The 71,392-nt window shown below is 31.9% G+C and overlaps 1 protein-coding gene across 2 annotated transcripts; it reads left to right on the forward strand.

Moving 5' to 3' along the window:
- Nucleotides 1-2,762: 2,762 nt before the first annotated feature.
- Nucleotides 2,763-56,818, forward strand: LOC126890395 (barrier-to-autointegration factor-like). Of its 2 annotated transcripts, XM_050659294.1 has the most exons (5): nucleotides 2,764-2,983; nucleotides 10,119-10,269; nucleotides 31,184-31,326; nucleotides 36,559-36,718; nucleotides 54,591-56,818. In XM_050659294.1, the coding sequence occupies exons 2-5, from the start codon at nucleotides 10,144-10,146 to the stop codon at nucleotides 54,735-54,737; spliced, it is 576 nt and encodes a 191-aa protein (XP_050515251.1). In that variant the 5' UTR covers nucleotides 2,764-2,983; nucleotides 10,119-10,143; the 3' UTR covers nucleotides 54,738-56,818. The 2 variants fall into 2 exon arrangements, with proteins under 2 accessions (XP_050515252.1, XP_050515251.1); XM_050659295.1 differs by lacking the exons at nucleotides 36,559-36,718; nucleotides 54,591-56,818 and having other exon boundaries at nucleotides 2,763-2,983; nucleotides 31,184-31,330.
- Nucleotides 56,819-71,392: the final 14,574 nt, after the last annotated feature.

Consider the following 71,392-nt stretch of genomic DNA (forward strand, 5'->3'; position numbering starts at 1 on the left):
GAAAAGTTGCTTAGAATTAGCCAATTTGTCAATTACCGGACTTAATTTAAACGCAAGTTTTTTCACCCCCCGGAAGGTAAAAGCAACCAACGTCACATAGTATAATATCCAACTTTGAAGTGGAGAGTATGTAGAACCTAAATCCAGTGCCGGTCTATCCACTGGGCGCATGGGGCGGGCCCCGTAGGCGCCCGAATGGGCCCGTTCCTTTTAATTATAAAAAAATAAACTCGCTTAATAATCTACATATTTTCCGAAAATAATATTATACTCAGATACGCCAATACACTGCGAACGCCTATGTTCTATTGTTACATCTCTTCACGCTTATACACAGTGGCGTAGCCTAGCCCCACAGGGGCCCCGTGTCAATGTTTGTGGCCTTTTCCAAAAACTACAGAAAGTTGTCAGAAAGATCTCTCGAATTGTAGTGCATTTTGCATGTGAATCCAGCTTGGAAGCAACTAGTTATTTCAGAACTGTTCAAAGTATCTACACGTTTTTTCGGCTTCTCCTCAAAGGTAGAATTTACTGAAAGAAAACAGCAAATGTGTAAAAAGATGAATTTAAACTAGATGGTCCGCCCGATTTGACGCTGTAAATGCATTATTTAAAAACTATGGATCCATCAAATATATATTTTTCAGTTAAGCAATAATAGAGATGAAAAATCAGCAGATAGAAGTGAAGCCAAGGCACTGTACGATGAAATGGATACCTTTGAGACAGCTCTATTGACACTGATTTGGGCAAGATTTTTGGAACGAGCGAATGCAACTAGCAAAACGTTACAAACTGTGGACTTGAATGTAGAACGTGTCAATTGGGGTAGAATTAATGGCATCTCTTTTGAGCTTTGTTGGAGACGTAAGAAATAAGTTTAGCGAAATTGAACAAGAAGCGAAAACTTTCTTTTGCGAAGGCTAGGATATCTTAAACATCTACTATACAACTGACCTTCAAATAATAAAGAAAATAAAAACATTTTTAGAAGAAGCAGGTGAAAGTCAAATCATTTTAAAGGGACAAGAGATATTCAGAATTGAAGTATTTAATGTTATATGCGACAATATTACTCAAGATCTTTTAAAGAGAATTGAATGCTACAAGGATGTAACATCAGCTTTTAGATGTTCTTTTACGCTGGATAAAGAAGAAGTCAAGACCTTAATTTTAATACTTTATACGAGAAATATAAAAAAGATGTTGATGAAACCAAATGTGAATAAAACCAAATCTTAATAAAACAAGAACGATAATTAAATCATTGAACGGAGTTTTGTGGAGTACGGAGATAGGGAAACAAAGAAAAATGAGAATATACAACACCATAATTAAGAGCACATTGGTATACGGATCCGAAACATGGAGAATAAAGGAACACCAAAAAAGAAAAATAGAAGCTACTGAGATGGACGCCCTAAGAAGAGCAAGTAGAACATCGAGATTTGACCGGGTTAGAAATGAGGAAGTAAAGCGAAGAATTAATATACAGGAAACGGTTGTAGAATGCATTGAGAAGAAACAATTAACGTGGTACGGACATGTTAAGAGAATGGGGGAGGAGAGACTGCCAAAGAAAATTATGAAATGGATACCTACAGAAAACAGGAAAAGAAGAAGGCCAAGAACGGCATGGATACAAGAAGTAAGACTATCAATGAGTGTACGAGGATTAGAAGATGAAAACTGCAATGATAGAAGCTATTGGCAACAAGGCATCGGACTACATCGGAGGACGTTTTGAACCCGAATTTATAATATATGATGAAACCAAAGAGAACTTGCATAATGATATTACCCATTTTGTAACGTTATGCCAAAATTTAAATAAACATACATTTTATGAAATATGTGATGTCATCCAGGACGTAAAGGCAACTTTTCTCAATATTTTAACTGCCAATTTATTTGACGATTATTGCTTCAGGCGAGCGGTCTTTTTCGGCTTTAAAATGAATAAAAACATATTTAAGGTCAAATTAGGGTCAAGAAAGCCTAGACGCATTATCACTATTGTATATAGAGAATGAAGAACTGGAGAAACTGAATTGTGATAATGTTACATGGCAGTTTGCGAATGCCAAATCAAAAAAAGTGATCTAATTTTTGTCTTTATGAATTTTTTAGAATATGTTTTTTGTTTGTCATGTGTTGTTATGTGAAACTTTCTGTTTTTGATTTATGTTTTAAAATGTATTTTTTGGATTATTTTTTATAATAATAGTCTCCCGTTTTATACCGCTGACGCGGCTTTGGGATTATAGCAGGGTAGTCTGCTATATCTAGGGCCTACGGTATACAAGGGTACCAGGGCCAGTGCTACGCTTCAACCGCCTATTATTACCCCGGGTTTTACCCAAGGTACTCATTTTATTCAGTCTGAGTCGACCTGGGGCCTATAGATATTTTAAAAATGTCTAGTTGTTCTTGTCCACACTGGGATTTGAACCCAGGCCTACCAGCACGAGAAGCATACTACCGCTTGAGCTACGCCGCGCCGGCCCAGGATTATTTTTTACGTTTGCTATTCTTCTTGCTTGTTTAAAAAAATTATTTTATGGATTTTACAATAAATTTTTATAGTTAATGCATGTGTTTTCTTGTTAAAAAACTGACAACGAATAGCAATGAATGGGGCCCCTAAACCTCCAGCGCCCAGGGTCCGATGTTAGGTTAAGCCGGCACTGCTTAAATCCAAATTTTTGCATAATTCGGACTTGACCATGAAACTCACCGTATTTCCCGTTCATTTAATGGGCTAGTTGCTCACTAATCGAATTCACGTCTAACATTATAGCTAGTAGAATGCAGTAGAATTATTCTAAATGTACTTCCGTCATTTTTTATCAGCTACATGTCGTAGAAATATAGATAAGTAGTTGGACCAATTGATATCAACATATTTATTTTTAGATCGTTAGTTGCAAATATGTGCTAAAACGTTGTAGTGATATATAACATCTTCTGCAGAAAACTTAAGGTATTTATATTATATAAAGCTATTACTAACAGTCTTTTGTTTACAACCCATCATACCACATACAGTTAATAGTATGTAATAGTAAACATCAACAAACTAATAAAGTAGATGGTCCCTCCAGACGAAAATGTAGCCGTTTAACTTCGATAAACATTGTGATCTCACAAATTTAAGTAAAAAAATAATAATATATATTATTTTTGTCATATCCCTGAACCCTGGACACTGAACATACATATTAATAATGAATATATATATGTTCAGGGATATCGCAAACATATGGGCAACTTTTAGTCTAAGAGCTAGTGAACCCTCCGACTAACGGTCGTCCTGTAAGGCTAGAAATTTTTCTAGTGATAATTCATAGCACACCAAGGCTAAAAACCATCACCAGGCATCAGCGGTGCACGTGTATCTACCAGGTGAATCGAAAAGTGCAACTTTGGGGAGTAAAATAAACTTTCTCCTGTAAGGTTTAAATTTAAGTATGTGTTTGAGTAAGTCATTTAGAAGAAATGTGTACAATGACAGGCGATTCTGAAGAGCATAAGACCTTGCCAGGCGAGGGGAAAGATTAGGGGTTTTTCCTAAAATTATTTTTTTTGCATCGAACAATTTTTTTTAAGTTTTTTGAATCATTCCAAACAGAAAAGGTCTTTAGTGATTTTTCTCTTAAGTTAATAGTTTTTGTTATATAAGCGATTGAAAATTTTGAAAATTGCGAAATCGGCCATTTTTAACCCTAAATCGGACATTTATCTAAAAATTTCAAAGTTGCCAAGGTAGGTAGATATTCTTTAAACATTGATTGATGAAATCCCAAAGAGTTTTTGGCAATACAATATCGGAAACCGCTTTGTTTTCTAATTACTAATCAAGCAGGCGCGACACTGTAGTATAAGTGAGGACGTTTGAGTTGGCATAAATTCATTATCTCGAGAATGGACAAATTTCAAGAGAAATCCTCAGACAGGTCGATTTTTATTTTTAAATTAGGACTTTTGGCATATATATAATACTATTGACGTCATCCATCTGAGCGTGATGACGTAATCGATGATTTTTTTAAATGAGAGTAGGGGTTGTGTGACAGCTCATTTAAAAGGTTGTATAATTCTCTATTTACTATTATAAACATTAACATAATTATTTATACAGGGTGTACAAAAATTTTTTTTATTAAATTAACTTTGATTAAATTTGACAAATAGAAGAAAAAATTTTTTTGTACACCTTGTATAAATAATTATGTTAACGTTTATGTTACTGAATAGAGAATTAAAAAACCTTTCAAATGAGCTATCACACAACCCCTACTCTTATTTAAAAAATCATCGATTACGTCATCACGCCCAGATGGATGACGTCACTAGTATTATATATATGCCAAAAAGTCCTAATTCAAAAATAAAAATCGATTTATGCAAACTCAAACGTCCTCACTTATACTACAGTGTCGCGCCCGCTTGATTAGCAATTAAAAAACAAAGGGGTTTTCGATATTTCATTGCAAAAAACTTTTCGGGATTTCATCAATCAATGTTTTAAGAATATCTACGTACCTTGGCAATATTGAAGCTTTTAGATAAATGTCCGATTGTTAAAAATGGCCGATTTCTTAATTTTTAAAATTTTCAATCGCTTATATAACAAAAACTATTAACTTAAGAGAAAAATCACCAAAGATATTTTTTGTTTGGAATGATTCAAAAAACCTTAAAAAAATTTGTTCGATGCAAAAAGAATAATTTTAGGAAAAACCCCTAATCTTTCCCCTCGCCTGGCAAGGTTTTATGCTCTTCAGAATCGCCTATCATTGTACACATTTCTTCTAAATGACTTACTCAAGCACATACTTAAATTTAAACCTTGCAGGAGAAAGTTTATTTTACCCCCTAAATTTGCACTTTTCGATTCACCTGCCAGATATACGTGCAGGGCTGATGCCTGCCAGGTCATGGTTTTTAGCCTTGGTGTGCTATGAATTATCACTAGACAAATTTCTAGCCTTACAGGACGACCGTTAGTCGGAGGGTTCACTAGCTCTTAGACTCTTTTATATTTTAAGTTGTGCGAAAACAGTTTTTAATTAAATCTACAACAAATTATCAAGTTTAATCGTAAAGGAAAAATGGGTTAAGTGTGGTTTTTACCTTGCAGGAGAAAGTTTATTTTACCCCCTAAATTTGCACTTTTCGATTCACCTGCCAGATATACGTGCAGGGCTGATGCCTGCCAGGTCATGGTTTTTAGCCTTGGTGTGCTATGAATTATCACTAGACAAATTTCTAGCCTTACAGGACGACCGTTAGTCGGAGGGTTCACTAGCTCTTAGACTCTTTTATATTTTAAGTTGTGCGAAAACAGTTTTTAATTAAATCTACAACAAATTATCAAGTTTAATCGTAAAGGAAAAATGGGTTAAGTGTGGTTTTTAAAGACTTCGGTATACAGGGTGTTTGGTAAAGAATGGGCCATAGCCTAACCTTAGATTCCTGAGGTTAAAATAGATCGATTTAAGCTAACTTATCTTAGTACAGGGTGATCAGTTAAGGGTAGCGAGCGGCCATATATCATAAGATATTGGTCGTATAGATTTGAGAAAAAAAATCATGATTCGCCAAGAGAAGTCGCCAAGAGAAATTGCTGGAAATTATTTTCGAGTTTGTCAAACGTCCGCTAGTGGGCCTAACAACCAACACAAAGTAGGAAAATGGGATGTTTATAGAATTTTGTCTAATGAAAGTTTATCGATGATATCATTTTCATAGTTACAGACCATTTCCCTACATTTTTTGTTTAAAACGTCTTGTTCTATCTATCAAAATAAAGCGGTGGGGGAAGTTCAATTGTTTTTTTAAACAAACCAAGATTTTTTCCGTTTCTTTTGACCGATTTTAGCAAACTTAGGCTCATATGAAAGAGCATAATTTGCACTACAAAACGCTTATTTGGTTTTGAATTTTTGACGTTTGCTGTCGCCGCTAGATGGCGTTAACTGAAATGGTAGCAAATTTTTGAGTTTTTTCAAAAAAAAAATGTAATTGTATATTAATTTTTATATATTTTAAAAGAGGATACATTTTTCTATAATTTAATGAAAAGAATTTATTATCTACCTTTTTTGAACCGTCGATATCGACCAAAATATAATTTTATTACATTAAAAAATGGCACGCCACTGTTTTTTATCAAAATAAAAATCTGTTTGTAATCTCTTATTAGTTGCTAACGAAAAGAACCTCTTGACTTTTTTTCGTTATACAAACGGTTTTAGATTGAAAAAAAAGTAAATTAGTATGTTTCGAGATATGGGCGCCCATGTAAACATATCTTATAACGTTGGATATTACACTATGTGACGTTGGTTGTTTTTACCTTCCGGGGGTGAAAAAACGTGCGATTAAAATAAGTCCGAAAATGGACAAATTGGCTAATTCTAAGCAACTTTTCTTCTATAGAGTTTTTTCACTAAGTCAATACTTTTCGATTTATTTGCGATTGTAAATGTTTATTTTTTGACGAAAAAACCACGTTTTCAGGAAGTTTTTCGCAAATAGCTCAAACAGTACCTAAGTATTTTATCGAAAAAAACTATTCTTAGTGAAAATGTAGCATATAAAAAAGACGAAAAAAATTATGTATTCGCGAAGTCTACAGACCCAACTAAAGCCAATTTGTAGCTCGTCAAAAGTATGTTCTTATTTTGTAAAAATTGTGTATATGTGTGACTGCACCGATCTGTTAACTAATCAAAATAAGTATATGTATATAAAGAAATTATTATGGAATCCTTAATAATATTAAATAATTAAATATTAGTAACAAACGCGACAATAATATAGTGTTGAATATATCTACCTTCGACTCGCTTTGAGGCAGGTTCGCGCCAGCGCGCTTGAGCGTAAGAGAAACGTTGAACAGCTGTACCCATTCTCTTTTGTAAATTACTCTGCGATTCAAAAACATATTTCAGAGTGCATCACTTTACGGTTTGACAGATGAAATTAAAAATAAAAGTTGACAAAACCTTAAACGCGTTTTCTCAAAATTACTTTTTTCAAAGCTAGACACTGAAACTCAAAAACTTTTGGATAGATCCAGCTCAAACTTTGCAAATATGTTTTTAAGACATTTTTTGAGGTAACGCTATCGGGATATTTTTTATGGTTATTTTTTGTTTAACAATAACAAATATGTTGATTTTCACCTTTTTTGCAAAAAAAAGTCGTTATTTTGACAAGATGGTCTACTGTAGAAATCAGGCCGTAATTTGTGCCATTATGAAAACAAGTCCATTTAGAAAAATAATTACTGTCAGCTGTCACTAATTTTGATGTGATTGAAGGACTTCCGGTTTTAAGAATTTTATTGTCATGTGGAAAACCTTTATTATGTACTTTTATATAAAACAAGAGAACAAAAATAGTTAGACCTCCTCATTATTTTATTTAAGAGTCCCCCACACCAAAATATTTTTGTCAGTCACCACATGGTTGTCCTTCTATTATATCTGTAAATAGTCCATTTGATATTTTGGCAATGTTGACGCATCTAATGTAATGGTCGGAGGATAACAATAATATTTACCGTAGGCTTCCTGGTGTCTACAATATTTATAGAAAGGAGGAATCCAGAAGCGGTTATCAAGAAAATTTCCAAATGGAGACCTGTATCAGGCAGACCACGAGGAAGACCCAAAACTAGATGGGAGAACCAGATAGTGGAGGACCTTAAGAAGATGAGAGTCAGAGAATGGGTAACCAGAAGTAAAAACAGGAACGAATGGAGGAAAATTGTAGAAAATGCCAAGTCACACAACCAAAATATTAATGCGGATTGATTCACCGCGACAAACGAATCGGAAGAGAAAAAAAAAAGAGATCATCATCATCATCATGATGATGATGATATAAAACAAGAGAATAAAAATAGACCTCCTCATTATTTTATTTAAGGATCCCCCACACCAAAATATTTGTCAGTCACCACATGGTTGCCCTTCTATCATATCTGTAAATAGTCCATTTTGGCAATGTTGACGCATCTAATGTAATGGTCGAAGGATAACAATAATCTTTACCGTAGGCTTCCTGGTGTCTGTAATATTTATGAATAGTTTTTTATAGTGTGTCCAAGTCAAAAGAATAAATTCATTATTTCGTGAATGAGCGTCTTTCGAAATAAGTCGATTTTTATTTCTAAATTACGATTTTTTTGGCACATATTTCATACTAGTGACGTCATCCGTCTGGGCGTGTTGACGTAATGGATTATTTTTTCAATGGAGAGTAGGGATCGTATGTAGCTCGTTTGAAAGGTACAGTACAAACTGCCATATCCGGACCTGTCATATCCGGACCTCCTCATATCCGGACGGTTCTGCGCCGTCCGGATCTACCGAAATCTACCGAGAAAGGCAGTCCTGCTATTGGACAACGCACTAAAAGAAGAACTAAAAGATGGCGAAATAATGTATTATAGAATCTATAAAACGTGTCTATCGACGAAAGTTGTTGACGGCGTTGATTACTGGAATGTATGAAGGAGAAAACGTTTCAGAGACTGTAAAAGAAGTAGTGGTCTTGATATCCGGATTTTTCATATCCGGATCGGTCTGTCGCCACATTGATCCGGATATGGCAGGTGTAATTCAATTCTCTATTTATTAATATAAACATTGACGTAATTATTTATACAGGGTGTTTAAAAAAAATGTTAATTAAATTTATTTAATTTATTGTTTATTTATATATTTCAAAATACATATTAATGCTATCGGAAAACAGAAATATAGCTATTTGTATAACAAGGGAGGAAAGTGCTACTTTTCCTCCCGAGAATGAAGTTTACTGCCCGACGCGTAGCGGAGGGCAGTAATCATTCAAGGGAGGAAAAGGCACTTTACTCCCATGTTATACATATGGTTTTTCCACCTTCCTCAAATAACAAGACATTTTTTTATTTTTACTTAATTTATTTATGTAACTAACCAACAAAATTTATTAGAACTAAAACTAACAAGTACGTACAATATAACTGTCAACTGTCAAATATAAGTCAAATTATTAATGTAAACATTGTTAAATCAGAATAACAATTTACTGTTTTTTACCATTCTGCAAAATACAGAGTGTTTTTAAATAAACGTTAAAATGTATAGATACTTACGTAATAGAAAATAGATATTGTACAGGGCGTCAATAAGTTATATTTCATAAATGAAATACCATGACGTCACTTTTACTTTTCCTCCCTAGGGAGGAAAAATATTTTCCTCCCTAGGGAGGAAAAGTACAACTTTGCTCCCTACAATCAGGTCCGGAAAAGTGTACTTTCGGTAGAGGTAGGTGGAAAACATGTTTATTTTACAAACATTGCTTTTCGGTGAGTGGCAGCTGGAACATTGAATTGAAGCGAAAAGTAACATGTATTTGTCAAATAAACAGTTTTTTCTGGTTTCTGGCAGCAGTATAATGTATTTTGAATTAAATCAATTACGCACTTTCTTCTTTTGGCGTAAAAAAAGTTTTTGGACGCCCTGTATGAATAATTATGTTAATATTTATATTAATGAATAGAGAATTGAATTACCCTTAAAAAGGGTAAAATGAGCTAGCATACGACCCCTATCAATGCTTATTAAAAAAAACCATCGATTACGTTATCAGGGCCCAGACGGATGACGTCACTTGTACGATATAGGTATGTATAGATATGCCAAAAAATCATAATTTAAAAATATAAATCGACTTGTTTCGGGATTTGTTTAGAAAAACGTTTATTGACGAAATAATGAATTTATTCCACTTGGTTTGACACACTGAAAAACTATTCATAAATATTAGAGAAACCAGGAAGTATACGGTAAAGATGCTCATGCTCCGACCATTAGCTACATTAGTTGCGGCAACATTGCCGAAATATCAAAGGGACTATTTACTGACCTAATAGTAGGACAACCGTGTGGTGAGCAGACACATATTTTGGTGTGGAGGATCCCTTAAATAAAATAATGAAGTGGCCTAGGCTTAACTATTTTTAATCTGGAGACAGAGAAAATTCTCTATAGGTCGGAAAATTTGGCTTTGATACACTGTATAATAGTTTTAGTATCTTTATTAATTGTTTTTAGATTGTTGTACCCTAATAATAACAAAATGTCGGGACCTACCCAAGTACATGAAAACTTTGTTAGCGAGCCTATGGGTTTGAAACCTGTAACAAAATTAGCAGGAATTGGAGAAACACTTGGTAAACGCTTGGTAGCCGCTGGATTTGAGAAAGTAAGATGATTTATATTATAATATTCTATTATTTTGATACAATAATTTACACATAAAAGGAAATTATTTGTGTTGAAACCTTCATATTTTTTCTATGACACAGGTTGCTTCATTAGGTTTCCTCTGCACATGTATCTAATCTTATAAAAGCTTAACGGGACAAGTCATGCAGCCTGTCCGGGACCTTTGTCGATATATAAACATTAAATGAAGTTTAATAAACGTCATTTTCTATAACAACTTCAGAATAACTGAACCGATTTAGCTAATTTCCATTTTGAAACATTTGTAGAAATCCAAGGAATATTTAAAACGTGAAAAAATGTGATGAAATTATAAAAAAAAAATACTAAAAAACAGTGTTATTTTCATATATCCACAGAGAAAATAAATTTCTTTAGATTGACGTCACTAAAAGCTATCTTCGCGTCTATTTATTTTTTACATTGACCGCGAATGAGTTTGAATCACTATCAGTGAGAACTTTCTTTATTTTTTAAATCCCTAACTTTTTATCTTTTATTATTTTTAATCTTATTAATGATTAAAAAATCAATCAAATTAAAATAAAATAAGTAAGTAGTGTACCATCGTCCTCATTTACTCACTTCATATTTTTAACATAGCCTGTATGGGGGAGTGCAATTAGAACGAAAATATTTCGTGTTTCGGAAAAAATCAAACAAGCTTATATTTTTCTAAAACTTTTTTTGTTAGTTTATATACACCTTAAAGTAAAAGGTGGTACTCGCAGATTTGGTCGCTAATTGTTTATTAATTGTTTAAACAATAGCAATTGGTTTGTATAAATAATTTTTTCTACAAACCTGTTAAAAATGCAACTTTTAGCACTCCATAGGAGCGTTAAAAATGTTACTTTAAAGCACTAGGCTTTAAAAATTTTAAGGCACCGCAGTTAAAATTGAAATGTCGAATTTTGAAAACAAACGTCAAAATAGATTTTATATTTCATTTATTAACATTAATATTAACAGTAGGTACAACTTGCTCAATTTGAAAAATGTTTTTACATTTTTTTTTTAATTTTAATTTAAATTGTATTATTGCAGTTTTAACACCTTTGTAAAAAAAACTATTAAAATTTGTTAAAATATACAATAATGAAAGTAGATGTTATTCTATAGTTTTTATGATTTACGTATTGACAGTATAGGCAGTTTAGATGTAATGTCAAGAAAAATATAAAAATGGAATATCAGTCAAGTTCAAGTAAAAGTTTTTGTAGGTATTGTCCTGTAATTGAGAATGAATAAATTATAATTGTTGATATATAAGACGTTTGTAGAAAAAATATTGTATGATATACCTGTTAAAATTACATTTTTAAGGCACTCATGTAAATTGCAGAATTAGCTTCGCTTATTCTGCAAACCTTCACATGCGTCCCTTAAAATTGTATTTTTTAACACTTATATCATAAATAACTATTAAAAGAATCGTTGAATTTATCATTTTCATGTTTTATTTTCATATCTTTGATCAAATATGTTTCTATTTTGTTTTTTATTATGCTGAATCCGAATATGGCATTACAATGTGAAAATTCTTATACAGATGCTCTTATACAGTATGTCTGCGTTGTACAGGATTTCTTTCGCAAACATTATTGTTTATAGTAGAATAATTAGGTGACATTGTTATCACAATGTGGAGCACTCGTTTCTAAGAAAGAACTAGTCAGCTATTTTGATATTATTAATATTTCACGGTCGATTCGGCGTCAGCAATCATAATAAAAACAATCGCGAGTTTATTTATAGATACGGAGAAATTATTGGGGATCATTCTTCTTTATTCATTGTTCAGACATCAAGTAGTTAGAATATAGACTTTGTCCACCAACTCGTTACTGTTATATTTAGTGTTGATAAATAAATATATATCTGGTAATAGTGTTCGAGTTAACCAACCCTACCCCTACCACCATATGGCGATCTGAACAAGGGAGAACACTGGAACTGATGGAAATGGACGAGTATGGAAGCAAAAACATCGAAGGACGAGGTTTTCTGTACCTCGACCATCCAAGAAAACGGTAAATAGCAACTGAATGTAGGCATTAGGCCCGACACGAAGCTTAAGATGGTATAATACGGTATGGAACATGGTATGGAAATGGAACATTGTATGGAAATGAAACATGGTATTGAAAAGGGACGTGCATCGAGGGCTTTGGTGATATAAACTTAGACGTGTAAAATGGTAAGTCCATATTATCTAGATAAAAGGCATTATATTTAATTTCGATTCAGAGATCATTACCATCTTTCTATGGACCATTTCGAACTCTTTTGTTCTCATCAGGAAAGCAACTGTAATGGTACTTTTCATGATGCTGATGAGAGCATCATTACAGTGCTTTCCTGATGAGAGCAAAAGAGTTCGAAATGGTCCATAGAAAGATGGTAATGATCTCTGAATCGAAATTAAATATAATGCCTTTTATCTACCTACCGTTTTTACTCACGTATCGAGTACTAGGAAGCAGATTTGTTGATCTTTACCTCGGTGAATTGATATGTTGTGGAGTGCAACTATGTAGACTCCCCATGTCTATACATTCATCACACTTTATTCCTTGCAATTTTTAGAAGGATGGGAATAGGTAAAAGAGAGAATCTGTTTCCGCATTAAGAAATCCAAAGATTTTATTATTTTTAAACATTTATTAATTTGTTTGAAAATGGAGTCTTTTGGGTTTCGACATTTTGTCCATATTATCTATTCTTATGGTATTTCCACGATATAGTCATAAAATCACCTCTATATTTAACATAATTTAAGATATACCTAATCTAATTTTTATCTGTATTTTATCTATTTAAACTATTAATAGTATTACTACCTACTTCTATTGCTATTATCGATAATTTTTTTTAACAAGTACTATGGTTATCTCTAGGACGTATTGATACATTTTCACTAGCATATAATTTTTATTTTTATCTTTATCGATTTTTTTATTCAATTATTATCTTTATCGATTTTTAATATGATATCTTTATGATATTTAATATGATATTTTTATGATTTTTACTCCTTTTTACTATTTGTGACATACTATTTTATTTGACAATTTTACTATACCCCATAAGACTATCGAATTTATGTGTTCATTACTATAAAGAGAGAATTACTATGAATAAATGAGTAGCAACAAGGTTTATTGGGAAGATTTTGTCAAAATAATTGAGATTACACAAGAAGTTACAATACAAAGCAAAAGGGTTTTGAAGAAGAAAGTACCTAAATCTAAGGAAGTACAAGGAGAGGTAACGACACAGTTAATTAAATTATATAACAAATTTACACACCTAACAAAGAAAAATTGGGAAGCACTAATGGACAAACAAAGAGAGACGTGCAACAAATATTTTTGGAAAATTAGAGATAAAGTTTTACGCTCATTTCAAGCAGTAAATTTAAGAACAGTAGTTCCAAGTTCGATACATCAGTCAATCGACAAAAAATAGAAGAAGAGCAAAGTGACGAGGAAATAGAAGAAGAACAAAGTAACAAGGAAAAGAAGAGGAACAATACGACATAAATCAAGATACAAACATGGCTCTGACGGTCAACGAGTTTTTGAATATTGCAAGCAAGCTACTGCACAACGACTTCGATGGAAGCTCAGGTAAACTACAACCATTTTTAGAAGCATTAGAACTCCTTGAGAAAATAGCGGAAGGACATGAAGAAACAGCAATAACATTAATAAAGACCAGATTAACCAATAAGGCTAGAAACCTGATAACCACACAAGATACAATCCCACGTATAGCCGCGTCACTGAAAAAAGAATTAAGAGGCGACAATCCGAAAACTGTGATCGCCAAGTTAGCAAAGAAAAGGCAAGGGCATAAAGATGCAGCAGTGTACGCATCTGAAGTAGAAGAACTAGCAGAACAGTTAAAAGTGGCATACATAGCGGAAGGAATGCCATTGGAATTAGCGAAAAAATACACGGCGGAAACAGTTCTGGCAACAATGAAACGAAACGTTAATACAGATAAAGCTAAGCTAATACTGGAGGCAGGTAACTTCACAACACCGCAGGAAGTAATATCCAAATTTTTATCGATTGATACGACAGAAGAGAACACAGAGGAATAGTGTTAAATTATAGGACGAATTACGAAAATAGGAGAGGACACCATCAATACAGAAGGGGATACCACAACAAATATGATAGAGGGAGAAGAAATACCTTCCTACAACAGAACGGAGCAGAAGCAACGGAAAACCAACGGAACTATTCGCACAGAGGATATAGACAATTTAACAATCAAACATAGAAAGGAAACCAGAGAGGAGGACGTAACTGGAACGTAAGGCTACTAGAATTCGAGGATAGCCTAGAAGAACCAGAAAACCCGCAGTTGGGGTTTTGAATGAACGAAGACAATGGAAACACACAGTCAGAAGCAGAATATAATATTTACAACTTCGACTTAAATTTAACGAATTTTGTACGAATGAAGACAGAAATCCTAGAACAGACAAATACATTTATCATAGACACAGGAGCCGATATTTCAATACTGAAATGTTCACAAGATTTTATGAAGAAACACGTGAAACCAAACACGAAGGCGAAAATAAAAAAAGGGTAACTAAAGGAGAACTACATACAGATAATGGTAGAAGATGAAGCAACACTAGAAGTAAAAGGAAGTCGGTTCGAGCATATCTTTCAATTAGTTGAACCTAACTTTCCCATTATAACAGACTGAATCATTGGGAGAGCCTTTATTTCAAATTTTCAATGCATATTGGACTACGCTAATCTTAAAATGCACATTAAAGGTGACGATTATTGTTATGTTTGTACGAACATTGTGGATAATATAGATTATTTCATTCATAGGAGATTTTGACCAATAGAAATCTACAGAAATCTAAATTAAATTGATAATTTTTGATAATTTCCCGTCGTCAAGTATATTACGTCAGATGCCCTTTGTTGCTATGAAAAAAAAACATTCAGTGACATTAATGACAACTAATGTTTTAAAAATGATTAAAATGATGACTTTCAACCGTAAAATATTTATAACAACTGTGTGTTTAATTGTACTAATTTGTACTTACATAAATAAATTACAATAAAATTTTGGTTTTGAACAGTTTTATTCATGAAATAATCGCAACAAATTGCACTCGATCTCTAAAATTAATATAGAGTTTTTGCTCTCGTGACACTTTGGCATAATTAAAACTGTCAAAGTGTCACTCGGGGAAAATTCAATAATTTTAGAGCTCTTGTGCAATTACTGCTGATAATGACACGATAATAATACCGCCTAGATGTGAAATTTACAGAGTAGTAAAAAATTTTCAAACACTGAAAAATGACAGGATAGTGGAACAACAGGAGATACAGTCAGGAATATACATAGTGGGAGCAATTATTTTAAAATCCGTACATCAAAATTTTGAACACAATCTACGAAACAGTAAAAGTAGAGACAAATACAATCAAAACATCAGACATTAAATTTTTCAACATATATAGACTAATCAATGACAGTAAGGATAGGAAAAAGGAATTAGGGGAATCACTGAAGTTAGACATTCCAGAATACATACGCGATAAGCTAGTATCTTTATGTGAAGAATATTCAGATATATTCGCCCTAAGGCATGACATGCTGACATGTAACAACTTCTACGAACAAAAACTGAGAGTTAAAGACCGAACTCAGGTATATATTAAGAACTATAGGACACCGCATGCACAAACAGAAGAATTAAACCTACAAGTACAAAAATTAAGAGGCCAAGGGATCATAGAACCGTCTACATCAGAGTATAACAGCCCGGTAGTGCTGGTACCGAAAAAGCTATAGATGGAAATAAAGCATGGAGGCTATGCATAGATTTAAGGCAACTGAACAAAAAAATAGTTACAGATAAATTCCCATTACCAAGAATAGATTCGATATTAGATCAACTAGGAAGAGCAAAATGGTTTTCAGTTATAGACTTAATGTCAGGTTTTAACCAAATACCATTAGAAAAATCATCGAGAAAATACACATCGTTTAGCACGGAGAATGGAGCATTTCAATTTACCAGATTACCTTTTGGATTAAACGTAAGCCCGAATAGCTTTTCAAGGATGATGTCAATAGCATTGTCAGGTTTAACACCAGACAAAGCATTTCTTTAGATGGACGATATAGTAGTAATAGGCATATCAGAAAAACATCACTTAGATAACCTGAAAAAGACATTCGAGACATGTCGAAAGTCCAATTTGAAACTTTGAAACCCAGGAAAATGTCAATTTTTTAGAAGAGAAGTCACATATTTAGGACATGATCTGTCACAGGAAGGAGTATCACCAGATAAAGCAAAATATGCAACGATCGAACAATACCCGACGCCTAAGACAGCAGAAGAAACAAAAAGATTCGTAGCATTTTGTAACTACTGTAGACGTTTTATTCAAAATTTTGCTGAAAGAGGCAGAACACTAAACAGATTATCGAGGAAAGGAGTAGAATTTTATTGGTCAGAGGAATGTGAAGAGGCATTCAATAAGCTCAAATCAGCTTTGATGAAACCACCAATATTAAAATATCCGGATTTCAATAAACAATTCCTCCTAACGGCAGACGCATCCAACGAGAGTTGTTCAGCAATTTTAAGTCAAGATTATAACGGAATAGATCTACCGATAGCATACGCATCAAGAAGTTTTAGTAAGGGAGAATGTAATAAACCTATAATCCTTAAGGAATTACTAGCGATTCATTGGGGAATTAATCATTTAAAATGTTATTTATTTGGAGCACCAACATTTTTGGTAAAAGCGGATCATAAACCACTAACAAATTTATTCTCAATTAAGGAACCAACCTCAAAACTTACAAGGATCAGATTAGATTTAGATACCATTTCGAAATAGAGTATATAACAGGAAAAAATAACTACGCAGACAGTCTTTCAAGAATAACATTGCATCACTAAAGAACTTATACATAGACAACACTCATATACTAGCTATAACACGAGCTCAATCAAGAGAAAAGGAAAAGGTATCAAAGCAAACGGAAGCAGAGACTAAACTTACACTACAGCCAGAAGCCCCCAAACAAACAGTAAGAAAGGTACTAAATAATTTAGAGGCGCATAGACTACCAATTTTGTCTTTTGGAGCAGAACTGATCTCACCAAGACTGAGCATTAGGGCCAAAAACAAAATAAAATGCAGCAAGAGCATAGCCACAGGATTCAATCACTTCGATCTAAATCAAATGTTGGCACAGCTTGATAGGCTGGCGGTAGAGAATGCAGTACGTAAAGTAAAAATACACGTAAACGATATTATTTTTTAATTGTGCAAAATTGATGAATTTATTAAAAAAGGAAACAAAATATTGAAAAATGTAGAAATATTCGTATGTGAAGTACCAGAAACAATAGAAAATGATAAAGAAAATAGACTAATAAAAAACCTAAAAGCAAGATTCAGATGGAAAAATTTGGAAAAAGACGTAAGAAAATACGTTAAACAATGTCATGAATGTCAAATTAACAAACCGAAAAGAACACATGTCAAAGAAGTCGTGATATCGGACACTTCTTCGAAACCATGGGACATAGTGTACATAGATACGATAGGTCAATTCACTGGAAGTAATGAAAGCAATGAAGATAATAAAGAGCGTTAAGAAGAGAATAGGTCCAAAGCGACGCCACAGCACTTCGAAATAGGAGACCTAGTCCTGGTAAAAAGAGAAGAGAAAGGTAAGTGTGATAGTCTTTATGTAGGCCCCTTCACAATAACAGAGGTAAATAACGTTAATTGTAAAGTTAAAATGGAAGATACTAAGATCGAGGAAATACATAAGAATAGACTATATGCTTACAGTCCAAGGACACAAGGAATGACAAGTAAAACGGGAACAATGTTGACATTGAACATTTTTTTTACTTTATGTTTACTTATTAGTAATAGGAAAAAAATATTTAATTTTGTATTGGTTAAAACACAGTAGACGTTGTCTAGAAAAATTTTCTTCTTTGTCGGAAGGGCAGAGAAAATAATGTGCATCTCAGAAAATTTTTCTTGTAAGGATAGGGATATACATGATTTATATTAGCATCCAAAAATATTAAGAACAATTCATACCGATTTAATTTTCAAAAGTCTTATTCAAACATTATTGTTTATAGTAGAATAATTAGGTGACATTGATGTCACAATGTGGAGCACTAGTTTCGAAGAAAGACCTAGTCGGCTATTTTGATATTATTAATATTTCACGGTCGATTCGATGTCAGCAATCGTAATAAAAACAATCACGAGTTTAGTTATAGATACGGAGAAAGTATTGGGGATCATTCTTCTTTATTCATTGTTCAGACATCAAGTATTTAGAATATAGACTTTGTCCGCCAACTCGTTACTGGTTTATTTAGTGTTGATAAATAAATATATATCTGGTAATAGTGTTCGAGTTAATCAACCCTATCATAGGGGGTAAGTACCCCTACCACCATAGCGTAGCTAGGAACCACATGGAAAATTTTTTTATTATCAATTTTACGAAGAAAAGTTATTCTTCATAAAAGGCTCTGGATACTCAAAAATCTAAAACTCAACCATCAGATATAAAATTTTATCAATTTTATACGAGTTAGATATATCAAAAATATGAATTTCGTTAAAGAGTAAAGCACCTTTATATTCCAGAATATCAAAAAATGCTATAATGAAAAGATGTTTGAAATTAAAAACGATGTTTAAATATACAATTACGTCACTCTAATCGAAAAAAAAAATTGAATTTTTTCTCAAATTACGAATACACCCATCATCATTTTATTACAATTATGATAACTATTTTATTATCAATTTTACGAAAAAAGTTATTCTCCATAAAATGGAGACTCAACCTGGTCTAAAATCTAAGATAAAATCATCAGATATCAAACTTTTTCAACTTCATACGAGGTATGTAAAAAATATAAATTTTTCTTAAAGTTGCCTTTATTTTTCCCAATATTTTAACTAGAAGGATGTAATTGAATACTGAAACATATTTTTTAATTCCAAACAACTTTTCTTAATAACAATTTTCGATATTGTGAAATATAAATGTACTTTACTCTTGAGTGAAATTCATATTTTTGACATAGCTCGTATAAAATCAATAAAATTTTATATTTGATGGCCGCATCTTAGATGACGTAATAATATGATGCAGAGTATTTTATAAAGAATAACTTTTTTTCGTAAAACTCATAATAAAAAAGTTATCAATAGGTTCCAAGTTACGCAGACATACTGTATAAGAGCTAAAAAAATTTTTTTGTTGAACATTTATTATTGTTGAAGCTTATTATTAAATGTATTTTAGGTAAGTTTTACAGAAAAAAGTTTTGATCACTTTGTATAGACATTTTTTTAGCTGATAATTTTCGGTTTTTGTATTTCATTTGTACTATCTTTCTTAATTTTCTCAAACATAAATAGTTTATTTCACTTCTAAAGTAAAATAATTCAGTGCATTTTAAAGACTACATTCTAATCTTTAAAAAGCACCTATAAACTTGTAACAAATTGGTTCAAACTTGAGTAATACCGTCTAAAAGTGGTAGTAATTCTGCAAATCTACGAAGTTTTCAAAAATTACATTTTTTGAGACGTCGTATCATTTGAATTAAATTTTTGAGATTTTTTTTGAATCAAGCATCGTTTATAGAGATACTTAAAAGGTAAGTTGTGCAAAATTGAGAGTTTTATAAGAAAAATTGTATTAGTTACACATGTTTAAATCATTTTTAAACAAAATTCATGTAAGTCTCATTTTCCGCCTACACCGTACGTATGTCCAGATATTTTATTTCTTTTTATTATAATAGTAAGATAGCTTAATTATCCTTATTTCGTGTCCAATTTGTAAAATTTCATTTCATGCATTAGTTAAAAAATTACATTAAAATAACTCAACCGTGCACTTCGCCGAACATTAGTTTACAGTGCGCCAATGTTTGTGAGAAGGGTGACTTTAGCGTTATAAATAAAAAATTATAGAAGCTACAGATTTATTTTTAGAAAAATCTTTATACAAGGTTTTTTTGTAAAATTTTCTGAATTTTTCAATAGTCAAGTCAGTTTTTTTCTAAAAATTTATATTTTCGGAGTTATTTAAAAAAAATCATCGAATTTCGCAGTTCATTTGTTTAATAAAAAATGAAGCACCCACATCTCGAGTAGAACTTTTTGATAAGTTGTTTATTAAACATTTCTTAATGAAATTTCAAAAAGTTCTATCTTGTTTGATTTTTTCCGAACTAAAAATCTATATGCACTCCCCTAGTAGTTTTTAAAGCGAATACTTCCTATCGCCACCAAAAATAATAATGATACTGAAAAATCATAAAAATATGATGAATAAAATAGACTAAAATAAAATGGGTAATCTTTTTTATTCGTCACAAACTAGTAGTTTAATTTTTACAATGTAGTAATAATCAAAATTAAGTAATTAAACATAAACATGAGATAATAATAAACATGTGAATAATGAATATATTCTATAATATATTCTATTATTATAAGATCATAAAACTGACAAAATCGACAGTTGAATATCTCTATATACCAGCCATTTACCATAAATGTGATTTAATGCTTGAGAAATGTCATATATTATGTAGTCCCATAAAAGGGATTCCTCAAACAAATATCTGCAGACAAAATCAGCCAAACTGATTAGCGACATCTATTGAAAGGTCGTACGAAGCTGGTTTTGTTGAAGAATGTATCATGATTGCAGAACGACATTTTACTGAGAAGCATAGATAAATCTTCAATAGTATATAACGCGCTATAAGAAGTAGTCATTTCCGTCGCCAGTGCCACGTGCCGTTATTTATTGTGTTTCGTTGTTGAAACCTATATATACATAATATATAAATATGTATATGTATATATATATATATATATTATATATATAATATAAAGATACATATTCTTCTTCTTCTTTTACTTCTTGTAGATCTTTCGATCTGTCTAATTCTGAAGCTGCCTCTGGTTAATTTTCTGGGAGGTAGATTGCCAACTATCCCTCAATCTTTTAGGTGATTTTCCGGGGGTCTTGAACCGGGCAGGTTGTTCTCTAGGGCAATTTTTGGGAGTCTATTCTCATCCATTCGTCTTACATGGTTGTACCACATCCTCTTGCGCTGCCTTCCCCATCTTATAATAGCTTGAATTTTGCATTGCTCTCTAATGTTTCTATTTTTCACCCTGTCCCTTCTTGTTTTCCCCACTATTGTTCTTAGGGTTTTCATTTCGGCAACTCTTAGCATCTTTTCGTTTTGTTGGTGTCTTACAGATATATGCTATGTATAACAAAAATAAATTAGAGGGTGTCAGAAAAAATTTGAGGGAGTCAGAAAAAATTTGAGATAGCTAGAAAAAAATTTAGGGTGTTGATGAAGTGATTGAATTGTGCCAGAAAAATAGAAAGGAGTCATAAAAAATAGGGGAATTCAGAAAAATGGAGGGGAGGGAGATACCCTAAAATAGGAAAAAAGTAAAAAAATTGAGTGACTGTACGGAGCAATTGCTTGTAAACCCCATCGCATGGCTACGGGTAAAATCACTAGTCTAATATAACCAACAATAATTATTGTTCTCTTCAAGAATTACTCTTAGCAATCCTGTTGGCTTTTCTCCCGTTTGCGGATCTTAATACAGTATCTGCTCTTTTTTCGCTATGTTGAGTTAAATCTAGTTTACTGTTTTTGGTTGTCTGATATAAGTAGCAAAATAAACGCACCACCTTAAAAATGGGACGTTTTGATTTCTCGAATTTGCTAAACCTGTTTTCCGATTTAAGTGATTTTACTTTATCGTACTATATACGTAGTATAGTATAATGGATAAAGTTATAGGATCGTGCAAAAAAATTTTTTTCAGATTTCACTTTTTTTCGACGTTTTGAGTCCCCCTGAGTCTAAAAGGCAAATAAAAAAAACATGTCGGAAGTATGTACGTACGTACGTACGTACGTACGTATGTCGCCACCGTCTAGCAAAAACTACCAGACCGATTTTGATGAAATTCGGTATGAGTAAGTTTAAGAGAATTTTGTTGAGAAACTAAGCTTTTAAAAAAAACCTCTCAAAGGGGGGCCGAAATAGGGGGGTTATTTAGGGCCCATTTTTGCAAATTTTGACCGAAATGAATGAAATTTAACTCAAAGTAAGCTCATGGATAGGTAAATAAAAACACGGAATTTGACATTTCCAAATTCAAAATGGCGGCCAACATGGCCGACCGCCCACCCGACACATTTCCCTACCTATCTAAAAACTTGTTTAAGATAAGTTTAATTTGAAAAAGTTGTTATATAGCCTAAGGATGGGGCTATAAGAAGGATATTATCGTTTTTCAGAAAAAGTTACGAGTTGCCTATATTTAAGGGGTCAAAATTTGACATAAATTTGAACTAGATTTTCTCAAAAATGGATCAAAGAAATTTTTTTGTTTTTTGACAGTTTTTTGATATCCTATCGATAAATTGAATGACATTAGTCATATTTCTTAACTCCCCACAGGGGGGAGTTATGAATTTTTAATAAAAAAATATTCGAGTGCCCGTAACTTCCTTCTTAATAGAAACTAAAATTTTAAATTTTGCAGACATATACGGTACTTTATTATCTATTATCGCAATAAATTTTACCAAAAATACGGCTTCCGGTTGAACCGGAAATGAATAAAAAATCTTAATTTTTTAGATGCGCTCTATATATTTTTACACATTTTGAAAGAATACAAAATTACCTTTCCAATGACATAAAACTCATTGCTGTAGCTCAAAAACTCGAAAAGTTACGGTAAATATAAATATTGCTATAATCTTATGTGCGTCCTCTCTCACGCGATCATAGCAGAGCATTATTGTAGGGCAGTCAATGAGGGTATTTGGCTCCGAATTCCATCCTACTACATTGATGTACTTGATATTTTTACAGTAAGTAGGGAATAACTCAAGAAACAAAATCTACCCTATATACTATGGCGCTTTTATCTTGGGGCGGTTCCCACTTCTTCAAGGGGGTGGAAAATTCGTTGGTCAAAATAATCACGGAAGTGGCTAAAAACCTATTTCTAAGCAAAAACTGGTCTATATTTTTTTTGAGAACTCAATACTTTTTGAGTTATGCGTAGTTGAAAATTGGCCATTTTCATTGAAAAATGACACCTTTTCGGACGGATTTTTTGTGAATACCTTAAAAACTATGCATCGAACTAAAAACACTATATAAAGCATTTTTTAAATTATAAATAATAAAGAGATTCGTTCCTTCGTAAATGTTCTATTTATAATACAAAAAGAGATATGGTAGGTGAAAATAGTTTGTTTTTTGGTGCATGCTCAAATTGGTGTATTCAACTTGAAATAACAGAGGAACGGTAGGTTTTAGGTGTATAATGCTACGAACACCTTTTGTAGTGTTTGAAAAGGCCTTTAAAACGAGCACCGTTAAATGTCGGTTACATACAAATTAAGCGAGATATGGTGCAAAAAAAATATATGACTAATGTACTTTAAGGAAAAATGAAAAGTATATACATTTAACTCCCCATCCATCATAATTTAAATGCATTGATTTTCTTTTGCAATACCTTTTAATATAGTGTATTTCTACTTTCAAAAAGTTGAACGGGTTTAAAATGAATGGTTTTTGTAAAAAATGTGATCAAATTATAAAATGAACTTTAAATTTTTCTTAAAAATCTTCCTTTTTCTCCATGTAATTCGAAAATAAAAATATTTCACCCCTGAGAAGTGGTGGGAACCGCCCCCATGATAAAAGTGCCATAGTATATAGGATAGACTTTGAATTAGGAGATTGGCTACTCCCAAAATTTCATTAAAATCCATGCAGTAGGATAGAATTTGGAGATAATATCTTGTTTTTAATATCGCGCATTGACTGGCGTAATCGAAATAGAATGAAATGCAAATATTGTAAACTATTAATTTCTCAGAAAAATGAACTAATTTGAAATGAAAGTATGACTATAATATTCTATTGATTTATGCAATAATCTATACATCTATAGTGTATCCCCGAAATATGGCATCGAACATTTTCTCAAATGTAGGAATCAATGATGCGTAGAACCATAAAATACTTTCAAGTACAGAAAGTGTTTTTAAAATATCAAAATAACGAGTAACTTTGTTATTTTTATAGAATGCCAGTATCTAGTACCATAACGATAATAGATCGTTACGATAAAGTTCTCGGGCGGCCCTTCCGTCCAGCATTTTTTAATATTATGTTAGCCTTATTCTTTAAGAATGTAGATGTAATAATCTCGTTTTTAGACAGGTAAATTTGCATTGTATATCGGGTGGACCAAGCCAACTGTGTTTTTTTTCTTCTTAAAGTTCAAACACCCTATGGAATAGTCTAGTATTTATAAAACACTTTTCGTTTATGAGTATTTCAGAATTTTTGCTTCTTTGAAAGACAAAAATTCCCTAAGATATGTCTGTTCAAAATTTGTGTACACTTGTGAAGAGTGACTCTTTCAAGCCCTTTCAACTACAACCCTTTCAAAAATAAGCACTTTGAACTGATGAAACTTACAGATCATATTATACAAACAATACATAAATAAATTACCTTGTGAAGTGGTAAGGATAATTTCATTTGGGATGCTAATTATTACCGGGTGATTTTCACGATTTTTTTGTCAAAAAAAGAAGCCAACTTTATTTAAGCGTAACTTGCTTACTATTAATGCAATAAACGTAAAAAACCAAAATTAAGCTTTGTAAACACTTTCAAAAAGTTGTAATGAGTTTTCCGCGAAAAGTGTTTCATTTTTGACGTTGAATTATTCGATTTGGAATTTGACGAATATGAATTTAATTTTCATTAGCTACATCTCTTCTTCTAGTGGGTCTACAGGTATACACACCATCTTCCATATTTTTTTATAAGCTATATTTTTATTATTCTAATTTGGAAATAAGCCACAATTTAATTTGAAAAATGAGTTTATTAATGTTTCGATTTCCACTTCGCACGTCGTTGTCAAAACACAACATATTAATAAATTAAACAAAATTGTTGTAGCGTAGTAAAAACCTTCTTTCAGTAATTTAATTTAATCTCACTATTCATACCGATAATTCAGACATATATTATACATTTTAAAATAGAAGACTTTAAACTGATATTGCCAATATTTATGAGTTGAGTTCCTGAGACGACTTTATTGAAAGATAGTTCATTTGATTACATGAAATCAACTTTAATTCAAGAATATCCGTCACAAAAAAATCATAGCATGTGATCTGTCTTTAAAAAGACAACCACATGCAACGGTGACCGTAAAATTCTTGTGTTAAGGACAGATCACATGCTATGATTTTTTTCTGACGGATATTGTTGAGTTAAAGTTGATGTCATGTAATCGAATGAACTATCTTTCAAAAAAGTCGTCCCAGGAAGGCAACTCATAAATATTGGCAATATCATTTTACAGTCTTCTACTTAAAAATTCAGATTAAATTAAAGATTAAATTAAATTATTAGAAGATACTGAACTGAACAGACAGCGCTACAGATAACAGAACAAACACTACTTCCCTATGGATCAACACTGACGAAATCCAATATCTTAGGAAATAATACACTACTGCACTGAACAGATATAGATAACAGAACAGATAAGAAAATCGTGCTATTACAATTATAGCCAGGGAGGTAGTGTCAAATTTGACCGGAGTATTTTAGCATGGCTGGTATCTTTTTATTTAGGTAGGTGTTCCAAAGCTTATTAACAAATGATGTGTCAGCTGGCCCAAAACCGGGGATTTTAGTCAAGAAAAGGTAAAATGTGAAACTTGATGGACAAACGCTAGCTTAAATGTCAAATATTTATATACGTTACTCAGAACATTTAATAGCTTTGCTTACTTGGCTCCTACGTTTCACTCAGGAGATCGGGGTTCAAATCCTGGCGCGGAAATTTATTTTTGTTTTTTAAATTGACATTTTATTTTGAAAAATATTTATTTTTATAATACCACGTTTTTATTATTTATACGAGACAATATAAAAAATCTGTATGTCTTTTATAGAATTATGCATAGAACTTATGAAATAGCATATAAACATTTGATCATAAATATTATGATTGACCTTAATAAGCAAAATTGTTGTACATGAACCCCTGAAGCTTCCTGAGTTAGTACGACCAATCTAAGTGAAAAAGGGGGTTGGCCTCCCCACCCCACTCCCGACATTATTTTATCTTTTTAGACAAACTGTTTTTTGCATAATTTTATGTGATGTAAAGCCAAAACATACATACAACCCTAATTTTTCACTTTTCTATCACCAACCCCCATTTTTTAATAGCAATATAATTATTTCCCTGTTCTCTATAATATATAAAATGAATTTTTGTCTGTAGGTCCCTTATAGAATCGTAAATTATGCATTTAATCATATGTCATATGATGACCTCAAGCAAAGTTTTTGTACTTACATGAACCCAGGAAGGAGTTAATACGACCAACCTAAGTAATCATTATTTACGCAGACACCACAAAAACAATATGTATTTTTTATTAGAAAAAAGTAGACGCAATATTTTTGAGTATTTTTTGGCTTTCTGGTAATTTTTAGGTATTTAACTTTTAAACATTATTTAGTTGTAAGGCGGTCCGAAGTTTGCCTGGTCAGCTAGTTAATACTAAAAAAATATTCATGGACTAGTTTGGCAAAGACTAAAAAGTATAAATCATTAATTTATGAATTTTAGATTGTAAGAAAAAAGCGTCCACATGGAACAAGTGGAAGAAGGTCTGAAAAAACTTGAGATTAACAATTGGAGGAACAAAGCAAGGAAAAGAACAGAATGGCAGATAATCTTAGAACAAGCCAGGAGCCAAAAAGGGTTGTCGAGCTACTGATGATGATGAAGAAAAAATCGTCAGCTGCATTATGTAGGTACATGGCAAAAAATGTTAGCTGGCCAAGTGAACGTGACAGAAAAATACGGAAGTCCCGTATCATTTTGGCAAAGCTAAACATTGTACAATTTACAATTTAATAATCTACAATTCAATAATTATTTTAATTTATATCAGCTGGTATTTTAATTTTTTAAAACATGTTAGCTGGTCTTTCAAAGGGCAGAGTAGCGCTTAAATTCACGTAATAAGCACTAAGCAGTAACATTTATGATTTAGCTAATAGGTATCTTTTTTTTTCATTTTTTGTGAGCCAGGGAGTTAGTGTCAAATTGGGTTGTATCTTTTGGTTCTACAACATATAAAATTAAAAAAAAACAGTTTGTCCAAAAAAAATAACAAATAATATCTCCCTTTTCACTTAGCAATCATAATATTATCACCAAAAATGCATAGTTTGCGATTCTATAAAAGACATACAGATGTTTTTATATTGTCTCGTGTAAATAAAAAACGTGTTATTATAAAAATAATTATTTTTTAAAATAAAATGTCAATTTAAAAAACAAAAAGAATTTTCTGCGACAGGATTTGAACCCCGATCTCCTGAGTGAATGGTAGGTGCCAAGTAAGCAAGGCTATTAACTAATCTGAGTAACGTATATAAATATTTGACATTTAAGTTGTAGCGTTTGTCCATTAAGTTTCACATTTTACCTTTTCTTGCCTAAAATCCCCGGTTTTGGGCCAGCTGACACATCATTTGTTAATAAGCTTTGGAACACCTACTAAATAAAAAGAAACCAGCCATGCTAAAATGCTCCGGTCAAATTTGACACTACCTCCCTGGCTATTAGAAAACCCACGCAGGTTTGTCAGAATGACAGTGACTTTTTTTCTCTATGTTGCTTAATCAGTTATTAGTTATAATATGTTCGATTTCTTTTTATAGATAATTGATTCTGTTCTTCTTAATATTGGTCAGGCTCGTTTTGTATTCTTTTATTTAATTATAGATACACAGTCATATCCACATAGGTACTAACCTATTTTTCAAACTGGGCTCTGTACCTCCATTCTTTACTACATATATTACGAATATGTGTGCCAAATATCTCAACAGAATTTTCAAAATTAAAGCTGCAATCGTGGAACGCGTTTTCCGTTTTGATGACGCGCTGATGTAGCTTCTTAAAGAGATCCTAGAGTCCGGATTTCTAAGCATAATGCTTATCGTAAATAATACAAGCTGGACTATTTTCTTTTTAAATATGAACGAAATATGCAAAAATAAGTCATTTTGACAGCCCTTTTTTATGTTTTTTTTTTTGTTTTTTTTTAATTATTATGCCTTTTTTGAATGTTTGTGCATATTTGGTGCTTTTTTATATACTATTATCATTTTTTGCATTTGCGAACAGCAGAAATTTAATTTTGATCTATGTAGTGCAATTTTGGACTCTGATCTCCCTTTAAATAAATTGCAAAATGAAAGTTTTAAATAGTTTTTGGAAAAGTACTTACTATCGAAGAGATGTGCCGGATGAAAACACTCTGCGAAAAAATATGTTAATTGCATTTAAAATAAAACCAGAAAAAAAGTAAAAACACTAGTGGGAAACAATTACATCTGATTTTCTGTGGACGAGGCTACGTATATTTGTGAAAGATACGTCGCTAATTACTTCATATGCGTACTTCACGAAGAAATCTTGACGAAGGGTTGTTTAGTGTTCTCAAAAGAACTAGAAGCAATAAATAACAATACAGTTTCAAGATTCGTAAATGAGGCTTTAACAAATTTTTATCTTGCCAAGGCTGTGCCCACCAACAAAATAGTATTAATGCTTTTCGACGCTGCACCATATATTATGATCAAAACGGCATCAAATCTTAAAGTGTTTTATCCAAATCTAATTCACTGTACGTGTCTAGCACACGGCCTGAATCGCGTTGCTGAGACCATACGGCTGCAATTTCCACTTGTTAATGAGTTGATAAAAAATGGAAAAAAATTTCAATAAAGCTCCTTTAAGGGTGCAACTTTTTAGAGACAGATTACCTAACATTCCATTACCACCGGAACAAGTGTTAACTCGGTGGGGTAGATGGTTAGATGCAGCTTTATACTACGCCGAATATTTCAAAAATTTTAAAAACTTCGTATTGGAACTTGAAGAGACTGCTAGCAAATCGATAAAATAGCAACTTCTGTTCTGTGAGTGAAACAATAAAATATTTGGAGAAACAGGGAATGTCATTAGTTAAGTCGATCCAAAAAATAAACAGTTTTGAAAAAAAGATGGAAGGTATCCCTGGAAAAATTGTTCAGATAGTATTAACAAAATTCAAAGATGTATTAAGAACAAACGAAGGATTTCAAAAGATAAAGAAAGTATTTTCAGTTTTGAGTTGAGAGCACGTTGAAGATATAAATATGGATCCGGCAGTAGTGGCAAAGTATAAATATGCACCGATAACCTTAGTGGACGTTGAAAGAAGCTTTTAGATATACAAAAATGTTTTGAGTGATAGGTGCCGAAACTTTACGATGGAACATTTAAATGAGTAATTAGTTATTTCATGCTTTAAACAAAAATAATATAAAAGATAATAGGTCTGGATCCCGGGTATGAAAAAAAGTTGGTTAATAGCAATCTGAAAATTTGTTAATAGCTTAAGGGTGTCTAGTCCGACAAACTTTGATATATGGGAACACTGGAACAGGGTAAGTTTTAATTGTGGAACAGGTTAAAAATTTGGAACGGTCAGACCACGAAAACGGCACATGTATTTTGTCCGACAAAACAGACTTAAACTCTTCGAACAGAGATTAAATCCTCATGCAAAAATCAGACTGCTATTTGTCAACAAATGGGCCTTTTAAGGAGTGGAACATGTAGAATCTGTCAAATGACAGGAATTGTGACAGGTGATAAATAGCAGTCTGATTTTTGCATGAGAGTTTAATCTCTATTCGGAGAGTTTTAGTCTATTCTGTCTTACAAAATAAATGTGCCGTTTTCGTGGTGTGACCGTTCCAAATTTTTAACCTGTTCCGCAATTAAAACTGCCCCTGTTTCAGTGTTCCCATATATCAAAGTTTGTCCGACTAGACACCCTTAAGCTATTAAAAATTTTCAGCTTGCTATTAATCAACTTTTTTTCATACGCGGGATCCAGACCTATAAGATAAAAATGATATATTTTCCTTCATCTAAAGCGTGTCGATAAAAATTAGGTTAAAGCATTTTTGTTTCAGTTATCTATTTTTTTTTTGTTTATTCTATTTTATTATTAAATTTATAATAGGTCTTTACTAGTTCTTAAGCTAAGCCGAGAGATAATTATATATATTTTCTTAAAAAAAATGGTTTGTCAAAATGTATATGCTTATTTTCATGCTTTTTTTGTATAATAAAATGCTTTTTTTCGTAAAATAAATATTCTTTATGCTTTTAAATCCGAACTCTAGAGATCACCATAGATTACATACCTGCCTACGTTTTAACTCTAGTGGAAGAAGAAATGTAGCAGTATAATTGTTTATTTTGTAAATAAATTTATTTAAAAAATGAAAAAAAAAATATTACTAAGGTCTCGTAACTCACTGTTTCGATTTTATTAAGGGTTCACTACAATTTCTATCCAGTTCTCACATTTTTTATCCTTCCTTTAAAACATGACCAACAGGGTTTAATTATTTTTTCGCTGTTACAATGCTAATAACGTCATGAAATTCATGAAATAATTCCGCAATATTTTTTTAACTCACCAACTTTAATTAGCAACAATGCATTTACTTGACATATAAACTACACAAAATGATTATCCTGCATGCGACTTTGTGTAATGTGTAAAAACTAAATAATTAGAATTATATTATTTCTTTGTTGAGTATTACTTTGAAAACTTTATTTCAGGCTTACGCTGTATTAGGACAGTTCCTATTTCTGAAAAAGGATGAAGAACATTTTAGGGACTGGCTGAAAAGCACTTGTTTAGCTAATTCCAAAGATTCATCGGCTTGTTGGGAATGCCTCAATGAGTGGTGTTCCAAATTTTTGTAAGTATATGTAGGTAGTAGACCTTGGTGTATTGTTAATTATACCGGGTGTCCACTTATATTTTCCCCCATTTTAACTGCCTATAACTTCTAAACGGATTAAGATAGGAATATGCGGTTCTCGATGAAATGTTTTATTTTAGTAAAAGTTTTCTCTGAACGGATTGAATTTTTTATATCGCTTTCAAATACGAAAATAAAAATGGCGGATTTTAAAAAAAAAACGTTGTTGTTTTTTTTTTAAATGGAACACCCAGTATATTTTTTTGTAAATTGAAATAAAAGTCATTCACCTATCCAGCGATATAAAGTTTTTCAAAATCGGTTGTCGAATTACTGAGTAATTAATTTTTAAAATGGGCGGTGCAACGTGGATATCACATACCTAAATAACATAACTAAGCAAAATGATATTATGTTATGTGATTTCCACATTGCATCTTTCATTTTAAAAATTACTTGCTCAGTCATTTGACAACCGATTTTAAAAAATTTAATATCGCTGGATAGGTAAATGACCGTTTTTTTAAGCTACAAAAAAATATACTGGGTGTTTCAATAAAAAAAATCAACGTTTTTTTTTTTCAAAAATTTGCCATTTATTATTTAAAAGCGAGATAAAAAATGGTCATTTACCTAAAAACTTGAATAAACGGTCATTTTCCTATCCAACGATGTAATTTTTTTAAAATCGGTGGTCAAATGACTGAGCAATTAATTTTTAAAATGAGAGATGCAATGTGGAAATCACATAACATAATATCAATTTGCTTAGTTATGTTATTTAGGTATGTGATATCCACGTTGCACCTCTCATTTTAAAAATTAATTACTCATTGGTTTGACAACCGCTTTTGAAAAACTTTATATCGCTAAATAGGTGAATGAACTTTATTTCAATTTACAAAAAAATATACTGGGTGTTCCATTAAACAAAAGTCAACAACGTTTTTTTCAAAAATCCGCCATTTTTCTTTTCGTATTTGAAAGCGATATAAAAAATTCAGTCCATTCAGACAAAACTTTTACTAAAATAAAACATTTCAGCGAAAACCGCATATTTCTATCTTGAGCCGTTTAGAAGTTTTATGCAGTTAAAATGGGGGAAAATATAAGAGGACACCCGGTATAATATAGCTTATATTATATTAACTTAACAAAATATGAATTTTTAGTATAATATTAACTCAACAAAATATGACAATGCTAACTAAAGTAAACTAAAAAGAATAGAAAAATAGGAGACATCCGGCCTTGAACCGGGGTCCTTTCGATCTGCAATAAAAGCTCTACCACTGAGCTATTTTCGCTATGTTTATAATGGATTTCAAGATTTCACCAGACATAGTGACAAAGCCCAAGTGAACATTATACTTACTTACTCACTTAATCATAAGCCTTTCTACCTTTAGGTGTAAGGCTGGTGGAGCTGAGCTGAGTAAGGAATCCCTCCTTCTCGACTTCTTTCATGATTTCATCTACCCAGATAACTCTTGGTCTTCCTCTTTTGTTTTCCCCTGCACTCTCGTTTCGAACACTCGTTTTGTAAGCCTCTCGTTCGACATTCTACACACGTGCCCGAACCATCTAAGTTATCCCTCCACTATTTTTTCATTGACTGGTTCTAGTTTTAGGTTTTGTCTAATTGTTTCGTTTCGTATTTTTTCTGTCCTCTTTCTGTTTGCTATTTTTCTCAGGAACCTCCAGAATTTCCATAGCATTGACTCTGGATTTTTGTCTCCCCGTCAATGTCCATGTCTAGCTGCTATACATGATTGTTGGTCTAACAAGTGATTTAACGAATGCCGTTTTTACTTTCTCCGGTATCTATTTTTTCCCCAAAAATGTTGTTTTCATTGCGTTAAATAAGCTTCCTGTTCGTCCCATTTTCTCGTTTATTTCCATGTCTTGTTTACCATTTGATTCGATTATTACTCCTAGGTATTTAAAATGTTCCACTTGCTCTAGTTGTTTCCCGTCTAATTCTATTGCGTGTGTCTTCTTCGTATTTGAAATTATCATTGTTTTTGTTTTCTCTGTATTAATTTTCATATTTATGTTTGATAGTTCTTCTTCTAGGATTTCAAGATTGTTCTGTAAGTCTTGTCTGTTTTTTGCTATCAATACCATGTCGTCTGCAAAAAGTAGCTCCGATAGTTGAGTCCGTTTAATTTGCCAGTATCCTAATGTTAGTTTTCTCATTCTTCTCTTGGCTTTCTTTATCGCTTCATCCAGTACCACTGAGAATAGCGGTGAACTCAGCACGCATCCCTGTTTGACGCCTCGACTTGTAGTAAATTCTCTAAAACTGTATTTGTACTATTTTTGTACATATCCTTTATTACTTCTATTATGTGTCTGTCGACTCCCCTTTCTTTTAGTGTCTTCCATACATCCTTTTTTCGGATTCTGTCAAACGCCTTTTCCAGGTCAATGAAGCACATATGTATCTCTCTATTCTTCTTGATTACCTTCTCACTTTTTTGTCTTAACATGAATATTAGGTCTTGCGTGCTTCTGTCCTTCCTGAATCCACACTTTGTGTCTTCCATAGTTGCTTCTATTTGGGTTTTTATTCTTGGCTCTATTGTTCTTGCGAATACCTTCCCAGGGATACTTGATATGGTGATACCTCGGTAATTATTACAGTTTCTCTTGTCTCTCTTTTTGTGCATTGGTAATATAGTGTCTTTCTTCCAGTCCTTTGGTAATTCTGCTCTATTTATGATATCATTCATTAGTCCTTTCATGTTATGTTGTCCGTGTTTGCATGAGTTAGCTCTTTGAAATGTTCTCTCCATCTTTCCATTATTTGTTTTTCTTCTGTTAGTACGTTTCCATTCTTTTCTTTTATATTCGGCATCGTGTGCTCTTTCTTTTTTCTTAATGCGCCGTAGAAGAGTTTTTGGTTTTCCCTATAACTTTTTGTCATTTTTTGTCCAAATCTCTCCCATGACCTTTCCTTTCCTGCTTTCACCGCTATTTTAACCTCTTTCCTTTTTTCTTTATATGCCTCGTAATCTTCCAGGTGTTTTGTGCTTAGGTATCTCTTCCATTTGTCTTTTTTGTTCTTTATTTTCCCTCGTATTCCTTCCGTCCACCATTCCGTTCCCCTCATGTTATTATTTGCTATTTTTGCTTTCCCGCAAGTTTCCTCAGCTGCTTTGATTATGCTGGTTTTTAGATATTCCCATTTTTCTTCTATATTTGTATTTTTGCCCTACCTTTCAGAGTATTATCTAATATTTTTTGGAATTTGTTCTTATATCTTTCCTCTTTTAATCTGTAACTTTTTATTTTTTCGTTTACTACCTCTCTTCTTTTTTCTTCTTTTTCCTCTGTTGTTCTCATTCTCATCATTATTACTAGATGGTGGTCACTGCCAATCGCTGAGCCTCTTTTCACTTTCGTATCCTGTACTCTTTTCCATTTGTTGCTGCTTACCAAAAAGTAATCTATGATTGATTTTTCGTTTCTGCTGTCTTGTACTCTCGTGTATTTGTGTACTTCTTTATCTTTAAATTCTGTATTTGTTATAACTAGTTTGTTCTACATACATATTTCTATTATCCTTTCACCATTTCTGTTTAGTAGTTCTTCTCCTACTTTTCCCATGCACTCCTCTATTCCGCTGTTGTTGTTTCCGACTCTACCGTTTAGATCTCCCATTACAATTATGTTTTCTTCCCCATTATCAATTTGCATTTGGAGCTCCTCGCAAAATTTACCTTTCTCTTCCTTTCTTGCATCATCATTTACTCCGTAGGCTGTTATTATTGTCCATATTTTTTCGTCCATCAGTTTCATTTTCACCGATAATATTCTCTGTTTAACATATATTTCTTCTATAATGTGTTGTAGTCTATTCGGTGCAATTATTATCGTGACTCCTTCTTTTGCTTTCTCTTTTTTATCTGCTCCTACCCAAAGTAACCAATATCCTTTGTGTATTTTCTTAAGACCTTTTCCTTTCCTCTTCTTTTTTGTTATTTCTAGTATTTCTATTTTTTGTTTTATCATTTCTTCTACCAGTTCTTCCTCTTTTCCATTGATGCTTCTCTCATTCTATGTTCCCATTTTTATCTCTTATTTTTTCTGCAATCTAGCTTTCCCCTTCTTATTTTCATCCTTGTTTACCTGTGCATCATCTTTTCCCTATCGCGTTTCCCATTCATTGCCTTGGTCGTCATTGTTGTGGATCCGGTCTCATTATTTTCCTTTAGTTTTTTCGAGTCCTTTCCCCGATATTTCTGTGAATTTGTAGAATTTTCTCATCATTATGGTCCCATTTCCACTCCTTCCCATTAATCTCCAGTTTCATATATCCTATCTTCTTATTACTACCTTTGTCTTTTCTTCTTTTGCCATTTTCCTAATTTTTGCTTGTATTTCCCTTTCTTTTCTTGTCAAATCTGATTCTATGTACACCTTTTGTCCCTGTAGATTCTTCAGTTTTCCTTTGTTTTTTAGTACACTTAGCTTATCCGTTAGGTTTTCCATTTCTGCTACAAAGATTTGGTCTGCAACCTTCACGGCACCTCTCAGTTTGTCCGGTAATTTCAGATTTCTTCCTATGAAGTGTTCTACTGACTCCTTTACGGGTTTTCTGTCGTATCTTTTTCCAATTGTTCTATTCTTTGGTTTGCCATTTTTTAACCTTCTTCCAATTTTTCGTTTTCTTCTTTTAGCTCCTTAATATACTCCATCGTTTCCTTTTGGTCTTTCCGTATGGTTCTTATTTCTGCCGTCATTTTATCATTTTTCCACATAACTTCCCGCATCATTTTTATCATCTCTTCATTTGTGTCGTTGCTTTTATTAGGTGTTCGTCTCGTCATGTTACTCTTTTCAAAATACAATTCATCTTCTTTATATTTTTTATCCTTAAATTCTTCGTCGCTACTGTATTCGTTCCTTCTATTGGTTTCCTTTCGGATTGTTCCGCCACTGGCTATTTAAAATTAAATGTTAGATGTTATCCTCAGCACTAATATAAATATTACTATATACACTTTAAAGTTTATTTTTTATTTCGCACAAAGTACAATTTTTAACTTTAATGATTATCGATAACGATAGGTCTTTTAAAAACCGGTGTTTTTATTGTGATAGGTCTCGATTCCGAAATTACTTTATCGCCAACACACCGACCGCACAACCTCTCGCTTTGCCTACGCGACGCTTACTGTATAATAGTTTTAGTCTTTTAGTATCTCTATAAATTATTTTTAGATTCGATACTAATAATACAAAAATTCCGAGGACTTCTGACAAACCCACCGACAAACATGAAAACTTTGTTATAGAGCCTTTGGGTGAAAAACTTGTAACAGAATTACCAGGGATTGGGAAAGTCCATGGTAAACGCTTGGTAGATGCCGGATTTGACAAAGTAAGATGATTTAAATTATATATTCTATTATTTTGATACAATAATGTACACGCAAAAGGAAATTATTTATGTTGAAACGTTCATATTTTTTCTATGACGCAGGTTGCTTTATTGGGTTTCATCAGTACATATATTATGTAATACACGAGCGGGACACCCTCAAAAAAGCGCTTAGTTTTCGAGATATGGAGGGGTGAATGGCTAATTTTTCTCATACTCTACATTTTCGAGGTTGTTGAAACCGAAAATGAAGTTTATTTTGAATTTTATGTGGGGGAACATTGTTAAAATCGCAATTTTAACCTAAAAATAAAGAAAAATCAAATCACGTTTTTTTGCCTTTACCTCGCTATAACTCTGTTCCATTTTAATATTTTTTTTCTAAAATTTTTACAGTACATAGCTCTAACATTTCTGAAGACAAAGGTACCTATTTCAAGCTTTTATTGTTATCCTGATAAAGGTTATGAATTTTTCAAAGGAAAAGGTACGGATTGGTGCATTGCAAAGTTTAATCGCAAAAGTTGTGTAACGAAGTTTAAAATTTAGCTTCCTAATCACGTTTATATTAACCTTCCGATGACCAACCTTTTTTTGTTACACGAATGACCAACGGGGGTCAAAAATGACCCCAAGTCAAAAATGACAATTGACAAAAAATTAAGTTGTTTTAAGAAATAAAATAATGTATTCGTAATTTTAATGTTAGTATGGTTTCAATAAATGATAAATAAACATTAGTAAAACATATTTTCATTACAACTAAACAAAAACAGGAATCATTATTCTGAACATAAAACTAAACAAATTTTAAAATATACACTAATTTACGTCGCCACAAGTTTAACAAACATTTTTTTTTCAATATTGGAATGTTTCTTACAAACAGTTCCACATAATAGACGAAATATACTTAATATGAAATTGAAATATGGAAGGCCAAGAAACTTCGTCTTTGACCCGAAATTCTGAAAATATTTTTTTTTCGTAAAATATAGGGAATATTTTTTTATTACAAAATATTAGGGTATCTAGAATGATATTAAAGTCAAATAAAAAATGAGTTTAAAATTGAAAATATTTCGGAAGTTATTAAATAAAAACATACATTGGGGTCAAAATTTACCCCCTTTGTCATCCGAAGGTTAAAGTAGAGATTACAAAAAAGTTTTCTGATAATTAGATCAAAATGTTTTATAGAAAAAAAAAATAGTGCAACTTTTAATGTCGACATTAGAAATCCCCCATATAACGCTTATTTTTCGAGATACTGACCATGGGTGGTGAATGGCTAATTTTGTCTTAGATTATGTTTTTGACCGTGACAAAAACGAAAATGAAATTTATTTTAAATTTTATGTGGGGGAATATTGTCAAAATTGCAATTGTACCCTAAAAATAAAAAAAAAAAAAATTAAATCACGTTTTTTTTGCGTTTAGCTTTCTACAACTCTGGTCCGTTTTAATATTTTTTTCTAAAGTTTGTACTATGTCGCTCACATTTTTGAAGACAATGGTTTCTGCTTTAAGCTTTTAGTCTTATTCTAGTAAAGTTATGAATCTTTTAAAGTACAAGGTGCAGATTGGTGAATTACAAAATTTATTCGCAACATTTGACTGACAAAATTTGAAATATAGATTTTAAATTAAATTTAAAAATAAAACATGAGAACAAAGAAGTTTTCTGGAAAGTTTTGGATCAAAATGTTTTATAGAAAACAAAACGTGCAACGTTTAACATCTACGTTATAAATTCTCAAAATAACGCTAATTTTTCGAGATATTGATCATTGGTGGTGAATGGCTAATGTTGGTCTTACTTTATGTTTTTGATGGTGCTGAAAACGAAAATCAAGTTTATTTTGAATTTTAGGTGGGAGAACATTGTCAAAATCGCAATTTTGCCCTAAAAATAAAAAAAGTGAAACCATGTTTTTCTTAAAATTAAAAGTTACACCATATTTTTTCTATAACACATCTAGACCTAAAACTCCCCATAAAACTTCTTTTAACTCTTGGTTTAACATAAACGAAATCAAATAGATACATTTTAAATTTTGTCACTTAATTTTTGCGATTTAACTCTGCAATTCACGAATCTGCACCTTTTATTTTTTAAAATTTATAACTTTTATAAAAAAAAAAGACTAAAAGACTACAGTTACTTTCATAGTCTTCACAAACGTGAGAAATATATGCTGTAGAAATTTTAGAAAAAAATATTAAAATGGAACAGAGTTGTAGTGAGTTAAACGTAAAAATTCGTGACTTCACTTTTTCTTCATTTTTAGGTTAAAATTGCGATTTTGATAATATTCACTCACATAAAATTCAGAATAAACCACTTTTTCATTGTCAGCACCATCGAAAATATAAAATAAGACCAAAATTAGCCATTCACCTCCCATGGTCAGTATCTCGAAAAATTGGTGTTATTTCGGGGATGTATAACGTCTATATTAAAGTTGCGCCTTTTTTTTTTCTATTAAACATTTGTAACTAAAACTTTCCGGAAAACTTCCTTGTAATCTATGTTTTAACATAAACGTGATTAATAAGATAAATTTTAAATTTTGCCTCTCAACTTTTGCGATTAAACTTTGCAATTCACGAATCTGCACCTTGTACTTTAAAAAATTCATAACTTTTACTAGAATAAGATTAAAATCTTAAAACAGATACCGTTGTCTTCAAAAAAGTGAGCAACATATTATATTGTGCAAACCTTAGAAAAAAATATTAAAATAGACCAGAGTTGTAGCGAGTTAAACGCAAAAAAACGTGATTTCACTTTTTTTTGTTTTTATGGTAAAATTGCGATTTTGATAATATTCCCCCAAATAAAATTTAAAATAAATTTCATTTTCGTTTTCAGTACCGTCAGAAATATAATCTAAGACCAAAATTAGCCATTCACCACCCATAGTCAGTATCTCGAAAAATAACCGTTATATTGGGGATTTCTAATGTATATAATAAAAGTTGCACCATTTTTTTTTTCTATAAAACATTTGATCTAAATCTTTTCAAAAAACTTCTTTGTACTCTATACTTTAACATACACGTGATTAAAAAGCCAAATTTCAAACTTCGTCGCTCAATTTTTGCGATTGAATTTTGCAATTCAGAAATCTGCACCTTTCACTTTAAAAAATTCATAACTTTTATTAGAATAAGACTGAAAGCTTGAAGTAAGTACCGTTCTCTTAAGACAAGTGAGAAATATATACTTTAAAAATTTCAGCAAAAAATATTAGAAGGGAACAGAGTTGTAGCGAGGTAAACGCAGAAAAACGTGATTTCTTTTTTTTTGTTTTTAGGTTAAAATTGCGATTTTGACAATGTTCCCCCACATAAAATTCAAAATAAACCTCATTCTCGTTTTCAGCACCTTCAAAAATATAAAGTATAAATAAAATTAGCCATTCAGCTCTCCGTGGTCAGTACCTGGTCATTTTAGGGATATCTCCCGCTCGCCTATAATTAAACCAACAATTCTTATTATAGTCGAGGAAATGAAGCATTTTGGCTCGCAATTTTTTCGTCCAGCATGGATTTACTTAAAATTTTCACAGAAAGTAGGGAATAGTCCAAGGATCATTTTCTATGCCGCTGTACGCTAAAACCTTGGGGGTGGTTGCCATCCCATCTCGGGGGTGGGAATTTTTTATTAAATTTTAACCATGTAAATCGATGTAAAACGTAATTCTAAGAAAAAATTGTGTTTTAAATTTTTCGAGTTTTCGCGGTTGAAAATAACAGTTTTTCGACGAAAAAATCCAATTGTTTACAGAAATTTTTTATTTGAGAATAACTCGAAAAATATGCATTTAATCAAAAAACTGTATAGAAATTGTGTCTTCTAGTAACACAAACCAAATTATTTTTCTATAATATTTTTCCGACCAATACTAACTGAGATACGGCATGTTAAAAGTTAGCTTTTTTCGTCAACTGTATAGTTTGAAATATTCAAAGCCAAATAACGGGAAAACTTTGCATGTTTCGAGAAAAACTTAAATAATCTTTTTCAGGGATACAATTAGGCCTTTCAAAATAGAAAAACAAAAAGTTTCTAGCATAAAAATTGAGAGACTTATGATCAAAAAAGTCGGTCCCTGCTTTTATTTATAAAAAAATCAGTGAAAACAACCCCCTAACTACCCTCCTAATTAAAAATTGGTCTTCACCTTTCTGTAATTCCTTTTTTATATTTGTATTATCAATTCACCCAAGAAGTTTGACCCATTTAAAGTGGACAATTTTAGAAAAATTGGAGTTTAAAAAAAATAGATTTTTTGCAATTTCGTATTTCTTCGAAATATCTTCGAAAGTACTAGAGATACGAAAAAAATGATGTATTACAAAATTGTAACTTTTTTCATAACTACATTTCCTTGTGCATAGATTTTCATTATAGTGAATAGTTAGCTAAATATAGCTGTTTAAAACCTCTATTTAAGAGCAAACACCCCCTTATCGAGCCCTTTAAGCCCACCCCAATTAAAAGCTAAGGGATCTTAGGGAATTCAATTAACATACGCAGGAAAAATGAAAGAATACCCATGAATGAAATATAAAACACGCTGTATTTTCCTGTCACCGTGTCACACAAAAAATTGGCCAGCGCAAAGCGCAAGTACATGTAAAAATTATTGTTGCATGTACTTGCACTGGACAATTTTCTTTGTGACACGGTGACAGGAAAATACAGCAGGTTTTATATGAGGCGTGTAAATGCAAAACTGAACATGTCACAGTTAAGTAGTTTAGAGAAAAACGCAAAAGCTGTAGAATAAAACTTGATGGGTATTTTTAATTATTGTAATAATTATTGTTACATGTACTTGCACTGGACAATTTTCTTTGTGACATGGTGACAGGAAAATACAGCGTGTTTTATATGTTCGTTCATGGGTATTCTTTCATTGTTCCGACTGTAGTCTTATAGCTCTTCAAAAATCCTACAAAATCATTTTTGAAAAAAATTTTATCGCCAAAAATAAAGATTTTTTTTTTCGAAAAATTCGAATATTTCGCTTATAGAGCATTTTCAATGTATATAATACCACAGAACTAGTTCGTATACTGGAAAATGACTCTTAGTGTCTGTATTCAGACGTTGGCCGTCATCATGTTTACAATTTCCTGAAATCTCTCTCTATCGGCTGCTGCGCGAAATAATTCTTCTACTGTGCAGCCACACCATTGTCTAATATTACGCAGCCATGAAAGTTTCTTTTGACCAATCCAACTCTTTCCCTCTACTTTTCCTTGTATTATAAGGCGAAGCAAATGGTATTTAGGTCCTCTAATTATATGGCCGAAGTATTTTGTTTTTCTCCTCTTTATGATGCTTATGAGCAGACGTTCCGAATTCATCATTTGAAGAACATCTTCATTGGAAGTGTGCGAAACCCACGATATCTTTAGGATTCGTCGATAGCACCACAATTCGAATGCTTCTATTTTGTATAGCATTGTGGTTTTTAACGTCCATGTCTCACAACCATACAATAGGATATACCACACATAACATTTCAGCACCTTCTTTCGAATATTCATCGACAGGTTTCTATTACATTAAACTGGTTTCCAGGTCATAAAAGCCTTCCGTGATATTTCGATCCTAGTTATTATCTCTTCAACAGAGTCACAAGTTACATTTAACCAGCTGCCAAGGTACTTGAAATGATTTACCCGTTCTAACACCTCTCTATCAAGAGAAAGCTGACCTTGATCTATATTAATCTTTCCAACTGCCATCCACTTTGTTTTTGAAATGTTGATTTTAAGGCCTCTCCAATAGCTTGCTTCACTGACTATATTTAGTAGTGTCTGAAGACCTTGTAAATTTTCAGCAAGAATGGCTGTATCGTCAGCGTATCTAATATTGTTGATTACTTCTCCGCCTAGCCTTACTCCCTCTTGTCTGTCATCCAAAGCCTCCCTAAAGATTTCTTCAGAGTACAGATTAAAAAGGGTGGGTGATAAAACACAACCTTGCGTACTCCACGTTTTATCGGCAGTTTTTCAGTACAACTGTCTCCAATTTGGATAGAGGTTACTTGATTGTAATATAAGTATTTCAGCAGTGTTATATCGTAGTGGTCAAGTCCTGCTGCCTGCAGGCAATCGAAAAGTGTATCATGTTGTACTCAGTCGAATGCCTTCTCGAAGTCGATGAAACAAACATAAACGTTCTTTCGGAATTCACAACTTTTTCGTAATAGAACGCGCATACAAAATAGTGCTTCTCTAGTTCCTAGACCATTTCTAAATCCAAATTGCTTATTATCCATTCTAGTTTCGCACAGAAGGAATACTCGGTTTTGTATAATACGTAAAACTCTCTTAAGTGTGTGACTCATCAAACTGATTAGTCTAAAATCGCTGCATTTGGTGGGCCTGCTTTTCTTTGGTAATGTTATAAACAGTGACTCCAACCAATCATCTGGTATTTTTCCTTCGTTGTAAATTTTGTTAAAGAAAGTAGTCAAGTAGGTAATGTTTTCCTCATCCAAAAGTTTAAGTAGCTCAACAGGGATTTGATCTGATCCAGATACTTTATTGTTTTTGGCTTGTTGTATTGCTTTTATAACTTCTGACTTCAGTATACTGGGACCTCTGTCTATGACTATAAGTCAGACCTCTGGAAAATGACTAAAAAACTATTTTTATTTGTATTTGTACATATTTGTAAATTCGTATTTTTGTGTAAATAAATGTTTTTGTAATTGTTTAATTCTACTTTTTTTCTGTATAGGTCTATTAATTTATCTACTTATGAAAATTGCAATGTTATTAAGGGTGGTTTTTAAGGATTGAGATATGATATTAAATCCTTTAGCAAAAAACAATAACTAGAATATATTTAACTAATAAAAACCAAATTTTACCCATATTAAAGTTTACAATGTTTGTATATAATTTTTGACAATAAGGGGTAGTTTACACCCCTAAAAATAATCAACACTCTTGAACATGATATAGATAGAATATGAAGTACAGGGTGAGAGATCCTAATCTCAACCTTTATGTCAATCGATGCAAGCCGAAATTATTCTTTTAGGATAAGTAAATTTTTTATATATAGCTCCAACAAGGGTGCTTGTAAGGGTTAAAATATTATGATATTATATCATAAAGCATAAAACAATCATTATGTAACTAATAAAAATGAAATGCTGACAGAATTAAAGTTTAAAATGTTATTTTATAATTTTTTACAATTAGGGGTAGTTTTTACCCTTAAAAAAACCAAAAGCGTACAACGGCTCAGTATAGAAAATTAACTAGAGGGTGAAATGAGCCTAAATCAAAATTATTGTACAAATCAATGCTGGACGAAAGAATTGCGAGGTTTTGCCATTTTGTCAGTTTTATTTCCTCGACTTAATCATGGTTGCCTTTTCACTATTAACTATAAAGGCTTCGGCCACACGGGCGATTTTTTACGGCGCGATAATTTACGGCGCCCATTGGTTTGAGGAGGTAGTCAAACCAATGAGCGCTGTAAATTATCGCGCCGTAAAAAATCGCCCGTTTGGCCAAAGCGTAACTCGTTTATAGCTTTAAATAATTTAATGTCTGCTCTTTTTTCGCCATGTTGAGTCATTTCTAGTTTACTGGTTTTGGTTTTTTGAAGGGTACAGGGGAAAAGCAAGGAATGGCAATTTTTCATGAATTGTGCCTTTTCTCGCCAGGTCGTAGCAAATATTGAGGACTATCGACTAGCCTATCGATTCAGGACAATAACTAGAAAGGTCAGTCTATATAAATTTTCTAAGAATTTGTATCCATGCGAAGAACGAGGATTGTCCACACGCTACATTTACGCTACATTTATGTCCACACGATTAATATTATATTAAAATTATAGAATAATAATTGCTAGAATTCTGCTTATAATCTTCAAAGTAGTTTTTAGATACCTTCTTCTTCTTCCTGCTTCCTTAATAGGCTCGCGCCTGTTCCATCTTCTGATCTCTTCCATGCCCAGATAGCAATATAAACTTGTTTCAAACTTGTAACAAGTTTGATACATCAAACATGAAAGCTTGCTGCAGGTTTTCCATGACAACTATGCAAGCTTGCAGCAAGTTTAAATCAAACTTCCTAGTTGGAGTGTGACAAACTTGCATGAAGTTTGTTTTTTCAAACTTGATACAAACTTGATATAATAAACTTGCTGAAGGCTTGTTTTTGTTTTGTTGCCTAAGGTTTGTTTTTTCAAACTTCATACAAACTTGCTTAAGGTTTTTTTGACATACTTGCCACAATTTGAATAAAACTATGTGAATAAGAAATACAATACCATTTTATATAACTGTCTATTCCGTAATCACTCAAATAAAATACAATCTATTGTCTAAAATATTTATTGGAACTTACATTAAACCCCCTAGTTTCAGATTCCGATGCTCAGTTTTGTCTCAGCTCTGAAACAAATAAAAGAAATTGTTATAAAGTCTTGCTGTGTGAACAGAATTAATATTTGCTATTTAAAGAGATAAAAACAGTTAAAGTAAGAATTTTACAATAAACCTATAACTTATTTATAAATAATATATTATAATATGTTTATTTTAGATAGTATGTATGTAACTAGAGTTAGAAGCTACGAAAAACATAAAAAAACTTACCTCAATTTCACCAAAGCAAAAAGAATACCAATCTGTACCTAATCACCACAAGCAGGTGGGTCTATGAAAAACTGAAGAAAACAAGCTTCAGCTTAGTATTTAAAGTAATAGTCTCGGAAAATTGTACGGTAAATGTTGTAAAAAAATCAAAGAAAAATATCAACATCAATATAGGATAGGACATACCTAACCATAAATTATCACCGCTTGGCAGGATGGCAGGTTACTTTTCCCGTGTTGCCAGCTGTCGATTAAGCTTTTTCCCTCAACGTACCTTAAAAATTCCCACTTTTATGATAAAACTCCCTCCTATGCTCCTACTGAAAAAATCTGTGAAAATATGTCGAATTGTTTTCAAATATTTTGATTTTTATAAATATTTTACAATTTGGACTGGAGCAAAAATTCCCTTATAAGTTAACTTTTTCCCTTTTATGTTGAAAATTCTCGCAGAAAGGGAAATTTACAACCGGTGGCAACACTCTCGTTTTCGTGGGCGTGACATCAGTGAAGGTAACGAACGAAATTGAACCGAACCGACCGTAACGTGTATGTCAACGAAATAGATGGCACGCGTGACGTGGCTTTGCAACTGTACGCTTGCAGCAAAGTTGCTACAAACTTGAATCATCATCTTTGTCATAACAATATTGCAGCAAGCTTGACACAAACTTGCCTCGTCATATTTGACGCAGCAATTTAAAATCAAAGAAGAATCACACTTGCAAACTTGCCACAAGTTTACATGTTATCTGGGTGGCCTTTCTATACTCCTTCGGCCGTTTGGTGATCTATCTCGTGCTATCTTTACTAGTTTTTCTTCTCCCATTCTACTTATATGGCTATACCATTATTTTTTTCTTTTCAGTGTCCAGTCATTTATATTCTCTATATTACAGCTTTGCCTGAGGTCTGTGCTACGTTGTCTATCCCATAATGATTTTCCTGTGATATCTCGGACTATTTTCATTTCACACGTTTTCATGTCTCTTTGTCCTTGTGGTATCAGGTCTTATTTCCGCAGTGTAAGTCATAATTGGCCTAACTACTGTCTTATAGATATTGGTCTTTGTTTCTGTCCGTAGATGTATTTTGCGCCAGATAGTGTGTTTAAGACATCCTGCTATTGTGTTGGCTTTGTTTACATGCTGGGTAACTTCCGCTTCTGTGTCTCCACAACTGTGTATTAGCACTCCCAGGTAGCTGATACTTCTTTCTTTTTGTATTATTTTGCTGTCCACTTCCAGCTTGTACCTTATTGGATCTTAAGAGATTACCATACTTTTTGTTTTATTTGGTGATATTAACATGTTGAAGTTTCTTGCTGTTATAATAAATTGATATAAAAGTCTCTGAAGGTCATCTTCACTACTTCACTCTCTGCAATAAGTATGGCATCATCTGCATAGCATACAATAGAGATAATTTCTTCACCCATTCTGTACCCTATACTCAGGTTTTTGACTTTATAAATAATTTCATCCATGTTGAGGTTAAACAAAAACGGACTCAATGAGTCTCCTTGACGTATGCCTCTTTCCACCTGTATCGGCTGCGTTAGTTTATTATTATAGATGTGTTAGATTTCACAAGAATTAAACCTTTGTTGGTGTTTATCTCAATATGTATAAAATGCTACACTTCTTGTTTCCCCTGTACTCTTCTTCTTGTATATTATATTGTATATCATTATTTTTGCATGGTTTTGCATAACGTGTGTGGACTGAAGTTATGGTTCTATTATTCTATTTGCTTATGCGATTATTGTTATAGTTGAGATTTGTATATTTACTTCAGACACTCTGTTTTTGGGTAAATGCAGTACCTATGTAATTACTTCTCTATAAAAATACCTATGTGCTTCCTTTGTTATTTTTTTACCTTCTTGTCATTTAGCCTTCTTGTACAGCTCTTCAATATATGTACTTACAAAAATGTTTTGAGTGACAGGCGCCGAAACTTTATGATGGAACATTGAAATGAGTATTTAGTTATTTCATGCTTTAAACAAAAATAATATATTTTCCTTCGTCTAGAGCGTGTCGATAAAAATTAGGGGTAAGCAATTTTGTTTCAGTTATCTATTTTATTTTTAAATTTACCATAGGTCCTACTTACTACTTCTTAAGCTAAGGTTAGAAATAATTGTAATATTGGCTCATTTTCATAAAAAAATAGTTTGTCAAAAATTATATGCTTATTTTCATGCTTTTCTTGTATAATAAAATGCTTTTTTTCATAAAATCGTTATGCTTTTTAAGCGCTTTTTGCGTTTCTCTATGCTTTTAAATCCGAACTCTAAACCATTAGCCTTTTCAACTAGGTATATTAGATATAACCTATCAAGATCATGCAGTCCAGGATTTATAATGCCAAGATCTTTGAATAATAACTTGCACATAAAGTAACAAATGAAAAATGTAAAAGTGTAAACATATATTTATATACCTATGGAAGAGAATCTGGAATATCACAATAATTGAAACATGTAGCAAGCCATTACAATTATTACAATTGTTTGAAAACAGGTCAATTTTTATTTTTAAATTATGATTTTTTGGCATATACATATTATATCAAACTAGTGATGCCATCCATCTGGGCGTGATGACGTAACAGATAGTTTGTTTTAAAATGAAAATAGGTGTGGTGTGCTAGCTCATTTTTAAGTTTATTCAATTTTATATAAATATTTATACAAGGTTTCCGTATGAATCCCGGTGTCGCTTTTCCGAACTTGCACGGTCCCAAAATTGTTTATTTTGTACATGCATTAATTTCAAAAATGCAAAATAACGTATTGTACAACAAGTGAGAAAAAAGACATATTTCTCACGAGCGCAGAGCACGAGGCGAGTGCCGCAAATGAAGAGAGAGAGAATGATGTCATTTTCTCATGTGTTGTACACTGTACTTTTTCTATGGATGCAGTTTTGTCAAGAATTCAAACTTCAAAATTAAATAATTTAGGTGCTTTTAGGTGTATGTATTATATGCATAAATTGAAATAAGTTATATATACATGTAGGTATTTTATATTTTTAAAATTTATGTAGGTACTTACGTTATTTATTTAAAATTCTAATTAAAAGTTATTTTCGAACAGTTTAGAAAATATTTGCTGGTAAGTTTTGCTTCAACACATTTTATTTGACAACATTAATTGTGTTTGTATTGTGCATGTTACCATGCAAACGGCGATCGTATATGGAAAACCGTAGGAGAACCCGTGAGAAAAAATATTTCTCACTGCAATGGCCGACTTTTCTCACTGCATGAGAAATTATTCGTTTTGAATGTATGTAAGTAGTGAGACAAGTTGCACTTTGTATAGCATCCATAGCAAAAAAATATAATACTGATTCCTGTGATTTTTGAAGTTAGTTGAAGGTACATACTAGTACACTCGATAGTCTACGTTCTCATAATTCTGTGTATTGACTATTATAGTGGAGTCAATGAAGGTGGATATGAGTTATTACCTCAGATTTCGTTGAACCTCCATCGATTTTCATAAAAATTGGTGAGTGGTTAAAGGATACCTCAAGGAACAGAGGTGACATAGTGCCAACTTGCGCTTTTTGCATTTTAGGGGTGAAATACACCCCTTTTTTAAAAATTATTTTTTAGTTTCTGAAAGTGCAGTCACTGTAAATTTTCACTTCCTATTTTGTTGAACCTTCATCGATTTTCATGAAAATCGGTAAGTAGTTAGAGGATACCTCAAGCAATAAAATTTATATAGCATCAACTTGCGCTTTTGCATTTTAGGGTTGCAATATACCCCTACTTTTTAAATTGTAAAAAATGCAGATTTCCGCATTATGGCACAAGTAATCGCGTTTAATTAAGAAAAATAAATATTTTTTTATATTTATGTGCATGAATTACATTTTTTTTTAATTTTTCATTCCTTATAGCAACCAAAAATCCGAAAATTAACGAAATTGGGAACGAAAATCTTATTCTTCTATATTTCTGAAAGTGTAGTCACTGAATGTTTTCACCCACGATTTCTTTGAACCTTCATCGATTTTAATGAAAATTGTTGATTAGTTAGAGGATACCTCAAAAAATAAAAGTGATATGGCACCAAGTTGCGCTTTCTGCATTTTAGGGGTGAAATCCACCTTTTCTTTTTAATGATAAAAATGCAGATTTCAGCATTCTGGCTCAAGCAATCTCGTTTAATTAAGTAAAATAAATATTTTTTTACATTTATTTTATGTGCATGATTTATAATTTTTATTAATTTTTCAAACTTTATAGCAACCAAAAATTAGAAAATTAGCAAATCGACAATCACGAAAAAAATTATTCTTTTATATTTCCAAAAAGGCAGTCACTGAAGGTTTTCACCCCTGATTTCTTTGAACCTCCATCAATTTTCATGAAAATTGGTAAATAGTTAGAGGATACCTCAAGAAACAAAAATGATGTAGTACCAACTTGCGCTTTTATCCTGGGGGTGGATTTTACCCCTTCTCATGGGTGAACACTATTTTATTAAAAATAACCCCATAATTAGATAGAGGAGTAAATTCTAAGCAAACTTTCTTTTATCAAGTTTATAAATTTTTTATTTAAATAATATTTCATAATTTAATAAAACATTATTGGTACAGTAAAACCTGACAATAACGGCCACTAAAAATAGAAAACAATTGGCCGTTATAGAAATGTGGCCGCTAATGCTAGGTTTCCTTTTCCACAAATATATAAAATATAATTGAAAATTTATTTATTTTAGTAATTAAAGCAAATCTAATTAAATATAGTTCTACAAACAAACAGAACATACTAAAACTAAATTCAATTTACTGCAATATAAAACAATATCTATACGAAAAAAACAACTACAAGAAAAACAGAATTTTTGTTTGTTTTACATTTTTTAGATAAACGAAATGTACTAAAACTAATTTAATATAGGTAATACATAATATAAAACAACATACTATAGCTACTACGAAAAATACGCTTATCACTAAAGTATCGTCGTGCTTTCATGCTATATTCAACAAAACCAACTTGGTACGGCCTTTAATTAGATATCGCAAATCACTTTGGCTGATTTTGTCTGCATATATATTATGTTTGAGAAATCCCTTTTTTTTGTGAGACTGGATATAGGACATTTCTCAAGTATGAATTCACATTCATGGTATATCGTTGCTATACAGGGATAACAATCTGTGCAATGTTATGGTACAGACTACGTTAAATATAAAGTAAATGTGGAAGATATACACTGGTTATTCATTTCAATTTAATTTGATTGTTTTTTAATCGTTTACAATATTTAAAATAATTAAAGACATAAAGTTAATGATTTTAAAAATATATTCAGTTCTCGCTGGCAGGGTGGGAAATAATAAAGTGCCATACAATAGCATTTCATTACAATGCTCATTACAGGCATTACAGGCTGCTCCGTTTGAGAAAACTCATACTCTCAAACTTTGAGAAAACACTCATTCAGTTTCGACCAACCCTGTACTAGCTAAAATTAAACGTTTTGCTAGATTAATAATTTTTAACAATAATAGACTATATTAAAAATCACTTGAACATAAATTGATTTTCTGATGTCAAATCACTACAATTATAGAGGGGGTAAATATTGCTAAGAAATTTGAAAAAAAAACGTAATTATCTTTTAAACTACTTCGTATAACATCACAAAACCTGATATTTTAAGAAATAAAACATAGAGGAGAATCCAAAAATGTAAAAATATACAGGGTGTTCCATTAAACAAAAGAAAATTTTGTTTCACCCTGTCAATATGGGTGACCCTGTATATTTGGAAATATATTTAAATTCTGATATTATCTATGCCCCAATCTCACCTAAATAAACTTTTTTCGTATCTCCTACAACAAACGACTAATTGGACTTCCCACAACCTGTATACATACAAAATCTCCGCTATAAAATTCTTTCAAAGAAAATGTTATTAGTTTTTTTTTAAATAGCTCCGTTAACTTTTAAAAAACGAGATTTATCAAAAAACCATTACAAAGCTAAGTAAAAGGTCTATAACACTGTATTAAACATAATCACTAAATAACATAACACTAAATTAAAGAAAAAGCTTAAATAAAGTTAAAACTAAAATTTTGTTCTCTACCATTTTTTAAGTATATCGAGTATTTTTGGAGTTATTATCAAATGAAAATGAAACTCACGAAAATTTGAAAAATTCTAATTTTTTTAATCGTATTTTTTTTTCAAAAATATGCATTCTAAACCGGTCAAAATTGTTGAAGTTATTACTCATGTTAAAATAAATAAAGTTTTAAATGGGTTACTATAAATTTTAATTTTTGTGGAAATGACGTATGTTTCATTTTTCATTCTTCCCTAAAAAATCTGAAAGGGTCCTCTTATTTCCATCATAACTTGCTTAATTTTGATGCTATCGACTTCTTATATAGCTTTTTGATAGTTACCTTTAAGTACTTTATTAAAATGTTTAGTATCTATATTTAACAAAGTGCATCGTTTTCCTGTTATTTAAGCTTGAATAGCCATTGGACGTTTGATTTCAACGTACATTGGACATCCATTTGTGGTCCATGGATATTTTACACAAAACGCGACTATTATATTAAGTCCCAATACAAACTAAATGATAATCTTCTTGACAACGTTGTCGCTCTTCGCGCTATCGGTCGTGAAAGGTGTAGTATTAGGCAGGTACTTTTAGGGCATTATCGCTGTTAATTGTTGTGGAATACTGAAGGATGGTTTATTTATGATAATTCACAGAATGGCAAACGCGCTTGTAATATACAACAACGGTACTGACTCTAAAAATAGTTTGGAACAGAAACAGAACAGAGATTAAACCTCTTTTAATGTGCATGCTTCCTAGGGCGTCATTATCTGAATCTCGTCTTTATGAAAATACATCCTGTGATATATTTGTTTTTTTCTGTTTATCGTGCAAGTGCAGTCGTGCATTAATGATTTTCCTAGTTCCTATCATAAAGAATATATTATTATAATGAAGTTATAGTAAAGAGAAATAAAAAAGGTCTTTTGTGTAATATTTTTAAGTATCTATAAGTTTAGTATTATAAGGAACTATTTCCTATAAAAGCTTTTTGCTATGTATTCACAAAATTATGGATACTAGATTGCTTTCTGAAAAGTGCCCTACAAATGTCCATAAGACGTACATTGAATGTACATAAGGTGTACACTGAAAGCTCCAATACAACGTACAATGTACGTTTGTAGCGGACGTTCTATGGACGTCCAATTTTGTGAACTCTGGACATTCGTTGGACGTCCATCGGATGTCCATTGTACCTTAGCGGGACGTCCATTGGACGTTCCAATGTACACATATGTACGTCCATTGGATGTCCATAAAACGTACTTGTGCTATCTGGGATGTAATAAAGGATTCCTCGAATAAGGAGCTTATTTATTTTTATATTACCTTCGATTTTGGTAATAACAACTTTTTTGAAGAAACTTATGGTTTTTGAATTATTTATGAAAAACTGCATTAAAACATGGATTTTTTTCAGGAAAAATCAAAACTTTTGATCTGTAATAACTCAAAAACTATTGATTTATTGGAATTACTTTATATAACAAATTTTACTTATAATTTGTTCCTCTATCGATTAGTGGTATTATTTTTAATAAAATAATTTCCACCCCCGAGAAGGGGTGGCATCCCCCCCCCCCAAGAGTAAAAGCGCAAGTTGGCACCATGTCACCTTTGTTTCTTGAGGTATCCTCTACATACTTACCAATTTTCATGAAAATCGATGGAGGTTCAACGAAATCGGAGGTGAAAACCTTCATTGACTCCACTATTAAAGGTTCTCATACAATTTTTATCCAGTTCTCACATTTCGTATCCTTCCTGTAGAATATGCTCAGCAGATTTTATTTTTAATTTTTGGCTGTTACAGTGCCAGTAGCTTCATGAAGTAATTTTGTAATATTATTTTCAACGAAAACTTTTCGTTTATAAATTCGCAAGGTGTGTTCGTTCGTTCGTTCATTAGTTCGTTCGTTCGTGCGTTGTCACTTCTGCAATACTTAGAGCCGATCTAGCAATGGAGCCCCATGTAGTTTTGCCTTCTGAATCCAAATCTGAAAACGACATTTCGATATCTCTAACCATCTTCGAGATATCCGACCTCAAACTCGACATTGTGACGTCACAATCCTACTTCAAATATATTTATTTGTTTTCGTTTGACGCAACTAAACGTCAACACAAAATTAAAACGTCAAATAAATAAATTTTATTTATTAATGTTAATGTAATATTAAATGACAGCTAACTATTTTTTTATTTGAGCTGTCTACCCAATGATATGTATTATGTACATGATATTTATTTATGACACATAAATATATTATGGGAAACTTTTTTATTTTCAATTTTACGAAAAAAGTTTTTCTTCATAAAAGTTTCTGCATTGTCTGAAACAAATTATTTAACCATCAGATGTCAAATTTTATCCATATTATATGAGGCATGCCAAAAAATATGAATTTCGCTGAGAAATAATATACATTTATTTTTCACAGTACTTATTGAAAATTGTTAATATGAAAAGTTGTTTGGAATTAAAAATTATGTTCTAATATATGCAATTATATCCGTCTAATAAAAAAATATTTGAAAATTTTTCCCAAATTACGGATAATTACCCAATATCATTTTTATTTACAACTCTTTTACTTTTTTATAACTTATTCTTCATAACAAGATTTGCATGGTCTATAGTCTTGAATGCAACCATGAAATTATATCAACTTTTATCAATTTTATTCGAGGTATGTCAAAAATATGAATTTCGCTCAAGAGTAAAGTACCTTTATAGTTCACAATATGTAAATAAAAAGGATATAATTGCACACTAAAATATAATTTTTAATTCTAAACAACTCTTTATAAAACCAATTTTCCATATTGGGAATTTAAATACGTAAATAAACAAAGATTTCGTTATGATAATTCTCGCATTTTCAGCTTGTTCCTTGCTAACTCCTATTTAGTCTGTACGTATATTTATAAGATTAAACTCACCAACTTTACCTAGTAACAATGCATTTACTCTACATACAAAATACGCAAAATAATTATAGTGCATACGATTTTTGTTAATGTTCGTGTAATACAATAAAAATAAAAGATTGGAATCGTATTACTTCTTTCTTGACTACTAATTAAAAAATCTTATTTCCAGGCTTATGTTGTATTAGGCAAATTCCTACTTTTGAAAAAGGATCGAGGCCTTTTTAGGAAATGGTTGGAAGAAACTTGCTCAGTCAGTTCCAAAGGATCATTGGATTGTTGGAATTACCTCTATAATTATTGTACAAATTTTGTGTAATTGTACATGACAGACCGAAGTGTATTGTTTGTATTCCCAATTAGTTTAATTGTATTCCCAATTTTGTATTCCCAATATCTTTTGTATAGACTTTTATTTTTGTAATATTAATATTTGTAAGTTCAAATTTTATAACTGTATATTGTATATTATAAAGGGTGTCCCAAAAGTAGAGGAACGGTCGAATATTTCGCGAACTGTACATGAAATCGAAAAACTGAAAAATACGTGTTCAATAATTTTCAAAAATCTATCGAATGACACCAAACACGATCCCCCACTCCAACCCCTGGATGTGGGGAGGGATAACATTAAAACCTTAAATGGAAACCCTCAGTTTTTATTACAGATTTGGATTCCTTACGTAAAAGTAAGCAACTTTTATTCAAGACATTTTTTTGAATTGTAGATAGATGGCGCTATAATCGGAAAAAACCATTTATCGTGATATATATATATAATGGATTTCTACGGCTGTCGCCGCCTCTCCATACCCAGCTTCCAATTTTTTCTATCGTAACACGTATCTTCATCTAATTGCCTCGAATCCATTGCGTCCTGAATATTGTCCCTCCAGCTTCTCCGTGGTCGTCCCTTTCTTCTTCTCTCCGGTGGGACCCACTCTAATATTTTTCTCGGCCAGCGAGTCTCATTCATTCTTTTAACGTGCCCGAACCATGTCAGCTGTCTCTTTTCAATATCGTCCATTATAGTTTTTTCCACCTTCATACGTTCTCTAATTGTTTCATTTCTTACATGTTCTAATCTGGAAACCTGACAACTTCTCCTCAAGAAGTCCATTTCTGTACTAAGTAGCTTCTTTTTATTTCTTGTACTTATGTCCCAAACTTCTGCACCGTAGACTGTAGCGCTCGTCATTATACTTTCATATATTCTTTTCTTTGTTTCCTTCCTGATATCTTTGTCCCATAAAATTGAATTGAGGGATCTAGTGATGCTTCTACCTTTATTGATCCTGTGTTGTATTTCATCTTCACTATTTCCTCGTTTGTTAACCATACCATAGGTAAATTATAGAAACGGTCTAAGATCTCGAGAAATACACTTCGAAATGAAACCCAAAAGAACAAGTGTAGAAGATTTTTCAAAAACTTATCGAATGATACCAAACACGACCCCAGTCCACACCTTGGAAGTTGGATGGGGGGTAACTCTAAAATCTTAAACAGGAACCCCAGTTTTTTGTTGCTCTTTTGGATTCCTCATGAAAAACTAATGCCTGAATGCTAAGCTTTACTTATAGATAGGGCCTCCTTGAGTATCATTTACGTTGCACCATAATTTTAGATTCTTACCTTATTATCAATTATATCTACTATTATATTATGGTATTCTTTTTCTAATATATTATAATTATATTATATTAATTCTTATGATATTCTGGAATTAAGCTTAAGATCTGTTGGTGCAACCGGGCATAAGTAACATTTATTCGAAACATTTTTTAGAATGATTGATAGATGGCGCTAATAAATCGTATTTTTCTAACAATTCTAAAATATATCTAAAATAAATGTAACTTGATGAGGAATCCAAATCTCGAATAAAAAAATCAGGGTTACTATTTAAGATTTTAAAGTTACCCTCCAACCCACGTCCAGGGGCTGTATTATACATTTTTGTAATCAGCATTTCAAAAGCTTTTAAATGAGGTATCACATGATGTACTTTCCCATTTAAAAAAATCAAAGTTATGCCTGTCACCTGAAGAGGGATCACGTAAAGTTCGAAACATTGATGCTATAATATACTATGATCATTTTAAAAATCGACCTATCCGAGCGTTTTGCTTATGTGCTAAAAATAAATAAGTTAATAAGGGGGGTAACACTTATTCCAGCTCAATTAATGTAATAAAAGCTAGACATTTTGCAGCGTTTTGAAAACTTTTTTTCTACATATTTTTTTCCAAGATGGCTATTTTTAGAGAAAATTAAGTGCTTTTGTGTTTGTTCTTACGTTTGTTGCGAATCGAAATTTTTTGTTGTAGTATTTTTTACATTAAGACATTTTTTAAATATGTGCCTACATTATTTTGTTTAATACATGTATTGAAAATACCTAGTTTTGGCTTTTTTGCGTTTTTGTCGTTGGAGTACAGATTACACCGCGCCCGTAAGATGATTTTATGACTCATGGCCGGGTGCCCTTATTTAAAGGTTAAATTATTATAAACTAGTAAAAACATACTTTGCTATTGCAAAAATAGGAAAATAGAAATATATGTGCTCACCAGAGGAAAATATAGTCTGCATGAAGTAAACCACGAAACTATTCACTTCCTAACAGATTTCACAAACGAAAGAAATATGATCATTATGACCATATACTTCTAACGCAAAAGAATATACGAAGGAACTTGAAGATCTCTAGATGAAAAACCGTAAACCAAATCGAACATGTGTACTAAAAATGTATAAAGGACATAATAACATACAGAGGACCAGATGCAGACTCAGATCACTTTTTAGCAGTTATACCTCCCAATTCTTAGAAATTAACAGAAAAATAATAATAAAACAATAATTAAACCTGTTACACTGCTGTCAGACGAAGAGAAAAGTGAATATGAAAGAAAAGTTACCAGACAACTAGGTAATATTGCAGAAAATGGAAATATTGAACAAACACGAGACAAAACAATCAATAGGAATATAAAAGATGGATACAAAGAAAGGTTCGACGAGTAGTGTAAAAGTTAAAACTAGGTGAATAAAAAACATTAAGAAATGAGTGACGATGTCGAACCAAAACGCACCGACTGGTCGGTAATAGTTATTTATGTACCAAGTCAGTAAAGTGACTCTTTATCGAACGAGTCTAATATTATGAGCCGAGCGAGCCTAGCGAGCCAAACAGACGAGTTCGACAAAGAATCTTTACTGACGTGATGCATAGAAAATTTTATAGCCAATCATAAAAAACATTAACACTTACTTAATTACATCCTAATGAAAAAAGAGTGTACTTGGTACTTGGTACGCACGTAAGACGTTATACTTCTATTATTATGATTTTATTTTATTTATTTAATCAGTTAAGCCCATTCGTACCTTTCGGTGTTGGGCTGTTTACAACTAGTTCAATATCTACATTTTAATAAATTTTAATAATTATACAAAACTTTTATTTTAACAATACAATTTTAATAAATATAAATTACTTATTTGACCCATTTTTCTGTCCATATGTTTTAATCTTGTGGTGCTTCTTTGATACTTCTTTTCCATGCTGTTCTTTTTTGAGCCAATTGTTTTACCATACTCCATTGCAGTCCTCTCTTCTCTGCTTCTTGTCTAACTTGTTCTTCCCATCTCATTCTTGGGCGACCTACTTTATTTTTCCCTTGTACTCTGACTTCATATACTTTTTTCGTTATTCTTGTGTCGTTTAGTCTGTGGATGTGGCCCAACCATCCTAACTGTCGTTCCCCTATAATTGTCTCTATGGGTTTTATCTTTAGAGCTTGAGTTATTGTGTCGTTTCTTATTTTGTCTCTTCGTGTGACCCCTTCTATTTTTCTCAAGAATCTCATCTCTGTAGCTTTGATTTTTCTTTTGTTGTTCTTTGTTAGCGTCCACGACTCACTCCCATAGACGATTGATGGTCGAACCACTTTTTGGTACACTTGTGTTTTGACTTCTTTGGGTACCTCTTTCTTTCCAAAGAACGTATTTCTTAAAGTATTATAAATTGTCCCTGCTTTTCCTATTTTATTGTTTATTTCTTTGTCTATTTTACCATCTTCTTCAACAATTGTACCTAAGTAGTTGTAGCTGTTTACTTGTTTCCAAACTTGTCCTTCTACCTTAATTTTTATCATTTTTTTGTAGTTGCCATAACCATTGTTTTACTTTTATCTGTGCTTATTTCCATGTTCATTTTTCTTAGTTCTTTTATATAAGTGTTTATTATTTGTTGCAGTTTCTCTTCCGTGTTAGCTAACAATACCATATCATCTGCAAATAGTAATTCTTGTATTTGTACATTGTTCATTTTCCATTTTCCCAATATCATGTCTTTAGATTTCTCCTTGCATTGCTTTATTGCGTCATCTAGTACCATTGAGAAAAGTAATGGACTTAGTACACAGCCTTGTTTTAGTCCTATCTTTGCCTGGAATTCATCAGATTCTTGATTGTGAGTCCTTATTTTTATTTTATTATTTTTATATAAGGCTTTAATTATTTCTATCATATCCTTTTCTATTTCATTTTTCTTTAAACATTTCCATATATCTTCCCTTCTTATTCTATCAAAAGCTTTTTTCAGATCAATAAAGCATATGTGTATCTTTTTGCCTTTCATCAATAGTTTTTCTCCTATTTGTCTCAATATGAATATCAGATCTTGGGTACTCCTTCCTTTTCTGAAGCCATGCTGGGATTCTTCTAGTTTTATTTCTAGTTTTTCCCTTAGCCTTTTTTCAATTATTCTATTGAATATTTTGGCAGGAACGCTTGTCAATGTAATACCCCTATAATTTTCGCAATTTCTTGCGTCTCCTTTCTTAAACAGTGGTACTATTATATCTGTTTTCCAATCAGATGGTATTTCCTTTGCTGTGATTATTTCATTTAGTAGTTCTCGGAATTTTTCTTTTGAATTTTCACTCATGTACTTTAACATTTCAGCTGTGATTTCATCTTGGCCTGGAGATTTTCACAATTTTAATTTGTCAATGGCTTCTGCAATTTCCTCTTTTGTTATTTGCTGCATTTCCTCTGTATTTTCGATCATGTCTTCCTCTCTTTCATGTTGATATTGTTTCCATTCTGTTAGTTCTTCAAAGTACTGCTTCCATCTTTGCATTATTTCTCTTTCTGTAGTTAATATATTTCCTTCTTTATCTCTTATGTTTCTTAATCTATGTGTTTTCTTTTGTCTTAGCTGTTTCAATGTACCATAGAACAATTTTTGGTTATTAAAATAGTTTTCATTCATTTTGTGTCCAAAATCTTCCCAAGACTTCTTTTTTGCCGTTTTAATTTCTTGTTTAATGTCGTTTCTGGCCATTTTATATTTTTCGAAATCGTCCTCCGATTTGGTTTTTAGATACATTTTCCATACTTTTTTCTTTTCTTTCACTTTACGTTGTAATTCCGCTGTCCACCATTTACTTTTCTTCGAATATATGTTTGTGATTTTAGTTGTTCCGCATACTTCTTTTGCTGTTTTCAATATGATTTCCTTAAATTGCTTCCATTTATTTTCTATTCCTGTGTTAATTGCCTTTATAGTCTCGAACTGTTTGGTTAACTTCTTCTGGTATTCCTCTTTACTATCTATTTCTCTTAATTTGTAGCTTTTTATTTTTTCTTTAGTTATCTTCTTTCTTTTTTCTGTTGTGTTATGTGTGTACACCCTTAGTTCCATTATAAGCAAGTAATGGTCACTGCTTATTTCAGCCTCTCTTTTACCTTTACGTCTTTTATCATCTTTAGGTCTTTTCTTTTTATTAGGAAATAGTCTATTATGGATTTTTCTTTTCTCGATGAGATTTCTCTAGTATATTTGTGTATGTCTTTGTGCATAAATTTTGAATTCGTTATAACCATATCATTTGCTATACATAGATCTATGATTCTGTTTCCGTTATCATTTCTCATTTCTTCTCCATGTTGCCCTAAGTATCGTTCAATCCCTTTATTGTCTCTTCCCACCCTACCATTTAGGTCTCCCATTAATATAATATTTTCTCCTTCGTTGTCCATCTCTGCTTGTAATATTTCAAAGAATTCATCTTTTTCCTCTTTTTTGGCATTATCATTTGGCCCATATGCTACGATTATGCTGGTTATATTTGTATTATCTAGTTTTACTTCCACTACCAATAATCTTTCGTTTATATATCTTTCACCTATTATGTTATTTGTCTTTTCTGTTTTTACTATTAGGCCTACACCTCCCGCGCCCCATTCTTTTAAGTCAACTCCTGACCAATATAAGCGGTAATCATCATTTAGATCTACTATTCCTCTACCTTTCTTTTTTATTTCAGTTACTCCCAAGTAGTCTATATTTTGTAGTTTCATCTCTTCAATTATTTCCTCTTCTTTACCGTTAATACCTCGCACGTTCCATGTAGCCATTTTTATGATTTCCTTTTCATTTTCCTTATGTTCCGTATTTTTATATATCTCACCATTTTTGTTCCTCGCTATATTTGTAGCTTCATATATATTTTTATTCGTGTCCATTTTATTTGCCAGGTTCGTTTTGTTTGTTTTCATGTCGCTTTCAATTTCTGCTATTCGTTTTTTGGATTTATTACTTCTAGTTTTTTCATAGTCTTATTCCATTTCCATATCTCGCCATTTATAGTTATTTTATTGTATCCAATTTTCACCTTATTTCCTTTTAATTCTTCTTCTTTTGCCATTTTTCTTATTTGCTTGTTCTTCTCACGCTCCTTTGTTGTCATGTCATGATTTATGTATACCTTTTCCTGCTGCAGTTCTTTTAATTTGTATTTGTTTTTCATGATTTGTTCTTTTTCGTCTTCATTATTTATTTGAATTAAGCATAGTTTTCTTCCTATTTTATGAGCTGTTTTTACATTAATATTTATCTGTAGAGTGTTTTTTATTATGTTCTCCACGAATTGTTTAAGTTCTGTTTTATTTTCTGTCTCAATTTCAATTCCTGACATCACTATATTATTTTTCCTTTTCTCTCTCTCTAGCCATTCAATTCTATCATTTGTTTCCTCTAGCTTCTCTTTTATATCTTTATTTTCTTCTTTTAGTTTTTGATTTTCTTGTCTCAATATCTTATTTTCTTCTCTTATCATTTTTATATCTTCACTGGTTTTGTCACTCTGCTTTTTGAGCTCCGACACCATCTCTATTAATAGATCTAATTTTTGTTCTTTACTATTTGTTTTAGATGGTATTTGTGAGAGTTTTCTATTTTTTGATCTTTGAGTCGCATCATCCGGATCTCTTTTCCTTTTGCTGTCGTCCGAACAGTCGTCGCTGTCCTCCATGTTCTTGTTTGTTTCGCTTTGTATTATTTTATTATCACCTTCCGCCATGTTCTTGTTTATTTCACGGTATCTTAGTTGGTATCTCAACGATAGGAACTTCGCCCAGATCGACTCTTCAAAAGCTAGGTTCCTCTTTGAGTCCTCAAACTAAGTAGTTTATTTTATTTTTCTTCGCTAAGTATTTTAATTTTTAGAGTTTTCCCTTTTTCCGCGACTTTTACTACAGTCTGGCAACGTCGACGTGACGTGGAGCGTGACCCGTCTACCAGCTGGCTGTTGAAACTCGTTCACTTTCCTATGTCCGTTTTTTGTGTTTGTTTGTTTATACACTCTTAATTCACACTTAATTAGTAATTTTTGTTTATTTTTTCACTTGTATCGTCAGTGTGCACTTTTATATTCACTTTATATTGGAAACTGTTATTTAATTTCCACTACTACATCCAAAATTCGGTAAAATAGTAGGTGGTATTTCAATAACCTTCTCTTGGCTCTACACCGTTGCCGGTTCTCTATTATGACTTTAACGAATTAAATATATTTTAAACAGTTAATCGTATTTTTATTTAAATATTAAACCAATTTTAACACTTAAAATAAAAAACCAAAAATTAAAAATACCGTTAATAGTTACGTTATGTTTATGAAGTGTAGCTTCCCACAGCGAAGTTGCTTTTCCCTTGATGAATAGTAGAAAATCTAAATAAATATTTTTCCAAACAAATTATCAATATCTGTCACCGTCCTATATACATATAATCGAATTAACAAAAACACCATTTCATAATATGCAATTTGCATTAATACAAAACTTAAAAGATTTAAAAATTTTATTAACACATCACTGTTAATTTTAGAAGAAATAAAAATTTCTTCTTCTCTTCTTCTTCCTTTTTTTTTGGGTTTCGATTTTTTTTTAATCATTTACCCAGTACATGTTATTGGTTATGCGCGTCTTGCTCAAGGCAATGCACAACCAGGTGTCCTGTCAACTTCAGATCTATTTTTTTTTCTTTGGTCCTGTGTGGTCCTTGTCCTTCTTCTTGTTTTTCTGTAGATAGAGGGGGAAAAGTGTTACAACATTTAAGGTTAACTTAAGACTTTTCTCGTTTGGGGGTAGCTTCCAAACATTTTCACATAGGTTTAGGACTGGCTACCTTCGGTTAGGATTAAGGATTTTAAGAATACAAATATAATTTTTGACATTTTAGGAGATTCCCTGTACTTTCTGAAGTATTTATTTATTGTTATTGTTATTATTATTATTTTTTGAAAATTCTATAGATCTACTTGAAAAAATTTGATAAATTTATTGATTATCTTAATAACTTTATTCGAGGGTTTATATAAAATGCTCTGTAAAGATATTGGACTGTCTATTCCAGCTTTTATTAGTTCTAGATACAAATCCATATCTTTATGTTTATTTATGGGGCACTCAAAGATGATGTGTACCAATGTTCCCATAGTACCGCATTCGCATATCGGTGTTTCCGTTTTGCCTATTTTGTGGAGATAACAAGGAGTTTTGCAATGTCCACTTCGTAAACGATTAAGGTTAGTAATATTGTTCCTACCCAAATATCCACATTTGTTATACCAAGGTTTTATAGGGAAACTATTCTGCAGTCCATAATAGTCCGGATATTTACCTTTAATTTGGGAATACCAGTTATTGTAAAATTGAGTCAAGATGTTCTTTTTTGTAACACAAAAGATATCTGTGCTGATGTTTTTTACATCATATGGTACTCTTAATTCTCTCCCAATATTGGCCAATCTATCTGCCACCTCGTTGCCTTTAATCCCCTGATGTCCCGGTACCCATTCTAAACCTATTGAAAATCCCATATTATTTGCATCTACCAGTAGTTTTTTGGTCATTATAGTTACATAATCCATTTGGTCCCATTTGTGACTAGATATTTTGGATAAGGCACTTTTTGAATCTACAAAGATCACTGCTTTCATGATTTCCTTTTCAATACATACCGACATGGCTTTGTATACCGCTATTATTTCAGTTGTGCAGATTTGTGTGTGCAAATTGATGCTTGGGATGTAAATTCCAAATCCCGATTGATTTGTTTGTGGGTCTATTGATCCATCTGTATATACGTGGGTATGATTATTATATATTCCACCATATTTAGCTATGAACCTTTCGTTCGATTCAATTTCATATTTTTCAAATTCTAGACTTTTAATTGTAATGGGATATAGAAGAGCTTTCTTTCTACCTCATATATAGGATTGATTTTATATCTAATTATGTTTTTTGTTTTTTTGAGTAGGTATATTTGTATATGCTAGTGAGTAATCTGGTATGACCTTGTTCCTCCAGAATCTATTGTTTGCATTAATTATTGCTTCGTTTAGCTTATTTAGACTCTTTACTATGATATTGTTTTTTTCAGGCATTTGTTTGAGTATATATTTATGTGCTAGTATCTCCCTTCTAACTTGTAACGTTGTTACTGAACATTCTGCTTGCAATATTAAGATGGGTGTAAAACGTAGACAACCCGTTACGATTCTCAAGGCAACATTCTGTACTTGTTCCAACCTCATCATTAAACTTTTACTGCAGGGGTTTAAAAGATTGGCTGCGTAATCTAAATGAGATCTAACTATTCCTTTGTATAAACTCAAAAGAATGTTCGGGTCAGCTCCCCATTTTGTACCACAAATTGCTCTCATGACATTTATTCCTTTGTTTGCTTTAGTTATCATGTCGTTAATTTGAATTGTCATATTCAAATTGCACTGTAAATGAAATCCCAGATACTTTATTTCATTTTTCCATGGAATTTCCATATTTTGATATATCAAATGTGGGAAGTTATAAGCCTGACTTCTTTTTCTAAATATTATTGCTTTTGATTTGTGTGCTGAAATTTTAAAGTTGTGTTTCTCAAACCACTCCTGTAAATTTATTATATGAGTATTTAAGGAATTAATTAGCTTGTATATATCAGATCCTTGCACCAGAATTACAAAATCATCTGCATATTGAAAACACTCCATCTCATGGTTTATTAAATCATGTAGGGATCTAGTATAGAGATTGAATAATATTTGCTGAGTGGAGACCCTTGAGGCAATCCAGTGGATGCTTGCATTGGGCCTAATATATTATTTGATTTGTCTTTAACGTAGATATTTCTGTTGAGCAAAAATTGCAAGATCAAGTTTGCATAAGTTATTGGGATGTCATACTTTAATAAGCATTTATATAGCAAATATACAGGGTGTCCCGAAAAGATTGGTCATAAATTATACCACAGATTCTGGGGTCAAAAATAGGTTGATTGAACCTCACTTACCTATATACAATAGTGCACACAAAAAAAGTTAGAGCCCTTTGAAGTTACAAAATGAAAATCGATTTTTTTTTCATATATCGAAAACTCTCAGAGATTTTTTATTGAAAATTGACATGTGGTATTTTTACGACAGCAATATCTTAAAAAAAAATTAAGTAAAATTTGTGCACCCCATACAAATTTTATGGGGGTTTTGTTCCCTTAAACCCCCCCAAACTTTTGTGTACGTTCCAATTAAATTATTATTGTGGCACTATTAGTTAAACACATTATTTTTAAAACTTTTTTGCCTCTTAGTACTTTTTCGATAAGCCAGTGTTTATCGAGATATTTTGAATATTTGTCGAATCCACCACATATTTGTATATGGTTAAGTACGGTTATAGAGACCTGTTAATAATCTGAAAATTTATTTATAATTTACATTTTTAGGTATATTTTGAAAAAGAAGCTACATCTCGATAAAAGGTGACTTATGAACAAAAGACTAAGAGACAAAAGTTTTAAAAACACTGTGTTTAACTAATGGTACCACAATAATAGTTTAATTGGAACATACACAAACATTAGGGGGGTTTAAAGGAACAAAACCCCCATAAAATTTTTACATAAATATATTGAAAAAGAAGCTGCATCTCAATAAAAACTGGCTTATCGAAAAAATACTAAGAGCCAAAAAAGTTTTAAAAACGTTGTGTTTAACTAATGGTACCACAATAATGAATTAATTGGAACGTACAGAAAAGTTTGGGGGGGTTTAAGGGAACAAAATCCCCATAAATTTTTTATGGGGTGGACAAATTTCACTATAATTTTGTTTTAAGATGTTCCTGACATAAGAATTATACATGTTCATTTTCAATAAAAAATCTCTAATAGTTTTCGATATATTGAAAAAAATCGATTTTCATTTTGTAACTTCAAAGGGCTGTAACTTTTTTTGTGAGCACATTTGTACTAAGGTAAGTTAGGTTCAGTCGAACTATTTTTGATCCCAGAATGTGTGGTATTATTTATGACCATTCTTTTCGGGACACCCTGTATATTGACTGTATCATATGCCCTACTGATATCCAAAAAAATTCCAATTGTATTTAAATTTTTACTAAATCCAGTTCTAATATAATTAATTGTTAAAGCTAAATTATCGTAGCACCCTTTGTTTCTTCTGAAACCTAACTGCTTATGGCTTAGTATCGATTTTTTTCCGTTATTTTTTCTATTCTTAATTTAATTATATTTTGCAAAATTTTGCCTACACATGACTCTAGAGCTATGTTTCTATAATTATCCTCACATAAAGGGTCTCTATTGGGTTTTAAAAAGGGAATGACAAGGGTGTTTTTCCATTCTTGTGGAAAACCTGTGTTTCTTTTAACTATTTGATTAAATATTTTTGACAACGCATCTAGCGCCACCAGGGGAAGTCTGTTTATCATGCTATATGTTACAAGATCTAAGCCAGTAGCCTTATCCTTTTTATTTATGACACTTATTATTTCTTGCCTTGAAATGTCCTCCACATCCTCGTTAGTTAGGGTAACCGTGAACTCAGGATCTGTTATGTCAAATGCCAAATTATTTAATATGTTTTGGGCTATGTTTTTGTTGGGAAGTTTAGCAGGGATTACAGCATTTTGATATGTGGAGAATAGCTTAACTGTTCGCCATATTTTAGATAGAGGAGTGTCCCTTGTCAATCCATTGCAAAAGCTTTTGAAGCTATTTCTTTTTTTTGTTTTAAATATTTTTTTACTGTATGCAAATATTTTTTTGATTTCAATATAATTTTCATTGCTTGCTTCTTCCTTATATTTTTTAATTTTTTCTTTTCTTGTTTTTATTAAATTAGAGCATTCCTTATCCCACCAGGGAGGGCTTTTCTTTTTTCTTATAAATTTTTCTGTTTTCAAGAGAGGTATTTCCTCATCACTCACCATTTCCATAATTTGTGTAAATGAATTATAGTCTTCACACCCATTCTTCATCAAGTCTTCTATTTTTGAAGCATAATTCTCCCAATTGACATTCTTTGTATTTCTTTTATGACTTTTTTGTGTTACTATATTTTCATTTACAATTGCGATTTTGCAAGAAGTTGGAAAATGATCACTGCCTCCAGAATCCTCTAACACATCCCATTGGCATATATTTGCAATTTCCGAGGAAATTAGTGTTAGGTCTACCGCTGAGGCATTCTGTCCAGGTAGGGTAATCCGCGTGGGTCTCCCATCATTGAAGCAAACTAGATCCAAATCCTCTAAGGATTCAACAATTATTCTTCCATTAACATTAGCAGACACTTGACTTCCCCAAAGTGCATTATGTGCATTCATATCCCCCATTAAAATTTTATTTCCCCTGATTTTATTTATGCGTCCAACCCAACTATTTAAATTTATTTTTGCCCTAGGATGGATATAAATGTTAATAACTGTAATGTCCCAATCTATTATTTTTGTTGCTAAAATTTGAATTTTACTAACATTATTATTATACCTATATACTATTTTGTGATCCAGACTATTATAAACCACAGTAGCTAGGCCACCATAACCATCCCCTCGATCCAACCTATGTATTTCATATCCTCTTAGATAGAAGTGATGATCATTTTTTAGCGAAGTTTCATTTAATAGAATTAATTTGGGTCTATGTTCGCTTATGAAATATTTCAGACTGTTATAGTTAAACTTTTTATGTTCCATTGGATAATAAGTGGATCCTTGATATCCATCTAAATCTAGCAACTTTTGGTTCGATGAGCTTTCATGTATAAATAGCTAGTTCAAGTAATTGATTATATGTTCCTTATGTTTCCAATCTAGTTTTTTTAATATCGCATTCAGTGTTTTTTCTGTGTCCCTCTCTAGTTGCTCTGTACGGGAACATCCAGGAGTCTCATTGTTTACTGCACGAGCTCTCTCTTCGCTTCTCCCATTTGGAGATAATAAATGTTGATTGTGTACTTCTTTATTGTATGTCTTATTTGTTTCATTAGCCTTTCTTTTATTTTTGTTTGAGTTATTCTCAATTTTTCTACTAAACGGGTGTTCAGGGTTACTCTTTACATTTTCTATCCATCGCATATTGATGGGAATTGTCTCTAAATTATTTGTTTGAGTTTTATGTAATGTTGGGAATTCCTCCTGGCTCATTCTGAATATATTATTCTCTTGCGATTTTCTAGTAGAAACATAAGGAAATCTCTCGCATGCCTCGTAGTATGAAAGATTGTCCAGAGACATGACAGCCTTAATATTCCGCTGTCTCACATACTCTGGACACTCCTCATAGGTACTTATATGAAAGCTGCTATTACAATGTAAACATTTCATCGAACAATCCCCTTCATGTATTTTGTCCGCGCAGTTTTTACATTTTTCTCCCCCTCTACAAAGATTTTTTGTGTGTCCAAAAAAAAAAACACCGATAACATTGAACCACTGGTATCATGTATGGTTTTACCCTAAAAGGGATCCCATATATATTCACTTCCTTCGGGATTACTTTTCCCGAAAAGGTAAATGCGACTGTTTCTGTATCAATATATTTCTCCGTGTCATATTTAGACTTCCGTTTAAATCGTCTTATTTCTAGTACTTTAATGTTGACCGAAGCCAATCCCGAAAATTTGATTAGATCTGCATCCGATATACTAGTGTCTACATTATTAACGACTCCCCTACATGTTACGTTATTTGCCGGAATAAACAATTCATATCCATCATTTCTGACCACGTCATTTAAAACAAATTTATTAGCATCCTCCCATTTCTTGAAAGCAACGCTAATTCGGTTTTTTCCTTTTTTGCTAAGTTTAAGTACATTCTCGATTTTTTTGTCATTTATGTATTTTGCTAATTTCAAAAAACTATAATTACCAACGTTATCGCCTTTTGACTCCATATATACCTCAAAGGGACCGGTATCAGTGTACTGATAATAGAAATGTTTTTTTCCTTTTTTTTATTTCATTGTTATTAATAGTGATTGAATTAGCATTGCTATCAAGTAATGGTGTATTATTTAAACTACTATTATTTTCAGTGTTTTCTATATTATCTAACATCTCCTCATCACCGGGGGGGTTAGACCCCCCCGTAGTATCCCCCATAATTAACCGTGTAATGCAAAGCTGTCTCTATTTTACCTAACTAGATAATGTATAATTTATTTTATTCAAAGAAAGTACAGGAAATTTAGGAATTCAACAGATAGGAAATTTGTTAGTTACCTCTATTATGTAGTTCCTATTTTGTTTTTGCCGCCTGCGTTTTTTTTGAATTATCACTTCCACACTGAACTGTCAGACAACTGAACGTTACGAAAGCTCATACAGAAACAAATAAAAATTTCGTATAACAGTAATTACGATGACAGAAAGCTTTTGCTTGATGGCCGATTTCGATGTTTAATCGATAGTTGTTATCAATATTGAATAAGTACCTAATTACTAAATCTGTAAAGTTTTGATTTATGTTTTATGAAAATTGCAAAATACTACAGAAGTTCACTTTCTGACATAAATTTAATTAATAATAACGTAAATTTTGTACAATATTTTTAATAATTAAAGTAAATAAATTTTAAGTTCATTCAAATAAATAATCGATTACTGACATCGACCACTTACATTCAATCCCAGTTTATTTTGATTAATCGAGACAGGTAAAGTAGAATTCTTCTTTCAGTACAATAAAGTGTTACTTTACTGCCGCAAATGGCGTCAAATGAGTACAATAATGAACGACTTTTGTGACGGTTGGCGATAAATAATTAAACTTTCCCTTAATCGATATTTATATGTCTTTGATGTATGGAAAATAGTCAAGATAGTTAAGAAATAAAGATGGTTAGTGGATTATAATACCTAATTATGGAAAACTTGATATTTATCCATGCAATATTTACGGAAACCTAGGACTTCAATCTCCATTCTACACTGAAAATTTGTCGATAAATTTCCATTAATACTGGATTAACTATTGAGTATATACTATCCTTAGAGGTCAGCTAGGATTATGTGAATTAGAATTACTTGTATAATTTATTGTAAGAATTTAAATAATAGGTACCTAATAAATTTGGCCACACTACAGCCTGTACCTGGCATTCTAAAATATCATCAACATTATTATTATGATAATACTTAATGAACTTTTAACGTTTTCAACCTTATAAATATATAATCTTATTTAAACTCCCACGATAGGTACGATGTACAACTTTCATGAATAATTCAAAATAAGTTTTCACGGGAAACAACACCAAAATTACAAACACAAATATATAAAGTAAACTAGGATATACCGGGTGGTGAATTGGAAATCGGGCCATAGGAAACTCAATGTAAAATTCTAAACTGTTGAATTCCTGCTTCCCTAATTACTTTACATCAAAAGACGTAAGAAACTATTTGTAGAGGATTGAAATCTGTGTGGAAAACAACTGTTAAAATTGTGCTACGAATTAAACATATTCCAAAATTTTGTAAAAATGCGTAAAAATACGTTTTTCAGCCCAAAATTAGGCCACACACAGTGCAATAATGTGTCCCAATGAAGTTATTATTTTCACATTTTTGAACTGTCAATATTTTTATTTTATCATTAAAAGCAATACAGTTGATAAGATACCCTCAGCTGCGGAGAAGGTATTAAATATTAAAGTATTAATAATAAAGATTTTTTATTCAGTCCATGGTGTGAGCACTGTCAGTTAAATAGTAACGTGTGGCCTAACTTTTACACACATACCTACTGTGGCAAATATATTATATTTTTCAAAATTTTGGAATGCGTTTAAATCGTAGAACCATTTTAACTTTTGATTTTAATACAGATTTCCATTCTCTCCAAATATTCTCTCATGACTTTTGATGTAAAATAATTAGGGAAGCAGGAATACAACAGTTCAGAATTTTACATTGAGCTTTCTATGGCCCGTTTTACGATTCACCACCCGGTATAAGATAAAATGTATATTATTTGTCTTATTATTTAATAATAATACAAATACTACACATATATATACAGTGCTAGTCAAAAGTCCGTACCCCCCCTCGTATCTTTTGAACGGTTATACCTATAATAGTGAAATTTGGAGTGAGGAAATAAACGGACGTAAGCTTCTTAACTAGTTATGACAGGTGACGTAATAGTGACAGATGACGTTACAGAGCCACTGTGACCGATAATTTTAAATGGGACCTTATAGCAAGTGATACCTCGTTTGAAAGGTATTTAAAATACCTATTCAGTCATACTAATTTTTTTGGGTTTAAGTTGATTTTGATTTTGGTGAATAAATTAAATAAA

Source organism: Diabrotica virgifera, chromosome 8, assembly GCF_917563875.1.
Source record: "Diabrotica virgifera virgifera chromosome 8, PGI_DIABVI_V3a".
Lineage (NCBI taxonomy): Eukaryota > Metazoa > Arthropoda > Insecta > Coleoptera > Chrysomelidae > Diabrotica > Diabrotica virgifera.

Bases quoted from the DNA above. Each gene is read 5' to 3' on its own strand.
- LOC126890395 (XM_050659294.1), top strand. From the start codon at position 10,144: ATGTCGGGACCTACCCAAGTACATGAAAACTTTGTTAGCGAGCCTATG. The intron at 10,270-31,183 runs GTAAGATGATTT...ACTTTATTTCAG, and splicing joins TAGCCGCTGGATTTGAGAAA to GCTTACGCTGTATTAGGACA. The intron at 36,719-54,590 runs GTAAGATGATTT...TCTTATTTCCAG, and splicing joins TAGATGCCGGATTTGACAAA to GCTTATGTTGTATTAGGCAA.